General features: G+C 32.1%; 2 protein-coding genes across 3 annotated transcripts in view; one reads left to right on the forward strand and one right to left on the reverse strand.

Annotated features, from left to right (window-relative positions):
• Positions 1-4,043: 4,043 nt before the first annotated feature.
• Positions 4,044-35,947, reverse strand: LOC139526411 (protein hook homolog). The gene is made up of 18 exons (XM_071321557.1): positions 35,906-35,947; positions 34,473-34,719; positions 32,239-32,421; positions 29,078-29,149; positions 28,237-28,329; positions 27,206-27,307; positions 26,409-26,474; positions 23,602-23,643; positions 22,616-22,717; positions 19,692-19,775; positions 17,202-17,285; positions 16,194-16,271; positions 14,400-14,462; positions 12,160-12,270; positions 11,360-11,561; positions 8,891-8,983; positions 6,293-6,388; positions 4,044-5,703 (listed from the first exon to the last, which is right to left on the reverse strand). The coding sequence occupies exons 1-18, from the start codon at positions 35,910-35,912 to the stop codon at positions 5,389-5,391; spliced, it is 2,040 nt and encodes a 679-aa protein (XP_071177658.1). The 5' UTR covers positions 35,913-35,947; the 3' UTR covers positions 4,044-5,388.
• Positions 35,948-44,776: 8,829 nt separating this feature from the next.
• Positions 44,777-72,089, forward strand: part of LOC139527736 (E3 ubiquitin-protein ligase CHFR-like) — a 32,750-nt gene continuing 5,437 nt past the window's right edge. Inside the window, exons 1-17 of one of the 2 annotated variants that reach the window (XR_011665423.1) lie at positions 44,777-44,950; positions 47,750-47,846; positions 48,669-48,717; positions 49,388-49,451; positions 50,604-50,717; positions 51,566-51,636; positions 53,160-53,425; positions 54,313-54,388; positions 55,600-55,678; positions 57,548-57,612; positions 58,665-58,756; positions 59,912-60,004; positions 62,575-62,654; positions 63,516-63,653; positions 64,847-65,037; positions 68,345-68,416; positions 70,413-70,483. Coding sequence is in view for 1 of the 2 variants with exons in the window: in XM_071323377.1 (XP_071179478.1) it covers positions 44,851-44,950; positions 47,750-47,846; positions 48,669-48,717; positions 49,388-49,451; positions 50,604-50,717; positions 51,566-51,636; positions 53,160-53,425; positions 54,313-54,388; positions 55,600-55,678; positions 57,548-57,612; positions 58,665-58,756; positions 59,912-60,004; positions 62,575-62,654; positions 63,516-63,653; positions 64,847-65,026; positions 68,033-68,116; positions 70,413-70,483 (1,719 nt within the window). In the remaining variant the exon portion in view is untranslated. Of the gene's footprint in view, positions 44,951-47,749; positions 47,847-48,668; positions 48,718-49,387; positions 49,452-50,603; positions 50,718-51,565; positions 51,637-53,159; positions 53,426-54,312; positions 54,389-55,599; positions 55,679-57,547; positions 57,613-58,664; positions 58,757-59,911; positions 60,005-62,574; positions 62,655-63,515; positions 63,654-64,846; positions 65,038-68,032; positions 68,117-68,344; positions 68,417-70,412; positions 70,484-72,089 lie in introns of both variants that reach the window. The other variant, XM_071323377.1, reaches the window with a different exon arrangement.

Consider the following 72,089-nt stretch of genomic DNA (forward strand, 5'->3'; position numbering starts at 1 on the left):
ATCTGTCGTCCTTCTTTTATAAGTTTGTACATATCATAGTTTGTACATGGTTTTGTACAAGTTATACGTTTTTTTACGCCCACCTTTTTGCACCTGGTGATAAAAGTTCATCTCCTAAAATGTATCCGTTTACTAACTTTAATTCAAATTTATATACTTCAATCTAACATTTAGTACTTATCTCCTTGTCTTCAAACTGAAAAAAATGAATTCTGAATTATTTTCAATTTCCCCCTTACATATCAAAATCATACCAATACAAACATTAGTTGTGCTCTTATGAAGTGTTTTGCATCAATATTCAGTATTTAACCTTAGCAAATATGTAGTCATGGAAATATGACAGAAATATGCGAAGCATAATACTGTGTAGTTGCATCATCAATTTGTGTTAAGCGGTGCATATATATAATAAAACATACCATTTGAACACCATATACACATGATATATATACATCACATTGATTGTTTCAATATTTGTAGAAAAAAAATCACATTATTTTGAATAAGGTAAAAAATATAACCTTAAGGTTGCATTTCCGTAAATATTGACAAGGCAATTTCCCATAGGAACTCATTTTACGGCTCAAACTGTACCACTTTTACTATGAAGTTTTGAAAAAAATCTTATCCAAGAATTGAAAGTTCATTTGCACCACAATTTTTTTTCAAAGGTCAAAATATAGGGCTCTGCGGCATATTTTCAACGTTTATATGCCCCGAACTTCTCAGAATTTAAACTAACACTAATTTTCGTAACTACCCCTACCTCGAATAAAAGGTTACCACAGATCTCAATGTAAACAATATGCACATGTAAATGTACTGGTAACATTCCCAAGTTATGTCTCTGTGAGATGGAACACAGAGAGCACAACTTGGAACCAGTATGTAAACAAAATTAGTTTTCTATGAATATTCAAGGTCTCCCCGAAAGAGGCGTGTTTTGAGAAACAGCTGTATTTACAAAGTGCAACCTTAAGGAAAATGTAAGGTATATACAGTGAAAAAGGTTTTGCCTCTGTCGAAACTGGAAGACATGTAAAAAGTTAATTTTCGTTCAATATTCTAATGATAATGTTTGCACCACGCGCTTTACATAGGAGATACGGCTGTTTTAATGTTAGCACAGTATTACATACTATATTAATTGTGTTATCAAATATGGCTGAATATTGATATTGTGAAATATTGATAACCCTTCCAGAGCAGCTTCAATCACAACCGGATTAAGGAAGCTCGCTCGGCTGTTTTTGAATGCCAAAAAAAATATCAGCATTTTTAATTGTAAATATACGCCTTGGATAAAATTGTATAAATGTATCTGCTGCACAAGTAAGGCGATGGACACAAATCAATTAGACAAAGAGCATTGCTACAATTGTGTGTCTTCTGTACATCGGGATGATCCGACGACAAACCCTGATCCTGTTCGCCTTGTCCATTGACAAAGAAAAGTATATGTAGGAGACAATGATGATTGGAGGGAAGGAAGGTGGGTAGTTGAGCTCTCTCGTCTTGCAGATGGTCTGGCTGCATGTAAAATGTGCAACAACCCAATTCAACCCGTGTATTGAACATTTGTGGTTGGTAAAATTGATGATAGGCAAAAAACAGGTATATTGTGCAAAACTAACATGACCGAAACGATATGACCATAAATAGGCTGCTAAGAGAAAGTTAGTGCTTTGAATGCATCCATATAGGTACAAACATGCATATATGGAAAAAAGTTAATTACGAAAAATCACGAGCCAGCTTCCTTAAGAAGTGTAAGAACATTTCGATGTAGTATTTAAGTCGATTATAGCTTCTAACATCACATCGTAACAAAAAATGTTAGACCCTATTTTTTCTAATTGTAATTGAACCAAAACATAATATGTTCCTACTCTTGAATTGTCATACATCTGGCAAAACATATTGTCATATGCGTGGTAGACTCTCTGTTAAATCGGTTCATTCTTCCTGAGATATAATAAATATAAATAACCTCTCACAATTGCCACTGAATCCAATTTCATATTGATGATACTTCTTGACACTTTTAAATTCTTGTGCGGATTAATCTTTCAAAGTGCCGATCTTACCTTATCTTCTAGATTTCTTTTTTTTTTTTTATTATTATTTCCTTGTCTAAGATAGAGATTAATTACCCTGTTATTAACGTCATCGTAGGATTTATGTATATATTTAAGTTTGACATCAACAGTCTAGATAGGTCAACATGGAGCTTTTGAACAAATATAACTGGTTAACCACCATCACTTGTTGTACAATGTGGAATTCAGACTATTCAGAACATGTATTCTTCGTGTTTTTGTAATTGTCAGTATATTTCATATTTTAGGAGAAATAATGTGTTGGCGGTTGTGTTTGTTTTTCTTACTGTCCAATTCATTTTATGCGATAGCTGTAATTTTTGTACCATATGCATATCAACTAGATATCTGCAACAACTAATAAATCTCTTTCAAATATTAAATCATTACCAGTCTCTTCATTTTGATTGTAATATGATAGAGTTTATACAGCTGTCCTTAAACGGTATACATTACTCGTTGATTCCACATACAGGCGAAAGATACCAAAGAGGTATCTAATAATCGAAAGAGTGGGTCAAGTGAAAAACGTATACAAAACTGCGCCAGTATATGTATATACCAAAACCCAGCGAAAAGTATCACTTGGTGATGTTCAAAACGAAATTTTGGAGGGACATGCTTTCTAGTTTCTTTAAAGAATGTTATCGACTTTGCCTGTGTATGGTATTTTATAAATAGCAAAAATAGACAAATCTATAATACTAAAATTACGAGGTCCAATTTGTCAGCCGTCATCACGTAAAAACGACGAATCAAAGAATTCAACTTTATATCTATAATACTAAAATTACGAGGTCCAATTTGTCAGCCGTCATCACGTAAAAACGACGAATCACAGAATTGAACTTTATATATAACTAATATAGTACAAAGGTGTAGATTACAAATTACACCACTCCAGGCTCTTTTGTTTTCCACGTAATTAATATTGCCAATAATTAAGAAGTTCCGGGTCGAGTCCGCTACCGATACCAATAATATATTCACCTGTTACCTATTACCTTATCTGTACGTTCCGCATCTGACAGGCGCACCACCAAACGTTGTATTCAGGACTAATATGCTATAAACACGGGTCATAACCACAGGGTTGACACCACTAAATTGTCAAATTGTTACCTATTGTAGTATTTTAATCAGTAAGACTTTCTAAGATAACAATACGAATACTAAAAATCTGGACTAAAAATAAGGCCTATAGGTACAGTTTTCAATTTGTTAGTGGGCATGACGTAAAACAGCAAAGCAAAGAATTCAACTTTATTTATAACTTATATAGGACAATGCTGTTGATTAAAAAATACTCCATTCCAGGACCTTTTGTTTTCCAAATAATTAATATTACCAATAACTGATAAGTTCCAGTCCAACGGGTTCAAACAGAAAGACTTGAAAGCAGAGACAAACTGTGTATCTTATAATCGACATGACTTTATCAGATGACAATACTAATACTAAAATAAGGCTTGCGCTTAGTTATATACTTTAATTCAGTCACGGACCCGTGATATCACGGGTGTGTTCTAGTATAACTAATATAGTACAAAGGTGTAGATTAAAAATTACACCACCCCAGGCCAATTTGTTTTCCACGTAATTAATATTGCCAATAATTAAGAAGTTCCGGGTCGAGTCCGATATCAATACCAATAGTATATTCACCTGTTACCTATTACCTTATCTGTACGTTCCGCATCTAACAGGTGCACCACCAAACGGTGTATTTAGGAGTATGCTATATACACGGATCATAATCACAGGGTTGACACTACTAAATTCAATCATTGTCAAATTGTTACCTATTGTAGTATTTTAATCAGTAAGACTTTCTAAGATAACAATACGAATACTAAAAATCTGGACTAAAAATAAGGTGTATATAGGAACCGTTTTCAATTTGTTAGCGGGCATTACATAAAACAGTGAATCCAAGAATTCAACTTTATTTATAACTAACATAGGACAATGCTGTTGATTAAAAAATACTCCATTCCAGGACCTTTTGTTATCCAAATAATTAATATTACCAATAATTGATAAGTTCCAGTTCGACGGGTTCAAACAGAAAGATTTGAAAGCAGAGAAAACTGTGTATCTTATAATCGGCATGACTTTATCAGATAAAAAATAATACTAAAATAAGGCTTGCGCATAGTTATGTACTTTAATTCAGTCACGGACCCGCGATATCACGGGTGTGTTCTAGTATCATTTATCTATGCCAACAATTAAAAGAAACAAGGCTGACAAGGCTGAAAAAAGCCTATAAAAAGCTAACAGGAATCATTGAAATGTTGAAACACAACAGTATTCCTTCTAATTGTTTTATTTAACACAAACACTTACAAATTAAAATCATAATAAACGAGTGACCGGTGAAAACAATTGGTTTCCAATTCTTGAACCAATGCATACAAACATTATAAACTTAGTCTTCTGTGTACGATTTAATCATTTTTTCGCAGAAATTTCGTGTAATCGTTAATTTTTTTTCAATCGGTCAGAATTGTTGTAAAAATATGGCAGGTAATTAAAGTTCGTGTTTTGAAGCCGAAGGTTAACGATTGTCAACAAACAACAAAAAAACATGGATATTGAGTACGTGTTTAACATCAGATAATAATTTATTTTAGGGACATCCATGCGTATTGCGTTAACCGGATTTTTACGAGATGGGTCACACTGAGGTCACTTAGCAAACGGATAATATGTCGGGGAATTGATTCCTGGAAGGAAGAAAACTTCTTCTAAATATGAACAAATTAAAGAATTGTCCTCAGAAAAAAGTATATGTACATTAGTTTTATAATGAAAACTATCCATTGATTTATAAAAAAAAACATATGCATTATTTTTTTTTTATCTGAGGTTTCTTATGACTTTAACAGAAGATAGACAGTGGACTACAAAACTATATTAATAGATTTATTAATTTTTATGATTTTCATAATTTGAAATTGGTGTATAGTTTTATCTTGACAATACAATTCAAGATTACATGTTGTTCTGTTCTGATGATTTTGTGCAGAAATGAGGAAATATCAGAATGACTAGCTATATTGAAGTAATAACACATTTACAACAGAATTACACGGATTTGAAAACAAGATAAAAAAAAAAAGGTAAATCTAATTTCCTCCGAGGTTGTTAAAAAGTTTACAAAAGAGTAATGTATTAGTTTGATATACTATGAAGTTTTAGAGCATACATAAATATGTTCAAATATACATATATACATCTTATAAATGACATTCAATCAATCAAGACTGTTGGTTGAAAACAATCATTTTTCTTCGTCCATTTTCTTTTTCCTCTTTTTCTTTTTCCCCTGCGCAATTCCTTTACTCATTAACGCTCCATTTTCACTAAGAAACATTACAGGCCATACAAGATAATCAATAACGTCGCCTGATGAGGTGAATGGGGAAAATAGATCCATATTAAAGGGATCTCCAGGTTTACAGCTAAAATCAAGAACTACAGGTGGGTCCTGTAACACCATAAACAAACACAACATAGAACATTTAGTTACAAATTCGTCAGCCTTTTTCTTTCCTTTCTGTAGAATTTCTGTAACTGCTGCTAACTCCTTTATATCCTGAGAAAAAAATCATTTGATGCGAACTTTTAATTCAGGTAATACAGTTAACGCTCTTATATCTGAGTGTAACGTAACCTACAACATGATATAAGGAATAAACAGAGAGAAAAAGAAAGAACTGAATCAAGCTACAATATAAAATTATAAAAAAATACAATTCGATCATCGCAAAATACATCTTTCTCAAATCCAATGACATGTATTACATGATTCCATTTGCCATATCACCGTTCCCCATCATTACCCACTGCAACATATACTTTTCTCAATTTCAACATACGCGTTATATTTAAACTTTTTACACTCAAACAGGGTTGTTTGGCATTTTAACTTCAAAACTAAGTCATACACTACATATAATAGTTTGATTCTTCTTTTGTCTGAACATGTTTCAAACTAATCCTTCGTTTTTGATGTTTAACATGTTCAATGATAACTTATAAATTTCAAAACAAAATGGATTTAATAGTCAATTGATGTGAAGGTTATTTCTTTAATAAAGCACAGATTCATAGTATTCTTCTCATTTGATAATATGTAATGTTGGTCTCATTTAAGGTCAAAATATTCTCCACTTTAACCTTACCTGTATAACATTATCGCAAATCCGATTTGCAGATCCTTGTACCAAATCCTTGATTATTTTAACGGTTGGGTCATGTCCATCTTTTCCACCAGTATACTATAAAAATCGTGATCATATTAATTTGGTTTTTTTTACAAAATATATATGGTTACAAAAAATACCGAAGTGCAAGGTAGATTCATAAACGGGAAAGTACATAACACCTGATAAAAACAAACGTCCTTCTATAATAACCAACGGAACATATGGAAAACATCTGTCATATTGAATGATATTTTTCGCCCCCTCTTCCAGACTTTCTAAAGATTGTTTTCCAATTAAATTGTGAAATCAAGCTAGTTTAGTAGCTAGCTAACAATCATTTTAATTATGCCAAACAGCAATGACTTTAAAAGTGTAATTTAGGAGAATATGTGGTATCTTTGAATACACTATGAAATGTGTTGAGATATGATCATTGATAATAACAAAAGCAAATTCACACCTTATGATATTCAAAACGTTTTGCATTTTCTAAATTTCAATTGTTGCAGAGAATCACAGAGTTTACATGAACACAGGTTTTTTAAGTAAAAACACGGAGATCATTAGATTAGAGAGGGAAAAATAAATTTTCTGTCTATAAATTATGTTGCAGAATATCTTACTTTTATGTATTCTGCAGGATCTGTGTGTGTGTGTGTGTGTGTGTGTGTGTGTGTGTGTGTGTGTGTGTGTGTGTTATGTCTCTTTGTTGTTTAAATTACTCTTTCTGAACTTCGAGATGACCATTAGTCGGAATGGTGTTTTTTTCTCTATATAACAAACAATGAAACATGTATGCTAGTTCATTCAGCCGACTAGTACTACTTGCCAGTCAATAGTTTCAAAGACTATTAACTCGGTCAAACATTAATAAACATATTTCCAGTACTTTTTAATACTAATTTTCCGTTGGACAACAATGACGTAATTGACTAGTTGGCTTTGATTTGTGCACTTGTCAACGTTAAACTATGAAATATCGTAAACGGTATTATCTGTATGTGTATGTCGTCGTAATTCCAAATTAATATGTTACTTACAGAAGCAATTAAATACGAAAAAGAAAATATACATGCGACATATTTCTAGAACTAAAACAAATGTATGGTATGGGTCTGTCGTCACGGCGTCTTCATAATTTGGGATTGCTTTAGTGTACAGTAGCTAGCGTTCATTATATGAGCAGAATGTTTTATACAAGGATTAATGGTCTTGCATACAATAGTCAAAATATCGACAAACACCACACGGACAAAAAGTGCCCTTATAGTTTCTCTTGTTCATGTTTATGTGACTTTTTTTTCTGTGGTGTATGCAGATCGACTATTTAGAGGGTTGTTTCGTTAGGTATAATAACATACTTAATGACTGGTTATGAGTTTATACGTAACAGCAAGTTTGTTGTCCTTTTGATACAACTATTTCCCTCGACTTCGCTTTAATCAATAGTTGGTATCTCAGTTACAACGCTAGTACCTCATAACCACTCAATATGTGTATATCATTTCATATCGGTTGAAAGTAAGCTTCTCTTATTGGATAAAAAGGGACCACATGACATTCATCATTCTTCAGTAATAAATTCCATCGGTCATTAACAGAACGAAACGGAAAAGAAAACCGGTCGTTAACGGATATTGACATGATAATGAGCGATGGGGCGTAGTTTCCGTCTGTTAATGACCGTTGGGGCGTGGTTTCCATCTGTTAATGACCGCTGGGGCGCGGTTTATCTGTTAAAGACCGGTGGGGCGTTGATTCTCTGTTTAGAGAGATGTCCCTTCAATAAAACATTTTCCTGTTTTCAATATTATAATTAAGTTGTTGAATTGATTACCATATGTTTTGGTAAATTATAAAATTATAGAGAACTTGATTTAGTATTCATATACTGAAAAATTGCACTAAAATGAATGGCATTATTGCTACGACTGGTATTAACTCTTTGCTATAGAAATCGACTCGAGTTTGCTTTGGACATCTTGAATCTATGATAATTTTCTGAAACATGGTTCCTCAATGAAATAAATATAATAGTTATTTAATAACTGCTCATTATCGTGATATATAGACTGCCCGTAGGATAGTGGTATTGACTGTGACAGCGATAATGACCTCGCCTTTGGCTCAGTCATTATCACTATCTTAGTCAATACCACTGCCCTGTTGGCAGTCCATATATATCGATAATGACCAGTTATTCAAGAACTATTATATAATTATAAGTCAATTAGCACAATCATTTGAAAAAAAAACCAAATTACAGATATTGTTTATATAGCAATCAACAACATCAAGTCAGTCATTTGCTTTTTCAGTGAGTGGGCTTTACGTGAAGAATTGTTTGATCGATGTTTTCAGTGTGTGTCTTAATAATAAGGTAGTTAATCGGTCACTTTCGTAGCCAAAACAAATAAAAAAACTTCCAGTATAATTATACGTGTTATATTGGTTCTTTTATATTGTCTTTCAGTCAATGATATCATCAGAATTAATTTACAAGTTGAAAAAGATCAATTTTTGACTAGTTTTCATTTTATTTGCCATTGTATTAAGAAATTGAAATGTATTTACCTGCTTTTGAAAAGTATCCTCTGGATAACCTATTGACTTGATTATTGTCAGTTTTCTGTTTGCTATTTGATCTTTACACTGATCATATATTTGCTGAAAGTTATATAACACATTAAAATTGCTACAGAAGTGTTACCATTATAATCCTCAATGATTTGCAATTCATAGAATACATAGTGCTTAGATGCTATAGTAATACGTTGGGATGCATATCAAACATTTCTAGTTAAATCAAAAGTTGAATACTTAAAATCACATAAAACTTGTTAATATTTAAATTGATCACCGAGTAGAATTTTATAAGAGAGTATGCAGTATCAGTCCGATTTGATGTTTCATGATTCATTTCGTATCCAAAATTAAACGTTTTTGTTCTTGTATCTTAAAGTTTAGATTCTAATAAACAGTCAAGACAATTATTTGTCACATTTTTGTTTTTAAGATTGATAGTAGGTTTCTGAACATGAACAGATAATGCATTTCAGATAAGTACAAATGTTAGTCATTGTTTTCCTTTTAAAAATTAGCTCCATTTTTCCTTTTTAATAAAAGGTAGAAAAGTTAATGAAAGGTTGATAGTTGGTTTCTGCTCATGAACAGATAATACATGTTAGATACATACAAATCTTAGTTGTTGATTTCCTTTCAAAAATCAACTCCTTTTTGCATTTTTGATAAAAAGGTAGAAAAGTTATTGAAAGGTTGACAACAACAACAACAAAATGGTATATTTCCAACTGGCGTAAAAATAAAGGAGTAGGTCAAGTAAGACCCCTTTTTGGCCCCAAAATATAGCAGTTTGACAAAATTGTTAAAATGTAAACTTATAGTTATTTATTGGAAAGTAGAATGCTTCTGCTACATATATATGTTTTAGTTAAATTATTGTCGGTTTCCGTCTTAAATGAAAGTGGCCGCATTTGTGTTTATTCTTAATATTGAAATGTAAGTTGTATTTGATTATAATACATAACATATATAAAGGTTGAGGATGAACACGGATGCAGCCATTTTCATCTTATACAAAAAACATCTGAAAAGTGACAATATTTGGCATATTTGATAGTTTTTCATCGTTAAGCTTGAATCGGAGTGTTTGTAATGACTAAATCAGTTAAAACATTTCACATAAACTAATTGAATCAACTGAAATAGACACTTAAGTGTTTAAAAAGTGTCCAAAATCTTTCGTCAGATGAACCTGCAAATTGAGGCCAAAATCGGCCCTTACCGGACCTTCTCCTTTTCGCATGAAAAAAAAATTGTAAAAATGTTACGCAACATTGAAATAACCAAGAATGTGTCCAAAGTACACGGATGCCCCACTCGCACTATAATTTTCCATGTTCAATGGACCATGAAATTGGGTAAAAAATCTAATGTGGCATTATAATTAGAAAGATCATACCATAGGGAACATGTGTACTAAGTTTCAGGTTGATTGGACCTCAACATCATCAAAAACTACCTTGACCAAAAACTTTAACCTGAAGCGGGACAGAAGGACGAACAAACGGACGCAGGAACTGACAGACGGACGGACGGACGCACAGACCAGAAAACATAATGCCCCTCTACTATCGTAGGTGGGATATAAAAAAGGTACACAACAGGACTTTTATCACGGGGGCATACACAAAACTCAACAGATCAAATTTATTTTATTGTTGAAAAAATGAATAAACAAAATGTTGACAATAAAGATTCTAGCTTTGGACTTGTATATGTAGCAGCCACACTATGTATTTTGCATTCATGAGTTTTAGTATGCATTTCCAAATATAAAGGGTTAAGGTGGTACCCAACACCTTGACTAAAATTAATTTGGCTCGTTTAATTTTCATAAAATTTTGACAAAGTATTTACTTTAACCCTTTGAGAAAAATATAAAAATTTTATCAGAAAAATTACACTGGTTACATAGCAGTTTGACAAAGACTAGTTTTGATCAATGAGAAGCTTTAATATTCCCTTAACAACACAACGTGAATAAAACGTTTAGCTGATATTACAGAGTTATCTCCCTGTAGTGTTAGGTACCACCTTAAGCAGGTATAAGCTAAAAAAAAACGTAAATTCTATGAGGGACTGACTTCCCCACGACATTTACTCGCGAGATAAAATAAAATCTGACAGGGCTCAAACTCATAAACTCTATAATTTGAAATCACAAAGTATCAAAATATCACTATGCCGATGACACTGACATTTGTATAAACAAAAGGAAATGCAAAATACGTTATGTTCAGATTGTGGCTTGCTGTTCGATGGGAGCCAAGGCTCCGTGTTGAAGACCGTACTTTGACCTTTAATGGTTTACTTTAACTAATTGTGAATTACATGGACAGAGTGGAGAGTTGTCTAATTGGCACTCATACCACATTTTCTTATATCTATGAATGTGTCTTATTTATTCCAAATAAAATCAAACAAGGTTAGTAAATTGTATCGTCTGCTTTGCTACATTACCTGTAGAACACACACAATTTGTTTCACAATTACGTCATCTTGTACTTTTTCTGTGTCAGTTATGTAATCAAGAACATCAGTCCATGCATTATCATATATTTCACGGAACTGTTCGGATAGTTTTTCAGGACGGTTGGAGTCGCTTAAATCAGCAATTGCTGGATTGTTGTCTTTCATTTTTCGTCCCGCTACCATGCTTAATCTAATCAAATGTTATAGTTATACATTTCATTTTTTTTTAATAAGACTAGATATGAACTACTGATCATTAAAACAAGAAGTAGTTTGCAGCATGAAAAAAGCAACTCAATTGAATAAAAATTGCATATCATGGTTATATCATCTACATCCCTTCAATATTCAATTATTTCCACAACAACTTGTATTCGATGATTACACGTTTGTTTCACAAATTAGAAGCATTTCACAATAACATGTATATGTCACTTTGATATATTGCCTATATGTTTAAGATTTCTACGTTCTAACGATGAATTTTCTATTGAAAGAATTACAGAAAATAAAACATAACAGGCAAAGGTGTCATTAGTTATCCAAAAACTGTTTATCCAAACGAAGCCGGTTGTGGTCATCTCTAGATTAGGCCTGTTAGTTTCTGGTTGTTCAATTTTTAGTATTTAAGTGCTTTGAAGACGAATATTTTTCTTTGGTTTTTTTTAGTTTTGTTAATAGTGTGTTCTGGGTTTGTTTTACTCAATATTTTTTATAGATTTTTTATTGATCCCTGATATGTTCCCATCTTTTTTACGTTGAAGTCACGTAACTCTGATGAATAATACCTTTGCATTAAGGACTCTTTTTCCACTTTAAGACTTTCTACCTGCGTTTTCATATCTCTGTATTCTTTGGCATAGGACACGGGGGCTGTTTGTGGCCGTTGTGTTGCCAATCTGAAGCGATAGGCGGTAAAACAATCTCAATCTCTATTAATATAAAGCAACAATCCTTGTAGTAAATAAAATGGGGTTTTTATAGCTGAATATGCGGATTGGCTTTGCTTATTGTTGAAGTCCGTACGGTGACCTAAGCATATAGTTTTTAATTTGTGTGTCCACTGGTCTCTTGTAGAGAGTTGTCGCATTGACAATCATACCACATCTCTTTTTTTAGCTCACCTGACCCATAGGGCCAAATGAGCTTTTCTCATCGCTTGGCGTCCGTTGTCCGTTGTAAACTTTTACAAAATTCTTCTCCTCTGAAACTATTAGGCAAAATTTAACCAAACTTGGCCACAATTATTATTGGGGTATGTATTTTTTTTTATTAAATGTGTACGATGATCCCGTCTGCAAACCAAGATGACCTCCATGGCTAAAACTAGAACATAGAGGTAAAATGTAGATGTTAGCATATATCTCTGAAACCAAAGCATTTACAGCCAATCTGACAGGGTAAATTTCTTTATCATGTCAAGATTTATCTGCCCTAAAATTTTCAGACAAGTCGGACCAATTGTTGTTTGGTTGCTGCCACTGAATTGGTATTTTGTGGGAAATTTGGCAATTTTTGGTTATGATCTTGAATACTATTATAGATAGAGATGAACTGTAAACAGCAATTATGTTGAGCCAAATAATTTCAACAAATAAGTCAACATGATCAAAATGGTCCAATAATCCCATCAGGAGTTATTGTCCTTTGAAGACAAATTTAACTATTTTACGAAAAGTTTTTCAAAACTTTCTCATGAAACAACTGAGACAAATTTGATGAAACTTGGCCACAATCAGCATTTGGGTATCTATTTAAAAAAGTGTGTGATGACCCTGCCTGTAAATCAACATGGCAGACGTGCCTAAAAATAGAACATATGGGGGAAATGAAGTTTTTGACTTATATCTTAGAAACTAAAGCAAAAAGCTAAAAGCTGCATTATTTCATGCATCAATTTTAAATACAAATATCAGGTGAGCGACAGAGGCTCCTTGACGCCTCTAGTTTATATATAAAACAATAAAAAGTTTTAAAAAAAATATTTGTCAAACCTACCTCTTTAAATATCTAGACCATTTGTCGTTAAAATATACAATCTATAAAAACATGATCAGTCCCAATAAAAAAAGGATGGATGCAAACTTTAACAAAATAAAAAAGACAAACAATTTCCAATGCAGGGTCAAGATTTGTTTATTATCACAGAAAGCTAGTTTTGATAACATAGATGCTTCTGTTCACGAACAAGCCTGAAAACAATTCCACTGACGATCGCATCATTTAATATCAAAAATCAGTACTTTTAATAAAAGGTCAGTATATACTTTAAATCATCAGATCATCAGATCATCGGAAGGTCATTGTAATGACCTTTTGACGGAAAGGGGATTCGCATGTCGGGTGATGTATTCAAAACAGGAGACGATTACCCTTTTGCAGCTGACCTAAGTCATACATGAGATTTTAAGATCTGTAAACTAAAATGCTTTATCTGTACTGTTTTACGTGTTTATTGTTCGGTTGACGATATACTCCTCATACTTTATGTTTCAAGATGCCACGCGTGTATCACTTTAGTTCATTTGTTGTCTATTATTGTTTTATTCCAGGCATAGATTACCTTAGCCGTATTTGGCACAACTTTTTGGAATTTTGGATCCTCAATGCTCTTCAACTTTGTACTTGTTTGGCTTTATAAATATTTTGATATGAGCGTCACTGATGAGTCTTATGTAGACGAAACGCGCGTCTGGCGTACAAAATTATAATCCTGGTACCTTTGATAACTATTGAATAACTTCTACTTATTTAATATATTTGTAATTGAAATGCAGGGTGGCTATATTAAACTACTATGTATATGATTTTTTTTTTCGCCCGTGCAGAATTGTTTTATCGATGTTTTTTTTCCAATAATTTGAGGATTGAAATTCTCAGTGCTAATCAATAATATAAGGATACCATAGTAGTTTATCTCATACAAATTAATCAAATTTGTAAAAATGTAGAATACTTCTTCATTGTAAACTTCTCTTCCGGTGCAAATGTGATAAATCGTGGAACTACTTTAATAACTTTTATTTACCTTTGTTGATAGTTTTCATTTTCTTTCGTTATTGTCTGAATAATCTCTTTTTGCTGCTTGTACCTACAAAAGCAATAGCATAATTCAAATCTGGATTTCTAAATTATGTAAAGTTGTAACTTGCTCAATCGATTTAATGATTAAACGTCTATTTCTGTAGTTACTACTACCTTTGAGCACACAGCTACACTTACATGACTGATGATTAACTATAACTTCCTAGTTAACTTAAATGATTAAATTCATGTATTGCATACATATAAAAAAAAAGATGTGGTATGATTGCAAATGAGACAACTGTCCACAAGAGACCAAAATTACACAGACAATAACAACTATAGGTCAACGTACGGCCTTCAACAATGAGCAAAGCCCATACCGCATAGTCATCTATAAAAGGCCCCGATATGACAATGCAAAACAATTCAAACGCGAAAACTAACGGCATTATTTATATACAAAAATGAACGAAAAACAAATATGTAACACATAAACAAACGACAACCACTGCATTACAGGCTCCTAACTTGGGACATAAATAATGTGCCGGGGTTAAACGTGTTAGCATGTCCTCACCTAGGACAGTGGTATAACAGTACAACATAAGAACGAACTATAAAAATCAGTTGAAAAAGGCTCAACTCATCAGATAGACAAAAATACAAGTGGACGTGGCCGGGTACTTGCATTTTCGTCCATCTGATGAGTTAAGCTGTATAATCAAGTTTTAATTTCTGTCTATTGAACTTAATTTGTGAATTTTAATTATTGTATTTCTGTTGTTTCTCTTTGCTATTCTCTTGTGTATTATTTGACCATAGTATCTATACGTCTATTTCCAATGCTTGATGTTTTTATTGATCATAAATTGTCCTATGAGTTTTGATTCAATGATTTCCAGTAAGAATGTTTTGTTTCGCATTTTATACCTTTATTACAGTGTTGAGTTTGTTAGTTATATACATTCCTTATCAGTCGTCATCATGAAATGACGAACTGTTACCGTAAACTTGTGTAGATTTGTATATTATGGTTAATTCAATGTTTCCATAAAGAAAAATAAAGCAAACTATATTAAAAATGGAAGGCAAAATTGCAATCCATAAGTCTGCTTTTGATTATGGTTTTCATTTGCGAATCAGAATCAATTTCATTAAAACAAGATGTGAAGCAAGACCTTGTTTTCTCCAAAGTATTTTCAATTTGAACAGGATTTATGAGATTTTATTACTCACTTTTAACAAAATATTGAATGAGAAGACATTCTCAACGTGAACTTTTAGAAGTTTTGTATTTTTTATGGTTTATAATATTGCGACAAGACAATGGTTGTCAGGGGTCACAAGTTGAACATATTGGAATACTGAAAACCTAGTCGAAAATCAATCTGAAAAACTCGGTCAATATGTTGTCAAAATGGAATAGGTGCGCTAGATCAACATAAATCTAGAGGGCGGAACTTTGATCAGTATACGTCGATGCCTTTATCCGAAATTTATTTCCTTATACCACCTGTATCTGCAACGTAAATGATGATGTTGGTCAATATATTTCAATATACAACATACATAATATATGTGATGTTCTGTGATAGCTTATGATTTATGAAACGAATTAACTATCAAAACTAAATAACAATGATGAGAGGACGCTATGAAAGTATAAATAACATGTCGAAAAATATTCAACTTCATTTTCAGGTCAAACATGATTATTGTTCTCATTTTCAGGTTTTGTAGAACGCCCATTATTTTATTTACAAATCTATAAACTATAAATCTAAAATATACGTACGCTGTTAAATATTTTTTGTTTTTATCCTCTAACGACTTAACTCTCTTCTTTAGTTCTGAATCAGGTTGTTTGAAAATGCTAATAAAAAGAGAAACCTATTATTACTTTTTTAACCTACAAATCATTTCTCGGGTTAAATCACCAGTTCTTACAAAAGTTTATGTATTAGAATACAAAGAATATTGCATAAAATGGAAGATATAAAAGTACCTGACAAATTAAATCAAAACCTCGACAAAATCAACAAATTTTTATATTCCTGACTTGTCAAACGTGATCACAGACATGAACAGAATTTTATTTCTATAAACACGCAATTTTCAATATATATTTTTTTTTGAAAGATTGTAGAACACATAAGTTACGAATACAATAACATTATTACATGACTTTTATGTGTATCATTTCAAAACGGCGGTTCTCATTTCTAGGCAAAGGATGCATTTGAAAGATAGGGAAAATGACTTTTGGTTTAAACTGTAATGTTATAGAACAAAAAATATAAATATATGGTTCTTTCAAAGATTTGTTTTATCAGGACAAGAGTAATAGAAGTGCAAGAAATCTACAATATAAAGAGGGATGGAATTGCAAATCTACATAATTCATCATATGTACGTATTTAGAAAAACGTCAAACAATTCAAAAACAAACTATCAGCAATTACAACAATGTATGTTATTCCGATATATAATGAAACACCGAAGACAACTAAAATAAGTTTATTATTCGTGCATAGACTTTTTTTTAAATTTTTGTGTTCTAACATTGAAGTTTTTAGGAAAATGTTGAAGATAGTGTGCATCAGGGTATGTTCTACAAAAACAACTTTAATTGATGCAAAACTATTCGTTCTATTCAATTCATTGATCATAGAGACTAACACAAACAGGAATAGAAATCACAATGCTTGTAATAAATATCGAGGTGATGAATTTGTTCTACAATTCAAATATTGCATCAATCAAGTGTTTTCATTATTATTTTTTTTAAGCTTTAAATTCTTACCTGTCGATTTCATCTTTAAATGTTCTGTTCTCTAATTCAATCTTCTGAAGATTTTCTTCCATTTTCTTTTTATCACTTTCATAGCTTGAATTATAAAATATGAATTATGGAAATATATCATTGTATAATTTATACAGTGCAAACTAAAATGGTTTACCAAAATTGCTACCTTTTTATAAAACATATACACTATATAAAAAGACGTTTGTCTTACAATTGTATTTTTCTAATGTTAAATTAGAAAAAGACCAAACAATTTATATATATATATATAGCTCTCTCTAACATGTCTAAGTAATTGTCGTGGTTATGTATGTGGTTATGTATACTACTTTTTTGTTATTTTTCTTTTGTTTGTTGTTATTTTCTTGAACGACAACTGAAAGGAAGACTTATACCAATAACAATAGTTTTTTCCTCCTTAAAACATCCAGTTTTCAGAATACACAACATTCCTTTTTCCAGGAGCAGTCAAAATTTCTTATCTTTTATTCCGATATTGCAAACCTACAGAGACGTGCAAAAAGTATTCGGTCACAATGGCGTCATGTTTACATTTCAAAACGAAAGTTGTAAAGTTCATGCTTGCACTGTAAATAAATCAACCAATGAAATACAACAAAAATAAAAACTTACCTCTAATACTTTGTTAAGTGTCCTTTTAGCCTGATTACATTTAATATCCTTTTCGGAATCGACTTGTATAAGCACTGAATATAGGCAGGGGAAATACTGACCCAAATACGGTGGATTTCTTGGAATAATTCATTTTTAGATTTAATCATCCCAGTACGTGTTTGAAGTTTTCTTTTTACATGTAACCAAACGTTTTCGATTATATTTAAGTCGGGGGACTGTGCAGGCCAGCTCATACCGGTAATTCCGTTCCGAGGTACAAACTCTTGGGTGGACCGTGCACGATGGACAGGGGCGTTGTCATCCTGGAATAAATAATTTCCTCCCGGAAAATGCCGAGCTATCACTGGCCACAAATGTTCATCAAGTATTTCTTGATATTTGACAGCATTAATATTGCCTTCTACAGGAGTAAGTGTACCGACGCTATCCAGCAAATACAACCCCAAATCATGACTTGATATTTAGTTTGTGAAGTCCGCGGTTGCACAAGGTCCGGTCTCCACCCCTCGTCTCTTTTTCGCCATACGTACACACGTTCATCATGTCCAATCATGATTTTACTTTCATCAGAGAAAATAACCTTTTTCCAGTTGTTATTAACCGTCCATCTCTTTTTTTCTCTGCACCATGCAAGTCTTTTTTTCCGATTGACTTCCCGGATCACGATTTTTTTCTTATTTACACACCTGTGATACCCATGTTTATGTAAATGGTGCTGGATGGTACGTTTAGACACGGGAACACAATTTTCCTCATTAAACTTGTTTGTTATGTCACATAAAGAGCTCCTCCGACTTGTCTTTACAATGCGTTCAAGCTTGCGGTAGTCGCGTGGTTTTACAAACAATGGTCGGCCACTTCTGGGTTTATTCTCCACAGAACCCGTGTCTAAAAATTTTCGAACATTGTCAATAACTGTTGACTTGGGAATTCTAAGTATGTCAGCGATTTTTCGGCGAGAAAATCCATTCTGGAACATTTCCACAATCATGTTTTTGACATCTGTTGACAGTTCCTGACCTTTTCTACCCATCTTTGTTATTTTACTTGTTTTAACGAAACTACAATGGCAGACGACAACAAACGTCACATGACGGTAGCCCATGTGATGCACAACGCTAAAAGACTAGTACAGTAATACTCAGTGACGTGATTGACGTGGGGCAAGGCCATTTAAAAGTCGGTCACCTGTACAAACGTAAACACGACGCCATTGTGACCGAATACTTTTTGCACGTCTCTGTACTTCTAATGGCTAATTTATTCTCGTTCTAGAAGTTCATGAAACAATTGCCAAACGATCAATCTTCAACAGTACTGTAGCGATCATTTAAATGTGAAGCAACGAGGTGTCAACACTACCCACCATATAATTCATCTGTCGGTGGTCGAAACGGCACACACTCCATTAATGGCTGTCTTTACTTATATTCTGATGATTTCCTTCTTTAGTACTGATGGCAGATTTTTTTTTTATATTTTATAAGGTTTATCGAATATATATTCTTTTTTTTAATTTGTAGCACTTTTAAGAACACAATATCGTGTACAATTTATATAAAAACTGGTTGTTATTGTTGAATAGTTGGAGACCATGTGTTGACTTCTTAAAAGTTTTTTATTTCATTTGTTGATTGTCCTATTCACGTATATATCAAATCTTAATTCACAACAAGTGTAGTCGCATGAAATTACAGTGCTGTGTCTTATCGACATTGTAAACGTCAAGTATTTCTATTCTTAGAGGTAACTTTGTTTGGTAAACCTATTCATATTTTGCAAAGGTGTTTTGTGAACCTTAACTGTAATTTTACGTTTGTATTAAATATATCCTAACATACATGACCTTACCTATTAATCTCATCCTTCAAAAAGTTGATATACTTTTCAAATTTGTCCATTTTTACTGTCATATCCACAATTTCCTTATTTTGACTGTTGATTATATAATCAATAATTAACACATTCAGTAAACACACTATATTGGTCACGTCAAATCCCATGTTTGTCATTGTTTTTTGTTTTGACGATAGAAGAATATAATGGAGTAAAACAATCTTAAATTGATAAATCTTTAAAATTTTCTATTATGACATATTTGAAAGACCAAATTTTTAGGAAAAAAAATAAGAACATCTCAAATGAAAATGATAAAACTTGTTTATGTAGTTTATGAACATTTAATTTAAAATTATAAAGGGGGCAGTGTTAGTCATTGTTAGTATAAATACAATTGTTTGTCTTCTCTTCAAAATACGCTGTTACATGTTTTTATTGGTTTCGATATTTTTGTATTGATTCCATGATTTATTCTCTATCGTAAGGTCCTTTTAGGGATCAAGCTTCAGAACAATATAAGTTTAAACAAAGAGGATTTGGATATACATATAAATATCATAGTAAATAAAGCTACTGACAACATCAAACTTTGATTGTTACAGGCATACAAGCCACTTTTTTCTGAACATGTTTGGCTTATGCTCGGCAAAAGATGAAAAAATGGTTGTATGTCGTCTCTCCAGAGATTACTTTAAAATCCAATTTGTGTGCACAGATTATTTTAAGAGCAGAAATTTCAGAAACTCTATTAGGCATTAACAATATATGTGTAAGTATAAACATATACAAAACCCCCCTTTTTTAAATGGCTGGATCCGCCCCTGTGCAACGATACTGATATAGCAGGTATAAGATGCAAATGGTAATATACTTGTCATACGTTTGTTTTATTGGTATAGTGCCTAAATTGTACCGTTTCCGATGGATTGTTAGTCGTATAATACGATGAAAAAACTTATGAAATGACATATTTTTCATAGTATAAATAGGAAGATGTGGTAGATGTTCAGTTTATAAATTGCGTAAAAATAACAGATGCGCATTTCGACAATCTATCTCTCTTCAGTGATGTTCGAGGCTAATATATTTGAAAAACCAACGCTTATTAAAAGGACGAAGACCTAAAAGCTAAACAGGACAAACAGTATAACCAAAACCGGCCAAGGAATCAGAGCTTTGTTTGAGGGAGATACATTCTTTGATTTTATATAATTTTATAAATTTTGTAACAGCAAATTTTAACAACACAAAATCCGTTTTTTCATGCCAGTTACAAAATACTGACTACTAGGATGGTGATACCCTTGGGGACTATCAGTCCACCAGCACAGGTATCGATCCAGTAGTAGTAATAACATTAACGGTACTTGTACATTTCGACATTCTTCAGTGATGCTCGATGCCAAAATATTTGAAATCCAAAGCTAATTAAAAGGATTATGAGCTATAGCCAAAGAGTACAAAAAAAAGTATAGCCAAAGCCGAGCAAGCAATCAAAGCTTCGCATAAGGAAGATAAATTCCTTAACTTTAAATAAGTTTTAAAATGTTGTAACAGAAATTTTTTACACAAAATCCGTTTAACAGCAGTCAAGTAGTGAGCACATTTGTAGTGACATAAAATATTGACTTACTCATTTTGTGTAAATTAATTGTTCATAAAATGCTGATTTTACGAATCACTAAGATGTTTCTATACCCATGTTGATGGTGTCAGTTGTTTATGGCACATCCTTTCGATATTGTTTGCCTTACATACTCTTCCGCCTCTTATTTGATTTGGTCCCTCAGCTGTTTTTATTCCAGCGCAACTGACGAGTCTTATGTTAATGAGTCTTACTTACCAAATTATGAAACTTATACCATTTACATGTTTTATGAAACTTGTATAAATATACGTCACTGGCGTCATAGGTTGCCAATTTTTTTTCTTCGAGAGTACCTAATAGTTTGTATAGAAATACCAGGTATATGCACTGAATACATTGTTTTACAATGAAGATTTCCAAATCCGTTTATTTTCAATATTCTCCAAGTTCAAATAGTAATAAAAACGTTTTTCCTATTGAAACCTGCAGCAGAAATTTGTGGGTCAAACGTAACTTACATTTTAACAAAATGTAAAGGAAGAACAAATGTAGAAAAAAGCTACAACAATAGATAAAAATCCATGTCATACATAAAATTAGGCATTATCTTCAAGTATTTATTCGAAACCCTGTTTTTTATGTTTTTTACCTTGCAATTCATACAATTCATATGATGAAGACATATTCTTTCAATCAGTTTAATTGAGGTCTTGAGCTGGCATGTCAGTTAACTGCTAGTAGTCTGTTGTTATTTATGTATTATTGTCTCATTTTTTTTTTTTGTTACATCTTCTGACATCGGACTCGGACTTCTCTTGAATATAAGCTTTGGATTTCAAATATTTTGGCCACGAGCATCACTGAAGAGACATGTATTGTCGAAATGCGCATCTGGTGCAAGAAAATTGGTACCGTTAATTTTATTGAACTGAATTTTACTGTGCGTATTGTTATGCGTTTACTTTTCTACATTGGCTAGAGGTATAGGGGGAGGGTTGAGATCTCATAAACATGTTTAACCCCGCCGCAATTTTTCGCCCGTCCCAAGTCAGGAGCCTCTGGCCTTTGTTAGTCTTTTATGATTTTTAATTTTAGTTTCTTGTGTATAATTCGGAGTTTAGTATGACGTCAATTATCACTGTACTAGTATACATATTTTTAAGGGGCCAGCTGAAGGACGCCTACGGGTGCGGGAGTTTCTCGCTACATTTAAGACCCATTGATGGCCTTCGGCTGTTGTCTGCTCTATGGTGGGGTTGTTGTCGCTTTGACACATTCCCTATTTCCTTTCTCACTTTTAATCGTTATTCCTACAGAAATCGAGCATTTGACATAAATAAATACGCACTTTTTCGTTTCAGTTGTTGCAGCATCGGTTCTCTTCTTTAGTTTAACCAGTTTATTTTGAAGTTCTTCATTTTCCCTTTTAAGATGTTCAATCTCTCCTTGACTAATTGAACATAAGTAAGAATTACAGTATTTTCAAGTTAGTTATAATGACCAAAACATCGCGATTAATATAATTAGATAAAGCATAGATATCAATAAACATAAACACCAATTTTGCTATATTAATCACGTTTGAATTTTTTTTTTATTTAAATTTTTTTGAAGATAAATTAAGATTTTCAGGCAGAAACATTTGGTCTTTCTCCTTTTGAAGTACAGAAAATGTCATCATTATGGGTGGCTTTGGATATTTAATGAGTTTTGAGCTTAAGTAAACTAATATTGCTTTAAATTGTTTTTTTCCTCATGATCATTACATTCAAATGTTATTCATGTAATAGTTCATTTTGTATATTGAACAAAACTCATATTTTCTGTGTTCGCTGAAGGTGGTACCAAACACTATATGGAGATATCTCTGTAAAATCAGCTCAACGTTTTGATCACGTTGTATTGTTCTCAATGATCAAAATTAGTGTTTGTCAATCTGCTATATAAACCAATGAATTTTTTCCTAGAAATTGACTGTTCAAACTTAATGATTTTTTTTTCAGAGAGTCAAAGTAAATATTTCGTCAACATTTTATGAAAATTAAACGAGACTAATTCCTTTAAGTCAAAGTGATGGGTACCACCTTATTCAAAATTTAATTATGTCTTTCATAAAAAAGATTGAAGAAGTTAAGATTTCTAATGAATAAAAACAAATCTATGGAGAAATTAACAGTTATTTTCAAACGTGTTTTAATGTTTAGGGACTTACTCTGTAGTTCAAATCTTTGTTTGTTTTTTTACCACATATTGCTTTTGACTTACATAACAAAAGTTATAACCAATTTTTAGAAACATTTTAACGCAATAAATAATTATAGTATAGATTTGTACCTTCTTGAGTTTTCCATAGATGATGCATCATCTGTTTCCATCCTAAACATTATTGAAAAATTACAAAATTAATTCAAGCTTTGTTGGCATAAAAATAATAGAAACTATAATTAATTATATTTAGAACTGTTTGATCTGATAATTTTCTAGCATTAGAAGGTTTTTTCACTGTACAGATTTCAAAGGTCAATATAAGTGATAGTTAAGGCATATGTTAAGGTTTTTCTTGTCGTAGAACATACCGAGGTTGTCGAGATGGATTAAATGAAAGACCGACCGTTAGGAGGTCTTTCTTGATGGTAGTAGTGCCCTTTGCCGTCAAACGACCATTTTCGGCTATCGTTAGCGTCAAATTGATTAAAATGTTACCGTGATTCGTCAAAATATCCTTATCGTGATTCGTCAGAGCTCTCAAATGATTATCGTCACCGTTATTATTGAAAAAAAATTTAACCTGATTCGTCAAAATCAATCGATTTTTTTTATCGTCTTAAAGAAAGTGCACATTTTATCGTCATGCACCAAAAATTACCGTTAACGTCGTTTGGCAAGAATTTTTACCGTTATTCGTCATGAAATTAACCCCATTACGACCCTCTTTTTTGGGGCAATCCTGACACCCCCGAGGTGTGTTCTACGACAAGAAAAAACCCTAAAATATGCATTGTCTGAATTATATACCGTCAAAAATTATTATTTTTTGTAAAGATTTGCAAAATTTAGCATCCTATTTTACCGACGACTCTAAAGTGCGATATTCCTTTCTAATGCGTTCATGCTTTAATACGCCCTACTTTGTTGTGTCTTTTTTTCTATTTGTAATGACATTTCTGTCGCGGAAAAGTGACATTTATTTCAACAAACTTAATCGAATCGAATGAAATATTAAGAATGATTTTCTTTTAAATAGATAATCAGGATATAATTATGTACCCTCCCCCACCCGACCCCATTGTGAGGTACATGAATGTTAATCAACAGAATATTAAGAATATTTCATTAGTTGATCATTTGATAGAGTAGAAGGTATACATAAATATAAAAAATGACACGAAGGAAGCACGAAATTATGATACATGTACATGTAACGCGAAAACAAATATCAATACATGAAGGTCACAGTATGATTTCCTATTCAGTGTGAATCCGTAAGCTTTTCAAAATCTTACACCCGAATATGTGAAACTGGTTTTTTTTTTCTAGGTGTTACGAAATTTGTACATTAAAATTCATCTCACATAATATGATAATGTCTCTGTATTGTAGCTATAAATTAACAAAACTTCACATTATTTGTTTATAAAATAAAAACGCGGGCAATAACGATTTTATTTTACACTTATTATAGATTGAACTTTAAAAAATAAATTCCCAAATCGGCAACAAAAAACTATCAGATAAATATAATTTTGAAGTAAATTACAGTTTGCATTTTTATCAAGGAAAATAATGACATCACATAGGATTAGTTTATGCCTTGGTGCATATTTCATTGAAACATGGTATCGTCCGAGAAAATAACTCCATATATGTATATAATGTCAAATATATTTATGATGCCATGACCATCTTTTGTTTTTAAGGATACATTTTCGTTACATTTATATTTCAAACAATACTATATGAACACGATGCCCTTGTAACTGCATTCATACACTGCATTCATACATGTCACTTTTGATTACAGTTGAAATTGTCATGTAATTGAACATCAAAATAGAATTTTAAAACATGGTGTGAAGTTTAATTGATATGGGATGTGAATCTCAAATGTATAGCCTTAAGATCATTAAAGACACATTTACCTATGTGAGCGTTTATGGCGAAAAATATTATGCTTAATCATAAAGTAAATTCGACTTCTAAATGCTTCTCTTCGGCTGAAAACTGATAAATTAATAAGTTATTTAAAGGAAATGAAATTTTAATGGGAATTTTTTAACAATTATACATGTTTAATTTAAATATTGAAAGAACTTTAGTTGATTGTCAATTCAGATTATTGGATTTTATTAAAAAAAAAAAGAAGATGTAATTCTTGATACTCAATATTATCGCTATTTTACGAAATGTTCCTTTGATCTTACTGATAATTTCCTTTCTAAGTACAGTAGAGTGCTATGAATACTTTTCGCTAGAAATTAAGGGCGCACGTGCCCGTTTTCAAGGAAATTAACAACATCGCCATTTGTAAACTAGCTATAAATAGATTATCAACTCAGTTACTCTTCTCACTCTCACTTTCGCCGTACCAGCTCAAGCGAGAAAACTAATCTCCTTGAGATGATCAACGATATTCTATAATTTTTCTATTATCAGTACATTTTTATTATATCTTACAATGAACAAATGGCACTCAATATTATATAAGCTGAACTAAAACGACAAATAAATCTGAATAAAAATAAAAAGTTTTACAATTTCTCATGTAACCAGGGTACAAATGAACAAAGTATTTGATTTCTCGAATGTCTCACACATTTACAAGACTTGATAGTGAATAAGTTGCCTTTTTCGATTAAAGTCGAACAGACCCGTCGATCAGTTATCAAATGGTCAATTATGTCACACCTAATCGATTCTAATTTTTTTTTTCACTTTTCGATGATTTTTAAAATGTTTAAAAGTAAAACATACCTCGGTTTTTCTATAATATAGGAAGCAAGAAAAATGCTCTTTATTTCAACTATACAATCTTTCATAAATGTTTGTATTACCCGTCAATGCTTAGGGTTTTACAAGATAACGACGTCCATATTTAGTCCGTGTGACTTTATTTATTTTTTTCTATAAGAAATAAAACATACTTTACAACTCCAACGTCTTTGATATTTGAGGTTTCCATTGGCTTGTCCCTTTCCAATTCCTCTTTGCTTGATTTTTAAACAAAAAGAACATGAGTAATTGCAGCAAAAGTTTCTTAATTAACGAGAGGTATAACAACTCCTTTGCCTTTTTCAATTTTCTAATTTTAATACTTTAAACGTTTGATAAGCGTCCAATCTCATTGTAAAAGAATCATAATTTCATTTGTACATTTTGTGATCAATCAAATGCTAAAAATTCCGGTATTTAATTTTTAGCTTTTTATTGATTGTTCATTGTTATTTTTTTCGCCAGGGTTAAGCCTTTTAAAATGAACACGCTATATTTTGTATGGCATCCTGTGTATTAATTTACGATCTAATATAATAAATTTCAAAATTAAAGGGAAATGTGGCATTCCGTAAATTTAGCGTTTGTGGGGTTTTCTGTATATATTTGTCAATAGTTATCAAACATGTCAAAGGTACCAGGATTATAATTTAGTACGCCAGGCGCGCGTTTCATCTTCATAAGACTCATCATTGACGCTCATATCAAAATATATATAAAGCCAAACAAGTACAAAGTTAAAGAGCATTGAGGATCCAAAATTCCCAAAAGTCAAATGTGAAAACAACTCTTATTTAACTAAATGTTGATTCTTATTATAATTAAGATACAATAACCAACCTTGCAAATAGCTCTTTCATTTAACTTACATATTATTTAAAAGTTCAAAATTAACTGAAAATCTTATAAGATCTTATGATAGTAATTACAATATATAGTTTTTACCTACTTTTCATTAAACGATTTATTGATCGTTGTGTTGGCAAGACCGCTATCAATACTTTCTGTTTCCAACTTATGTGAAGAATCTGTTTCTTGAATTTTGTTTTGTCTAAATATATTGAAATGAAGAGATGTGATGCGATAAGCAATGAAGTATTCATTAAAAAGGCTGCGCATGACTAGTACTTCATTCATTCATATGAAGTAACTATCTTTATACATGTAATTATGTGCGTAAGCATTTGTCAAAAGTCCATGTAAATTCCTTTACAAAAGAGAATTATATGTTGGCAGATATTTCAACAATCACATATTAAGTATGAAACGTGTTCTCTTATTGTAGCAGCCAGTGCATGAGGAAAAATTAAAAAAAAGTGTCAGAATATAGTATATTCCCCCTCTGACAATTATTTATTTTAAATTAATGAGAGAAATACGCGATTACACATCAATAAGAAAGCAACCAAATGACATATACAACCGAAAGAAATCTAGATAAAAACCTTCTGTATTTCAAAGAATAAAGGTCAATAAACGGTATGCATTGTTTTATATCGACAAACTTGAGTCAAACACATTTGCAAATAGTTATAATTAAGACTTCAAAAGTCTTGCATCTATTTAAAATTTATAAAATATTATGTCATGAAAATACAGCCAAGAAAGAGAACAGCAACAAGTTCAGTACTTTCGTGCATAAAAATAAAATAAACCAGCACATTTTAAATATGAATGCACTTGTCTATGACAAAGTGAAAAAGACACAATGGTACTTTCAACCATAAATTAAAAAAAAAACAGCCATTATATCGTGACAATAAGAAAGAACTTAAGATGACTAGACGTTCATTTGTGTCAAAAGTCAAATGAATTCCTTTTAATGCATAAAATTGAGAATGGAAATGGGGAATGTGTCAAAGAGACAACAACTCGACCACAGAGCAGACAACAGCAGTATGCATTCGCCATCCTTCGCTGATAATTTAATGTTTTAAAAAATGTTATCTAAAAGATTGTATTTTATATATTATAACTAGCCTGTGTCTTGTACTCTTTGTTGTTTCGATGTCGTCATTATCAGAATCTGGCTGATTTGTAGATGGCACATTAGACTCATCTACCGGAACAGTTCTGAAATAATTCATTCGTTTACTATATCTAATATATGTTGTCTGATTGACGGAATAACCTGTCAAGGAGACTGAGAACATAATTAGATCATATCATTCATCATGTAACTTTCGCAATATAGCAAAAACACCTTTTATTTACTTTTTTTTAGACTTCATTAGTCATGAATATACGTATTCAATTTTACAAATAAAATATGCCTGTTGCAAAATTAGACGTAATGGACCCATTTTAAATCAAATAAATCGAATATGATAAGCTCTCAATACGAATGTTCTCAACCAAACTGTAATTTGTTACACTAATGCACTAAGTCCTTTATTCTCAACCCAACTTCCCTGTAACAACTAACTAAAATTTCGAAGAAATATTTAAAGAAAAAAATTACTGTTTCCTTTATTTATGTGGTAGCAACTGAGAATGACAAATATGTGTTCTAATAATTTCAAAAACAAAGTTGCTCTTCCAAAACTGTATACATTTCTTTGTACAATAATATAAATTGAAAACACATTTCATGTTAAAATAAATAAACCAACAATGAAATATGAAATGCGTCTTTGATAAGATATAATTCTACTGATTTTGCAAATGTAAATCTCACATGAGAGTTTCTTAATTATAAGCAAAATATTTTTGAACTTTTGTGGTTGATGTTTAAGTAATTAATCCCAACTCTTGTAAGGGTTGATTGTTCTTCTTATTAATGTAATCATATGTGAAAATATTTTTCATTAAGAATCCTTACTTTTCTATATCCTCATTAGCGACAGAGGGTATTTGGCCTTTTCCTGTCTCTTTTTTCTGTATACTGTGTTCACTTGCAGAATATAAAGAAACTAGTTGTTGACACCATTTTCACAGAAAAAGGTAAAAGATAAAAAAAAAATACCGAACTCGGAGGAAATATTCTGAACGGAAACTCCCTAAGCAAATTGCATAATCAAAAGCCCAAACACATCGAACGAGTGGTTAACAACTGTCACATTCCTGACTTGGTACAGGCATTTTCTAATGTACAAAATGGTGGATTAAACATGATTTTTTAACTAGCTTAAACTCTCACTTGTATGACAGTCGCATCAAATTCCGTTATATTGACAACGATGTGTGACCAAAATAAACAGACATAATAGTTAAAAATGTCAAAAATAGGGGTACAGCTGTCAACATTGTGTTAAAGTCTTAATCACTACAAAACAAGCAATTTAGTCGACAAAAACAAATAACTAGAGGCTCTAAAGAGCCTGTGTCGCTCACCTTGGTCTATGTGCATATTAAACAAAGGACACAAATGGATTCATGACAAAATTGTATTTTGGTGATGGTGATGTGTTTGAAGTTCTTACTTTACTGAACGATTTTGCTTCTTACAATTATATCTATAATGAACTTTGCCCATTAGTAACAGAGAACTATATTTGGTAAAAATTTACATAAATTTACCAAATTAATGAAAATTGTTAAAAATTGACTATAAAGGGCAATAACTCCTTAAGGGGTCAATTGACCATTTAGGTCATGTTGACTTATTTGTAGATCTTACTTTGCTGAACATTATTGCTGTTTACAGTTTATCGCTATCTATAATAGTATTCAAGATAACCAAAAACGGCAAAATCTCTTTAAAAATTACCAATTGGAGGGCAGCAACCCAACAACCAGTTGTCCAATTTATCTGAAAAATTCAGGGCAGATAGATATTGACTTGATTAACAATTTAACTTCTTGTCAGATTTGCTCTAGATGCTTTGGTTTCATAGTTATAAGCCAAAAACTGCATTTTACCCATATGTTCTATTTTTAGCTGTGGCGGCCATCTTGGTTGAATGGCCAGGTCATCGGACACATTTTTCAAACTAGATACCCCAAAGATGATTGTGGCCTAGTAGTTTCAGTGGAGATTTTGTAAAAGATTACTTAGATTTATGAAAAATGGTTAAAGATTGACTATAAAGGGCAATAACTCCTAAACGGGTCAATTGACCATTTTGGTCATGTTGACTTATTTGTAGATCTTACTTTGCTGAACATTATTGCTGTTTACAGTTTATCTCTATCTATAATAATATTCAAGATAATAACCAAAAACAGCAAAATTTCCTCAAAATAACCAATTCAGGGGCAGCAACCCAACAACCGATTGACCGATTCATCTGAAAATTTCAGGGCAGATAGATCTTGACCTGATAAACATTTTTATCCCCATGTCAGATTTCCTCAAAATGCTTTGGTTTTTGAGTTATAAGCCAAAAACTGCATTTTACCCCTATGTTCTATTTTTAGCCGTGGCGGCCATCTTGGTTGGTTGACCAGGTCACGCCACACATTTTTTAAACTAGATACCCCAAAGATGATTGTGGCCAAGTTTGGATTAATTTGGCCCAGTAGTTTCAGAGGAGAAGATTTTTGTAAAAGATTACTTTAATTAACGAAAAATGGTTAAAAATTGACTATAAAGGGCAATAACTCCTAAACGGGTCAATTGACCATTTTGGTCATGTTGACTTATTTGTAGATCTTACTTTGCTGAACATTATTGCTGTTTACAGTTTATCTCTATCTATAATAATATTCAAGATAATAACCAAAAACAGCAAAATTTCCTCAAAATAACCAATTCAGGGGCAGCAACCCAACAACCGATTGATCGATTCATCTGAAAATTTCAGGGCAGATAGATCTTGACCTGATAAACATTTTTACCCCAGATTTGCTCTAAATGCTTTGGTTTTTGAGTTATAAACCAAAAACTGCATTTTACCCCTATGTTCTATTTTTAGCCGTGGCGGCCATCTTGGTTGGTTGACCGGGTCACGCCACACATTTTTTAAACTAGATACCCCAATGATGATTGTGGCCAAGTTTCGTTTGATTTGGCCCAGTAGTTTCAGAGGAGAAAATTTTTGTAAAAGCTAACGCCGGACGACGACGGACGACGGACGCCGGACGCCGGACGCAAAGTGATGAGAAAAGCTCACTTGGCCCTTTGGGCCAGGTGAGCTAAAAATCATATAGACAACGCACATTTCACAATTTCATGCATTTTAACAACATGACACTGATAATACATCTGATATGAAAAATTCCAGGTATTAATCTGATATTATCAAATAGAGAGAACAGGTCAATAAGCAGATTCATTGGATTGATATATCCTGACAACAAAGTGGTATTTCACGATAACGGTTTGAATTTTCGTAAATCGAATGTTTTGATCAAACTGAATAATTTATACTTTCTTTACACTTATATATATGGTACTTCTGAATTCAAGGAACCAAAGAACGTATCATACTTTCGTCTTTCAAAACGCATGGAAATCGACATACTCTCGTTGTGAACATATTAAATAAAAGGTGAACAAGTATTTTTGCTTGTATTTATGTTTATAATCTGAACAATATTTTGTTCATATCCAATAAACAGAGTGTAGCCATAAAATGCATAAGTATTCGTCACTTAATATCTGTATATCTGTAGCCCTTTGCATATGAAATTGACTATACGTTATATTGTAGCCGTTAGTTAACTTTTATGTCATTTGGTCTCTGGTGAAGAATTGTCTCATTGGAAATCATATCACATCTTCTTATTTTTTATATAAAATGTTCATTACTCATTATTTTCCACGTAAGAATTGGGAAAAATAGATGCTGATATCATGGATATCCAATTCAAAAACTGATACAGCTCAGACAAACACTTTATCGGGTTTGTGTTTTTTTTTGGTGTCAAAATATATCGTCTGTATAAATTTTTATCCACAGCATTAACCCTACGTCAAGAAGCTACAAAGTACTGAACACATGTCGATAAGAAATATGCCCAGTACTGATACATTCATATATCATAAGTATATATAATGAGTCTTTCATATTTTTAATATATAAGAAAATGAGCACTTACAAATTTTTAGACCCAAGCAGTTGTTCCAAACCCAATAAAACTTGCATATGATGCACATAGCTTTCCTCTGGTTCCTCAGTTGGAATGTCTGTATATTTTGTCTTGTTCTTTAAGTCTGTCAAAAATTCCTTCCTAATATTCCAAATTTTTCCCAAGATTTGTTTACATTCATGCTCTTTTGTACTGTAAATGATAAAAATGAAAGTTATCGAAGAGGTCTTCATAACACCTTGTTTCTTTTCTATTATGACAGTTCTGTTCAAACAAATGTGACCAATAGCATGTGCTCTTGGTCCATCTTGTATTGACTTTTAAGGTACTAAAGGAATAATATATCAACATCTGTAGAAAATTTTATATGAGGAGCAAAGTGAACTTAACATGCACAAATAGCACAGTTACGCTATAACATTTGATAAATGTGGAACGTTCGACGCGTTTTTTCTTTAAAATATATGTTAAAAGCTCAAAGCCTTCAAAAATTAAAGTCTTTGATGTATAAATAAAAGACTATACGATATAGGACCTATATGATAAAAACATAACACAAAAATAATAGCAAAATGTGTTATGTTATCAGCAAAGACCCATCGAAACAACATCTGATACAACAATTTTATAATACTTTTAGATATTTGGATGATATACTGGCTCTCAATAATGACGACTTCAGTATGTATACTAAAGAAATGTATCCTGTTGAACTTACTTTAAATAAAGCTAATACTAACAATGACCACTGCCCATTCCTCGATCTTGATATCTATATCATTAACGGAAAGCTTAATACAAAAATATATGACAAAAGAGATGATTTTTCATTTCCTATCGTTAATTTTTAAATGGTGACATTTCCTTGTCACCATCTTACGGTGTTTATATATCTGAACTTGTACGATTCTCTCGATTATGTTACAACGCTTTAGATTTTAGCGAGAGAAATTTATGTATTACTGAAAACTTGTTACACCAGGGTTTTCGATATCACAAACTAGTCAAAATATATTTTACTAAATGTTATCATCGGTACAAGGACATCATTCGTAAATATACCTGAACATGCAGACATCTTATACGTCTAAGTATTTCACACACAATCTTTTATGGTAATATTCTTTACAAAGCACAAAAATGTCAGTTTTCACCTCAGAAGCTAACAAAACCTTTAAACAGACTTATTAAGAAGGGATATAGCTACGATACTGTTGTCATGTCATTAAAGATTGCATATTTTGGCTTTAATATTGATTCAATAATAGGGTCTTAGCATCGGAATTAAACACATTTATTTAAAAACCAGTTGTTGGCATGACACGGGTTATATTCTTGTCATTTATGTTATGATGATACATGTATACTACTAAACCCCTAACGGGAGGGAGTGTGCCTGATATTCATATGATGAAGACATAATTTTTCGATCAGTTTAATTGAAGTCTGGAGCTGGCATGTCAGTAACTGTAAGTAGTCATTTATGTTGTTATTTATGTATTATTGTCATTTTGCTTATTTTCTTTATTACCTCTTCTGACATCGGACTCGGACTTCTCTTGAACAGAATTTTACTGTGCGTATTGTTATGCGTTTACTTTTCTACATTGGCTAGAGGTATAGGGGAAGGGTTGAGATCTCAAAAAAATGTTTTACCCCGCCGCATTTTACGCCTGTCCCAAGTCAGGAGCCTCTGGCCTTTGTTGTCTTGTATGCTTTTTAATTTTAGTTTCATGCGTATATTTGGAGTTTATTATGACGTCCATTATCACTGAACTAGTATAGATATTTGTTTAGGGGCCAGCTAAAGGAAATCTCCGGGTGCGGGAGTTTCTCGCTGCATTGAAGATCCTAATGGTGACCATCTGCTGTTGTCTGTACTATGATCAGGTTGTTGTCTCTTTGGCACATTCCCCATTTTTATTCTCAGTTTTATATATTATATAACGGGACATTTTCTCTCTGACTTTTTTCATCTCTACACACGGTAAAAGAAAGAATGGGTGTCTGATTATCTATAACAGAGTATGCATCTTTTGAACTCGCTTTATCTTTGCGAAGAATTATGAGCTACTATAGGCAAACGTTCACCGCGTTTGAATCTGTCTTTAACAAAATATGCAATTATGGGCCATTCCTGACACTTACTAGTCTCAAGGTAGTATTAATTATGTTTTTGCACCTCCCTGCTTTAAAACCAAGTCTTTTTCTACAAACGATGGAACTTTAATAAAGATACGAACTTTGCTTTTTTGACTTTTTCTATGTGCTTTCCCCATGTTTGCACCAGATCTTCTTTTGTCGTTTTGAACAAAATATATTTCTCATCTTCACCCAAACCTTGCTTATAATCTTCTTCTAAATCTGGAAACTTTGGTCGAATGTCTGGTAGGACTACTTCATCTTTAACACAAGAAGCAATGTGGAAGAATGAATCCCGAAATAAATCGAATACGACTTTGTCTTTAATCTCATCCGGTAAATTTGTACCTACAAATACGGTATGAATTAAACATTACATGTGTAAAGTTATGAGTATCGATGATACAAACCAAAAAATAATTTCATTCCATATTCTGTTACTGTTCAGGCAGAACTGCCTTATTGGATTTTAATTGTCGAAGGATTTTGTTTTGTGCTGAAGATTTATTAAAAAGGAGGCTTGTGTTAGATTATTATTATTAACTTTTCATGAAGGAATAATATTCTTGACGTTTCAGATTATTTTATGCACCAAACTAGACTGAAATTTCCGAAAATTGAATTGTATGCTCAAAGGAAATCTAAGGTCTATGTTGCGCACTATTTTTTTTCACTTTACATATTCTGTAAGACAGATAATAATGACTCAGTTTTTACGTATGTTATGTTGTGTCACATACTATAAATATGTTGTTTTATGGCAATAAAGATTTGAATTGAATTGAATCGTATTACGAGCACATAACACCTTTTAATATATTTGGGTTTTTGTTCGATATGGCCTAATCACAGTAACTTAATATATTACCAAACAATATTTTAAATTTATCGGTAATTCGTATATTTTCCCTTTGATCTTACTGCCTAATATTTTCGAGTGTCAACGTACTCATGGTACTGGATATTAGGCAATACATTGTGTGACGTCATAATTACCTGATTACCGATAAACGAGAATAATAGGTAGTTTCGTTTTTGATACTGACTTTATCATGTGGAATATCTTATCTCGCCCTAATGGGCTCGTCTAGATATTCCACATGATATACATGATATAGTCAGTATCAAAAACGAAACTACCTATTATTCTATATGTATTATGTTAGGGGATAGTAAACCCCTTTTCCAGTGGTATATTATACTCAGATATTATATCAAATTTTTGAACAATCTGCCATTTCTACCCATTTCAGAGTTGAGCGCTTTGACTGATTTGCACGCTGACAAATTTGCAATCAATCGGAATGTTATTACAGTATTTGCAACTGAACATTTTACAACATAGTGAGAAGTTCAAGCAAGGTTGAATGTAGCTGTGGCTATAAGTGCAAAATCTTTGAGTGTACGGAGATATTGAAAGTAGATTTATGTTTAATTGCTCACATGACGTGTACATGGATGATGGTGTAAGTAATTAATTAATAGACAAGAAACAAACTTTGCTTTAGATTCGTTTTTGACATAATTGACTTACCATCCATTTGAACAAATTGATATTTATGTTTTTTAAACTTCCTTGTACAGTTGCCAATGCCAAATCGATACGTACCTTTAAATAGATATTAGATAAATACTGAATATTTCAAAAACCTGTACAAACAAGTTAGATTCGCATCTATTCGTGTCTAATTTGACATAAAAGTCAAATAAAATTAATGATATGCATGACAAATAACATGCAGTGAAAAAGAAAAAAAAATTTAATTTGGAAATATTATGATCATGATAATCTAAACAATTCTGCACAAAAATTAGCCTATAATTATCATGATTATAAAAGGTTTGTATTTTACAAAAAATATTTTCATTCATATGATTAAACATGTCACTTTGTCAAGCCTTAATGCCCGCGTCACACTGTCCCGATTTTTAAGCCGATGGCAACACGATTATGGAAATTTTCAAAATCGGGACTGATCGTATCCAGATCGGGCTATTCGTAGTGCCATCTTTAACCATCGTAGAACCATCGGCCACTTTTTCTAGCCTTCGGGGACAACTTCGGGAAGGGTTCTAAAATTTTTAACATGTTAAAAAATCCCCGAAGGTGCGTCCGATGTTGAGGGTTCGTATTGAGTTCGTATCACCATCCTCACCATCGTAATGTCTCCGGGAATGCATCTTTGAACATCGTATTGCATTCGTGTTTCCATCGTTTCCATCGGGCGGTTTTGACATTACGATGTCTACACGAATGAATCACGAAGCTACCCGAAGGTCTTACGATGGCAACACGACTTCGTGAAGACCTCGTAATCCCGTCGTGTTGCCATCGAATAAAAGTACGAAGGCGACAAGATGGAACTACGACGGCAATAAATCCAGCTAAATGTAAGTTAATTTTCGCGCTAAAATACATTTAAAGTGCCATGCGCGATATGCACTGGTCAGTCTAATACGACAGTTAAGAAAGACGTTCACAAAACATGGAGCTCATATCATATGATTCTATGAGAACAAAAAAGGCGACAGCGTTGTTTCTATTAATTCAAATGGAACAAGAAGAGCAGCTATTACAGGCTCAGGATTTACTTTTACAAGTAAAATATTATTTTTTGTCAATTTTTCATATCAAGTAACATAATGAAAATCATAAACGCGCCTCGTACACCAACACTGCAGGTACACGTATATAGGGAAACCAACTTTTTCTTCATTATTCTGATTGTTTATGTATCGTCTGAGTTGTTGTCACACGAATGTTTACTCCATAACCATTTTGTTTTCTATATGTCATATTTTGCCGCATTTTTGCTTTCCCCACATCCTTCCTTTTGTCTATATTATTATGATATTCTCCTGGAAAGAGCTCTTTTTGAATATAAGGGATCAACGAACCCATTACCTTACCTTTAAGATAGATCAGTAAACATGGGCATAATTATGGGTGATTATTCAGACTACTGCACACATTTTACAGTTCAAACAAGGCAATGCCGAGCGTGGCATCCCCTCGTATGTAACATATTGGGGACAAATATGGACACTATATTTGTATATGACACATGCAGAAAATGGTAAATTGAATATGCATATTTGATACATAAACTATTTTTTTTAGAAATCAACCAAAACATTCAGTAACTGGAAATACCTTTAATATTGTCTTTAGAACCAGCAGGTAAAAAAAATAGCAACCAATTTCCTGTGTATTATGCTATTTCAAGGAGAAAAAACAAGTCCATCTGCATGACCTTGACCTTTGGCCTTGAACGTAAAAAATGTCAGATCATTACAAGGAGGAACAATATACCAAATGTGGTTAAAATCTTTTGAAGCATATTGGTTTTAGAGTGTCCACAAGGGTGATATTGCCTTGTATTACAACTGCCACTGTGACCTTGACCTTTGAACTTTAGAGTCAATAGCGCTTAAGATATTCTTAACGAGTAACACCATACCAAGTTTTGAGCATTTTGGTTCTAGAGTGTCCATAACAATTTTATCTACACGCAACTTACATGTAGTAGGCGAGGGGATAATAAACTCAGTTTTGTAAGAATTAGACAAAAAGATCGATTTCCCGCCATGCAGAGACTCAGAGTCAAGTTTTACCTTTCAAGCCCACGGTCTTCCGTCTTATGATTAAACCAGAAATTAAATGTACAATATCTATAATACTAAAATTACGAGGTCCAATTTGTCAGCCGTCATCGGGTAAAAACGACAAATCAAAGAATTCAACTCTATATATAACTAATATAGGACAATGGTGTAGATTAAAAATTACACCACTCCAGACCCTTTTGTTTTCAGCATAATTAATATTGCCAATAATTAACAAGTTCCGTGTCGAATCCGATACCGATACAAATAGTATGTTCAACCTTATCTGTACGTTCCGCATTTGACAGGCGCACCACCAAACGGTGTATTTAGGAATTTGCTATATACACGGGTCATAATCAAAGGACTGACACTACTAAATTCAATCATTGTCAAATTGTTCCCTATTGTAGTTTTATTCAGCAATCAGCAAGACTTTCTAAGATAACTAATATAGGACAATGCTGTTGATTAGAAAATACTCCATTCCTGGATAGCCAGGACCTTTTGTTTTCCAAATAATTAATATATCCAATAACTGATTAGTTCCAGGTCGACGGGTTCAAACAGAAAGATTTGAAAGCAGAGAAAACTGTGTATCTTATAATCGACATGACTTATCAGATGACAATACCAATTACTTAAATAAGGCTTAGGCATAGTTATATACTTTAATTCAGTCACGGACCCACGATATCACGGGTGTGTACTTGTAATATATATTCATTATTGATCAAACAATTTAAAACGCGTGATGCCTTCGGCATATAATTTAAATGCATCGTAAGCTGTACACGACGTCTTTTAGACATCGTATTGCCATCACGCCATCATCGTAATCCATCGTGTAGCCTTCGTGATCCATCGTGTAGGCTTCGGCTGAGATATGAAGCTTAAATACCCGTCTTCGGTTAACCTTCGTATGTCCATCTTTTGCTATCGTATATAATTTCGGCACCATCGTATAGACTTCGTTATTCATCGTACTTGCTTCGGTCACTTTTTGGTATTTTTACGAGATCGGGACCAACTTCGTACGAACTTACAATTTTCGCATTCGGGTGTCCATCGTATATAAAAATCGGGACAGTGTGACGCGGGCATAAGAATTATTTTACTAAGTAACAATATTTACGTACAGCAATGAGGTTTATGGATATTATTCCGCATTTACAGGAGATAAAAAGATTTAAAAAGAGACTCTCCATTGCATCATATGTGTATATACTTTTTTTTAGGTCTATAATTTCATTTATTCTAAAACTGGAATAAAGTTCATAAGCTTACATTAGGAGTTAAAACCTGCTTCTGTAATAAAGTTGTAAGATCAGAGTTTAACTGGTTCATAAAAAAGTTTACTGTTAACGTTTCCTTATCACGATAGAAACCTAGCTAATTCGTTCATTCATCTTTGGGAAGAAGATGTCCTATTCAAATGATATATATATATAGATAAACATTTAGTTTACCCTTGTTGCTCAAAATCAATTTGATTTATATAAAAAAAAAATTATGAAGATGAGGTATGATTGCCAATGAGACAACTCTCCACAGGAGACCAAAATGACACGTAAATTAACAATTATAGGTCACCGTACGGTCTTCAACAATAAGCAAAGCCCATACCGCATAGTCAGATATAAAAGGCCCAAAAATGAAAAATGTAAAACAATTCAAACAAGAAAACGAATGACTTAATATATGTTAAAAAAATGAACGAAAAACAGATATGTAACACATCAAAAAGAGACACTCACTGAATTACAGACACAATGGTTTACTTTTATAAATTGTTATTTGGATGGAGAGTTGTCTCATTTGCACTCGTACCACATCTTCCTATATCTACATGCATACATAATGTGGCGGGGTTAAATATGTTAGGGGGATCCCAACCCTCCTCTGACCTGGGACAGTGGTGTAACAATACAACATAAGAATGAACTATTAAAATCAGTTGAATAAGGGTGAACTCATCAGATGGATACAAATATAAATACATCTAACTAAAACACAGAGTGAATTCGAACGTGGCAGATCGAGTACTTGTATATATCCCAACAACAAACAGACACTTATAAGTTATGCTCTGAGATTACTCCCAGTTACTAACAGCTAGTTCAAATTAAGCCACTAACAACAAATGAAAAAAATCATGTATCTAAGACTAAATTATCAATCAGTACACATCCAACCTCCAATAGATTGAGTGTAAAGACGCCATAAATAGTCAGAGAAAAACATGACCTGTATAATTTTCTGAACTAAGTCACTGAACTGCAGATCAAGTTAAAAATGGTATGTTTTTGGCACAAGCTTGCAACAAACGATAAAAAATTATCGGGTAAACTGTACAAGTTACTTTGGTACATGCATGAGCATGAAGGTTATAATTTCAAATGGTTTAACTATGTAAAATCTGTGTTTAATGACTGTGGCTTTTGTGAAATATATAATGTTCCGGAGCAAGTTGATTATAATTATATTAAAACTAATGTGAGGCAGCGTCTCCAGGACCAGTTTATTCAAAAATGGTTCTCTGATATAGATAACTCATCAAGGGGGAATTTTATTTACACTTTAAGAAGAGTTTTGCTTAGAACCATATCTGTTAAAATTAAGGCGGGGTCATAGAGTAAATATATGTAAATTAAGGGTATGTAATACAAAGTTTCCCATTGAAACAGGAAGATGGAGAAATGTACCACGAAATGAGAGAATTTGTCCTCTTTGTAAAGCTGGTCTTGTGGATGTGTACCACTATATATGTATATGTACCAATTATAAAGTTAAAGATTTAAGGGGGAAGTTCATACCTCCTTATTATTTAAAATATACAACTGTTAAAAAAGTACTGGGCATGCTTAAATATTGTAATAATAATGTGCTGTCTAAGCTGTCAATTTTTATTCAAAAGGTAGAAAAGATGCTTGTCTGATTTAAAACTGCAATAAACAAAGATTTATCTCTGAAGATGTATAATTTAAAAATGTATTCTGTTTGTATTATGAAATATGTTGTGATTTATATTGTGCATAATATGCTCCTGTTACGCAGTCTTCTCAATGCGGCTGAGTTTTCTTTAATAAACTAAACTAAACAAAAGTATCATTTAGCACCATATGATCACAGCTCTTTCTAATAACTCCATCTTCATATAAGGTTATTGTTTAAATATCAAACCTACATTTAAACAAAGAGACTAGACATTAATGCAACACATATTCAAAAGTCTTTCTCATTAATAGAGGATGGATCGAAAAGTCTAATAGTAGCAGGCGCGGATCTAGAATTAAAAGTGTCTTTTTTTAATCATTTTGAAAATTATAGAAGTTGTCGTGTTATACCAAACCTTATGTTTTTCAATAAGTGGCACACTTTTTTGTTCATCCGGCATATTGTTACTCAAAATAAACGTTTAAGATTAGTTAAATCATCTAATTACAGATAAAAATACTTCAATATAAGAAAATGGCAAAGATTGAATTTACAAAGTTTTCCTGAAAGTCTATTGTTTATGATTTCATCCTTCTGTTTAATATAGGCTCTAGCATACTGATCGATCATTGCTCTTTTGTCAATATCAGTGCTGATATCACAAAGCTTTTAAGCAAGGCAATTGAGTCATGAAAATCATGAAAATTGCGATTTTTATTGTGAACGACTCGCGGTGTAATATTTTAGGAGTTTGAGAGAGTTGAAAGTCTTGTGCTTTTAATAAGTCTTCTTGTTTGGTGGTATTTATTTTTTCATGAGATTTACACTCACCATTTACTTTTACCAAACTCTCAACCGGTTTCTTAACAAACTGTCCGAGGTTGTGGTCACTGAGTAGCGAACAAAACGCAAACTTTGCAGTAAATTCTGTCCTATGAAGTTGAATTGTTTTAGCCGTCATGGCGTTGTCAGATTATTTTCGATTAATGAGTTTGACTGCCCCTCTGGTATCTTTCGACCCTCTCTTGAGCACTATAGTACAGATGTGGAAATAAAATTTGCAATCATATCCTTAGATTCTGCAGATGCAAAATCAAATTTGTTTTTTATAAAATCTTAGGGTTTACTAGTAAAGGTAGTGTGCTGCATAAGAATATTGTTCTATATACAACTTGAAAACTTGTTTTACTTAATAAATATATTGCAGAATGGCAAACGAAAATTTTGTCACAGAGGAATGGTAACAAGCTTCGTACTTGTAAGCTATATCAATCACAATATTGAACAGAGTTATATTTAAATCAAAATATGTCTATCAAATTTAGAAGTGCTTATGCAAACTTTTGATGTATATGTGACGTTGTGCCACTTAAAATAGAAACAGAACGATATGATGAGAAGTATTAAACCAATAAATGAGAGATCTTGTTTTATGTGTAAAAATAAAATTGATGTCTTTACTTTATGTCATTTATATATGCAGACCTTCGAAACATATTGTACATAGTGAAGCAGTAAATCATAATAATCACTTAATTTTATAACATGTCTATAATTGACGAAAAATTTATATTTTATTCCGAGAAATGAAGAACTATGTCAGGTAGTTAATTGCTTAAACCTAGCTGCTTCAATATTTTATACAGAAGAACACATTTCTTGTTTGTATATAGCTGAAACAGAAAGTACTGATCGAAGCAGTTATCAAAATAATGTTTATTAATGATATAATAAGTAAATCTTCATTCCGCAATCCCATTGCCTTGAATAATACTAATAAAAAAAAAAACAGAAACAATCACTGAATCCTTATAATTCTGCGATGAATGCTGTTTTGATATACAAATGTTCTGTAATAACAAAACGTTATTATTATTTTTTTTAAATATTAGAACTTGCTTTTTTTTGTCTTTCTTTATCATTGAAAAGATTATATAATAACATACTGTTACACATTTTGTTTTATTCTTGATTTATATTATCCGATTATCTACTGATTTGTAACATTAATGATTGAAGTAGATATTTGTATGTTAGAAGATTAAGATAAGGTCCCTTCTAATGTATAAAGGTGTTATTATGCTGCTTATTCTGTGGTTCTTAGCATTGTTATCCCATTTATCATAGTGTATGTGTGCTATAGTATGTGATGTACCATTAACTATACAGTTCTAGTGTTGTAAACGTGATTTGAAAATGGTATATGTAGATCAAACAATGAATATAATTAAACACTTGTAAATTAAGAAGACCGGGCTATCGTTTTGAATGTTATTAATAATACCGCACAAATACAGCACATACATAGGAAGTCTTTTACAGAAATGGATATATACTCTATTGAATACTTATCACAAAGGTATCAGCATTTTGCATGAGCTCATAAAATATGGTTGAAAGATACTCTAGCGGTAGATAAAAATGTGGGAGGATTATGATTTTATGTACATTTCTTTTTCAAATGTGGTGAAGAGTTGTGCAAAGACTAAATGGGTTATACTTGCGGGCACACATTTTTAAAACTGCTGTGAAAATATGTTGTTGTTTAAATGTTAACATGGTTAAAGAAGACGAGGAAGACACCATGAGCAACAGGAACCCTCTCATAAAACAAGGAGATGATCTAAGGTGTTCAAGGAGGGTCAGCAGGTGTTATTGGTTAAATAGCTTGATGAGTCATATCCAGTATAATCACATTAGAAACATGTTGGTATATGTTAGGTATACCAATATCTTTTTAATTCTCTTATCTTATATTTCACCAAATGTGAAAGTTTTAAATGAAATCAGGTTTGCCATTTCTGTGTGATGGATACTACTGCTTTAAAAACTCATTTGTAGACAACACAGATATGAAATAATAAGGATCAAATCACACAGCATTGACAAATTTTTTTTGGGAAAAAAATACATGTACTATGAATCGTACAAGGAGAGGTAGAACATGTGGTATGGGCTTTACTCATAGTTGAAGGCCGTCAGGTGACTTATAACTGTTATTTTTTTTGAAATTTGGTTGAGCTTTGTCTCATAAGCAGTCATACCACTTCGCCTTTATTTAAAATCTTAATTTATGATTTAGATGGTACACAGTCAAACAAATCATAAAGGCGTCACGAAAACGTTCGAATGTTCCCATTTAAGGGATATTTGATTAAAATATTATGCAAGCCATGTATTATGGAAACACAATCCTTAGAACGTAGTATCAACTGCAAATAGCAATTCGAAGAACGAAATGAATATCAACAGAGCTATGTTTTAGTAAATTTTAGATAAATAATTTTTTTACATTTTTGGCGGCCATTTTGAAATGTCCGCCATTTAAATTTATTTTTAAAGTTTTAAATACCGCCTTGACTTACTTGAAACGTTGAATTACATTTGTTATGCTTTAAAAATATTAGAATTGAATATTATTTGCTGTAATCTTGAAAATGGCCGCCATATTGGATTTTTCAGGGTGGGTCCATATAGCTTAAATTGACAACCATATATAGATCTACCATTGTGCAAAGTTTCATGCTTTTATCATCAAACCCACAATTCTTTTGAAAAAATGCACGAATCAGCTGGACTAATATATCATTAGTCGGACAAGCGTATGGATGTAATTAATACGCGTTAGTTTGTTATCAAACTGTGTATTGACCTTTTAATTTTAGAATAATAGAGTTCAAATGTATCAATATTCATGTTGTAAGTTATTGTCATTTTGACGTAAATGTTTTTAAACCAATGGGACGATACGATTTATTTTCCGATTATCTCTGATATTTACTCATTTGATATGGTAAAGTCCCAACAGGTTCGAATAAGATCTTCCCAGCATATTAGCATTGGTTTCCCTCCCCCTTACTTATATTCCCCTGTTTGGGCAGATATCTAGAGACTTTGAGTCAGACCTGCACAATTTTAGGTGAATCAGTTTTAAGCATGGATGCAGATGCATGGGGACAGCTTGTCAGCTTGACAGATATCGATACTGAACCAATAATGCTAGCGTCAGACTCATTTACCATCGGAAGGGCAAAAGGTGGGGGAGATAAATGTAACTGAAACGTAAACATCAGTCAAGTTCGTTTTTTCCCGTTTATGGGTTTCTAAAACTGAGAACACACCTAAACTTTCTTCTTTTTATACAAAAAAAAAACCAACCCTCAACTCATTGTTCTCTTTCTTCGACTATTCAAAACAAACACATTGTAGTCTGTTGTTATTTATGTATTATTGTCATTTTGTTTATTTTCTTTGGTTACATCTTCTGACATCAGACTCAGACTTCTCTTGAACTGAATTTTAATGTGCGTATTGTTATGCGTTTACTTTTCTACATTGGTTAGAGGTATAGGGGGAGGGTTGAGATCTCACAAACATGTTTAACCCCGCCGCATTTTTGCGCCTGTCCCAAGTCAGGACCCTCTGGCCTTTGTTAGTCTTGTATTATTTTAATTTTAGTTTCTTGTGTACAATTTGGAAATTAGTATGGCGTTCATTATCACTGGACTAGTATATATTTGTTTAGGGGCCAGCTGAGGGACGCCTCCGGGTGCGGGAATTTCTCGCTACATTGAAGACCTGTTGGTGACCCTCTGCTGTTGTTTTTTATTTGGTCGGGTTGTTGTCTCTTTGACACATTCCCCATTTCCATTCTCAATTTTACTAATATGAGGCAGGCATTATCTGTGAAATGGGGAGAAGTGTGTATGAATAATTTTTTAAAATTCAAACATGTTAAAAAAAGAAACGGAAACACCGTAATGTTTCTGGATTTGGTTCTGTTGTTAGGGATTTAGTTGTGATGTTATTTAAGTTAAGACATCATATTTAATGTAAACAAAGACTGATCGAAAGAAACGCTTTCATCAGGTAACGTTCATATAGAACGATTATTAAAAATGAATTGGTATTGAGTTCCAATCCTTTATTTTACTATACTGATAAATATATATTTTTTTCAAAGTCTCATGCATACAAGACTGGGAAAAGGAAGTAGATTTCTGCGTAAATGCAGGGATTTAAAAAAGTTTGAAAAAAAGTTCTATATATATAAATTGAACATATTGAAAAATTCTGGAAATTTTCCTGATTTTTGTTTTATTTTGTTTTTTTACCCCACTTCCATGTTGAGCAAGGGATATATATATATACAGATATATATTTGTTTCCTAACCAGTTCATTTAGGGGTCCTCTTCATGGTCTGAGTTAACGTTTCGACTATGTTTATTTCTTTGAGAAATTAGAGACAATAATTAAGATTTTAATAACTAAATTTTCAAGTGTTGGGAGAAATTTCAGGATAAACACAATATATGTACATTGTCAGAAAATATAAAATCATGATGTATAGAAGATGTGGTATGATTGCCAATTAAACAACTGTGAGTCTGTCCACAAGAGACCAAAATGACACAGACATTAACAACTATAGGTCACCGTATGGCCTTTAATAATGAGCAAAGCCCATACTGCATAGTCAGCTATAAAAGGCTATGATATCAAAATTCAACAAGAAAACCAACGGCCTTATTTATATAAAAAAATGAATGATTAAAAAATATGTTATAGATAAACAAACGACAACAACTGAATTACAGCCTCCATAAAAAATGTGGAGTGGTTAAACATGTTAGCAGGATCCCAACCCCCCCTTAAATGGGACAGTGGTATAACAGCACAACATCAATGAACATAAGAAGACAGGGGATTTTCTTACATGTCTTATTTAATCAATTAAATTGAAACAAACACAAGTCTGTAAGAGAACCTTACTAGACTGTAGTGATGAATTACCATAAGCAAGGCTTTAGAAGGTAAAATTGTTCAGAAAAATCCTGTTTAACTTGGTATCAGGTTGATTCACTCTGATTACATACATGTACATAATCATGTAATATTCCACTGGATCTGTTTGCCCTAAGTACATTTGCCCTGGGTTCTTTCTCGCTTTTTTAATTCTTCTACTACAGTGTCAGTTGTATTTACATGATTTAGGTTTAAATTGAACTTATTCATGTTATTCAAATATTTATATAAATATGATCAATACAAAAGAAAATATCTTATATTCTCGAAAATTTGCTCATTTAACCTTGATAACCATGATAACTAATTGTTCAATTCAATGAATATATTTTTGATCAACCATGGAAAATCAATGAAACAAGACTTTTAAGGGATAAACTATGCTGTAATAACAAGGCTTAGTCATCACAGGCATATAACTATATATTATCAGATAATATAAGACACTTTGGTATTACTTGGAAGATTAATCGTGCGCATAAGTTATGAGGCATACCTTCATGCTCTGATCATTAATTCTTACAATAAATTAATGTACATAAGATGTATCTAATATGTGTAGAGATGTAGAGAAACTGTAAAAACATCCTTTAGATATTATAGGCATGTATTTTCTATAATAACATAGGTGTACTTATCTGCTTATGCATGATTGACAACCTAAATGAACTAAGTTATCTTTCTTAAGTTTATTATACATAAAGACAATAATAATATCAATAGAACTTGTTTACCATTTAACAAAATGAACGATGTATATTGTGCCTTTGAAACCTGTAACATACAAATGTTATCACAGTTTTCTGATTTTTTTTAGTCCAAGATTAAAAACGCACATGTTATTTTTCTCCAATAACTTATTTACTTGTTATATGTAGCAAAACAAATTGATTGTTTTTTTTTAAATGTACAATGATGCATATTTTTACCTTCTAGTACATGGATTAAGGCTGTGAGATTGTTGATACAAATAAGTTTGTAATGGTTATAATCAAATAAAATGTAACTTTTTTGCTTATAATATTGTAGACTGTGATTTACCATATACTGACAACAAGCTTGTGTCCAGTAGACATTGTAGCATACAGAAAGATGAGAGTGGAACTGTCTGGCTCTGTGATTCAAGGTATGTACAATGAATGGTCAAACAAATTTATACAAACATGACAAAGCACAATGATATTTTCCTGGAAGATATATATATATACATATATAGAGTTTTCTTGCTTTACGGTTATAAAGTTTCATACATATCAAGATCCGGACATACTGCATCTTTTAGGAAAATTTACACATCCCACAAAACATGCAAAAGGCAAAACATGTTGTTTATTTTTGTTATCCTAGTACATTCTATTTGTTATAGTGTCAATTATTTTTGTTTACTACACTTAAAATTTTCATGTAGTTAAGTACAATTTTGACCTTCAAAACTGGGATTACTTTTTTAATGCTCTCACTGTTGGCATTAAGACCCATCTATCCTTCCGTCTTTCCAATTTCCATTCCAAAGCTTGAATGGGGGCATTCAGACACATTCTTTTGTATATTTAATGTTGCTACGTATATCTGGCACAAAATGATTAAAACTATCAGTCATGGTTTATTGAGTTTTCAACAGCCTTCAACAATGAGCAAAGCCCAAACCACATAGTCAACCAGAAATGACAAATGTACAACAATTCAAATGAGAAAACTAACCGCCTGATTTATTTTTTCTAAAAAGAAACATGAGCAAAAACAAATATGTAGCACAGCAACATTATCTACAACCACTGAACATGCTGAATTACAAATGTAAGCTTCTGACTTTGGAAAGGCACATACATAATGTGGTGGGGTTAAACATTTAAAATCTGTATTGCAAACAGATCTACATGTATTCAGGTATTGGTAAAGGTTTCAAAAACTAATAGATATCTGCTTTGATCTTGAGTATTATTTTTAGCACAAATGGAACACTACTGAATCTGAAAGTAAAGATTTCAAAAGGAAATGTAAGTATTATAGCTGACTATAGGGTTTGGGTTTTGCTTATTTTTGAAGGCATTGTCTATTATCGTTAGTAATACATTGTTATAATTTATGAAACTGATTTAAATATTTTAAAAACAACTCTCTGTAAAAATGCTTAATAGCGAGTAAGGTTGTGAGAAAGTAGGGATTAAGAATAAGTGAAAACGGATAAATCTATGTCTCTAATTTTTTGGAAATTTATCTTGCAGAACAAGATTGAAATAAAAGAAAATGAAAATAAATCTAAATTTTATGATATCACTCGCATATGAACAGTTTGGCAAACTTTAAACCACACTTAGATTGATTGGAGATTACTATGTCGTCTCATTACATATAGATACATCACTCTCAAACCAGAATATTGATCACCTACCCATATTCATCTAGATTGTTTAAGCCTTACCAACCTAAGCTAGAGTTATGTCCCTTGGTCTCACGAATAAGTCTGGTATCATTCAGTATAAAAAAGTGTATCTCAAATCTTTTCTGGTCTATCTGACTTTGAGATAAGGAGAGTCCACTGTATAGTGAATAATTGATTTTTCCCTGTTTTTAATCAATTTTTTGCCAGCTTGCAATACTTACAGGACTGCTGATTTGAAGTATATACTTAATTAACCTATGGAAAACCTTTTCTTTATTCTTTAGAAGAAAGAACTGCAGCATGGAGATGACTTTTATATCGTGTATAAAAAGGGTGAAGAAGAAAAAAGTAAGCTGAGTTTGAAGCTTTCTAGAACTTGCTATGTAATGTTGGTGCTTGAAAGTCATTGAAGACCGTATGACATCCTTTAACTGTTTTGATTGATATGTATTAAAGGATTGCTGTTGACATTGTCTTCTGGATAAACTTCTTATTTGTATTCTAAATTTACCTGTATTTATAGAATAACTATTCGAAGAATTCAAATAGAGAAAAATATTCAACGAGTGACCGAACAACACATTAATTCACGAATGCACGTAGCGCATGAGTTAATTACCGGTATCTGTTTTGTTATGTCACCAGTTGAATATTTTTCGATATTTGAATTCTTTCATTAGTTATACTTTTTATTACATTGGCAAATAGCTCTTTTTTAAGAAATTAATTAAAACATGTAAGGAACTATGTCTTTTTTCTACGCATTCACAATTTGTTTTGATCCACCGTTTAATCGACGTCATGACAACGCCTTTTGTTGTATGACGTCAGAGAATGAAATAACCATGTTTATTTCACATGTGAAATTATCGTTTTTTTGTAACTTGGAAATCAATGTAATTCACTGCAACCAATGTAATAATTTAAGTTAATTTTGTGGTTTTAAATGAAATAATGTATAGAAAATCAAAGTTTTCACTATAAATTGATTTAAGCTGAGTTTTAAATTATTATTATACGCCCTTTTACAGGAAATATTTTGGTATACCGTTGTCCTTCTGTCTGTCCTCAACACTTTGAACAATAACCCCAAAACTCTTTCACCAGTTTTGATAAAACTTTGATGAATTGTTTATATGTATTGATGTAAGCTCAAAATGGGAGGTATCCAGTTTTCTGACTATAACTTTAAATGCTTTGAGCAATTTTCAGGAGACTTTGAGGAATTGATTATAAATATTGACATGAGTTCCCCTTTGATTTCCCAAGACAAGACTATTCTTAAAAAAAAAAGGGGGGATTTTTGAACAACAAGGCATATCATGTCCTCATGACACTACTCTTTACTAGATAGTTATAATAGAGCATCATAAATGTCAATTTTTGATGCTGTATAATCATTGTTTAACTTTATTTTATATAATGAATTATATTGAAATTAGAAATCATATCAGAAAACCAGTTTGAAGTTTCATTCTTAATACTTTTTTGACATTTTAGATGTTGGTTTTGTGTACCAGAGCATGGCAGAACTTGCTAAAGAAGATTCATCAGAAGCAGAACAAACCCAGGAATATGAAACAGATGCCAATATATTGGATGCTACTGTTGCAGGTAGGTTTGACACTTTTCCTTTGTTGAGGATAGTTTCGAAGCCCATGAATTTCCGTTTTGGCAAAAAATAAATGCTGGGTTACTGTCTCATTTAGTTTTTCCCAAATCTCCAGTTTCTACAATAATTTTCATGGTTTTATACAACATTTCTGATTACTCCAGCAGTTGTTTATAAAAAAAAGGTAATAAAATGTTAGTTTACTACCTATTAACACAATTGCTTGGCATAGAAATAAAGTTATGACTTACCCTACTGCTAATTATAGAGGATTTATCATTTATGGTTGTGGACATTTGTTTATTCTAAGCAAAAAGTAAAATCACAAAAATACTGAACTCCAAGGAAAATTCAAAGCGGAAAGTCCCTAATTAAATGGTAAAATATTCCTGACTTGGTACAGGCATTTTCTTATGTAGAAAATGGTGGATTGAACCTGGTTTTAAAGCTAGCTAAACCTCTCACTTGTATGACAGTCGCATCAAATTCCATTATATTGACAACGATGTGTGAACAAAACATACAAAAACAATAGGCAAAAATGTCACAAATAGGGGTAAATAGTCTAATTCGGTAGGTCCCATCGTGACATAAGGAACATATCCGATAGCAAGTTAGGGAATAAAAATGTAATTTTAGAAAAATTTTGGACAAACTTGCATTTTGATTTTCTATTTAATATTTTTAAAATAATGATTTTGCATGCACTAAAGCAAAACTTTTTACATGTCTTTATCCCTTTCTGTATATACAAATAGTGCATTAGGAGTGTTTAACTTCTTTTTATTGCGTAGAATAACAAACTTTCTGTTATTATTACATGATGTCTTCTTGTATATATTTATAACAGATGTTGATGTTAACTTCCTGGATGATACTGAAGAAGATACACGGGATGATGCCAGTAAAAAAAGGACAAAGGTATTTTATTATGATAGTTTAATTGATGCAATTTTCAAAATACAGTATCACCAATCCATATAGAAACGAACATGTGGCATGATTGCCATTTAAATGAGACAACTCTCCACAAGAGACCTATCTTAATGACACAGAAATTAACAACTAAAGGTCACCATACAGTTTTCAACAATGTGCAAAGCCCATTCTACATAGTAAGCTATAAAATAATGAAAGAAAAACAAAAATGTAACACAGCAACAACTGACAATCACTGAATTACAGGCTCCTGACTTAGAAAAGGGACATACAGAATGTGACAGGGTTTATTTGACAGCTAATTACACCTTATGTAAGAATCCGGGGTTTTGATTGGTTAATAGCCAGTGTATTTTTCACCAATTTACTGTTAACAAATGAATATCGTTCATTTTTAACGCCGCCGGGGTATTTGCTAAAAGGATATGCCTTTTTTACCCTCTCTGCCGTGGTATTTGCCAAAAAATACTCTATCCGACTGGACGCTTGTAACGTCATGATCATCAATGCGTTTTAGTACATTAACATTCGGTGTAATTAAACAGATATATCATGTTATTGAGGGGTATTTGCGAAAAATACCAGTCTTGAGAATGAATTTCCCTCGCCTTACGGCTCGTGAAATTTAACATTCTCTCGACTGGTATTTTTCGCAAATACCCCTCCTTAACATGATATATCTGTTCAAAATACTGACAAATTTTGTGTTAACATGTTTGGTTAAGTCAAGGAAGTCTCAAGTGTGAATAAACACCATTATACAAGAAATTGCTATTAAGTGAGATAGATGTAATTAGATATAGACAACATGTTTTAGTTTTTATGCCTAGGCCCTTTTAAAAGATCACAATCAATTTTATCCAAATATCTTATGTAGAACAGCAATATAAAGTTTTTGAGAGAATGTCAACACAATTAGTTTAGGATCCATTATGTCACAAGGAAAAGCATTTATGAAATAATTTAAAAACTTATTTATTTCTGTTTTTCAAAAAATGCATATGGTTTTAATTTTTATAGCAAATGACTTTTGGAAGTGCAAATGTAAAGTGCATGATAAAATCAACTTAACAGTTGCAAATATGTAAATTTTAATGGAAATTGCATGTCTTCTACTTGATTTATTCATAACTTTTAAGAACATGGATATTTTTTTAGCTCCTCACCTTTGTTTTGTTGAAGACTGTGTGTTTGGGATTTTTTGTCATTTTTGTTGTTGGGTTACTGACTAATTTTAAATGAATAACCTATATCACCTTTTATTCATTTCAAAACTATACATTCTTGCCATTTTACTAAAAATGAAAATGTTATGCTTTTTTCATCCTTCTCTTTATAACTGATTGTGACCACATGCTCTTAGCAATCATCAGTGAATCAATTAAACCTCAGTGTACATGTTTATTGATAAAGGAAATATATGTTGTTGAAAAAGACCTTTTAAACTTAAAAGAATTCAATGAGTATACGTAAGGTATGATTGTTTTTTTGATTATATTTTATAGAAAGATGAAGATAAAGATGGCAGTGAACCTGTGAAAAAAATGATGAAAACTTCAGAGGAAAGTAAAACAGACAAAGGTTCTGGTAATACTACAGAAGTGCCATCTGGTGAGAATAAAGAGAAAAGTAAAGAGGAGATAAGCAAGGAAGAAGCCTCCAAAATGAAGAGTGGGGCAGGAACAACCCCTGCAGCAGTACCAGATGTCGATGAGATAGAAGAGACATTAATGTGTAGTATTTGTCAGGAAATTATGTATAATTGTATCAGGTGAGGGATGTTATCTGTTGAATTTAATTCAACAAATGTGTAGTTTATGTCAAATTTTATTTGATTTATGTACCATGTGTAAGGTTCATACCTGTGACTGTTTAATGAATTTTTCACAGTAAATAATGATCAGTAACTGCTAAATTAAAAAAAAAAAGATATAGATTTTTAGAATTGACCATTTTTAACAATCAAATTACATAATGCAATTTAAAACAATCATGAATATTTATAATTTTAAGGGTTATTAACATGATTAACATCAGTCACATTTTTTTTCCAAATTGTAAGTTGATTGCAATAACAGGTACTACTATTAGTTTTCAATTAGACCCTTGAAACAAATCTTATACTTAACTTGTCCATGCCCAACGTTAAATTCTTTGTTGATATATAGATTCTTACATTGGTACCAATGTATTATCAGATTTATTCAATCCAGATAGTTAAATTATCAAATTTAAAAGTCCGAGATTTGGCGAGTAACTGTTTAAGAATCTGTTTCTCTAATGATTATCAAATGAATTTTCATTTCTGATGAACGAAAATCCCCTTCATGTGCCTTCCACATTCCACAAAGTTATCAATTTCTCTAACACCTGTAAGCCCATTTTGATTCATGCAGTGAGCTGATAAAGGTTATGAACCTTAAACTCAGCCAATCATCGGCAACTACACATTGATAGAAAAATTAAAAAGAGTAAAATTGTTGAAGAATAAGAGAAAAGTCTATATTTGTTTTGTTATTTTCTATAAACACTATGGTAAAGTTTTTATAGATAAAGTATCAAAACAACTGATGAAAATGCACTTATTTGTGGAACAAAACATTGAATGATAAATATGAAAAGACCTGTGTAAATAACCATAACTTCTTTATTTTACAGCTTACAACCTTGTATGCATTCCTATTGTGCTGGATGTTACTCTGACTGGATGCAAAAATCTAATGAATGTCCTACAGTAAGTTTTGATATAAGAAATAAATAGAAAAGCTGTATTTAGTTATAAAGATAAGAAAATGTGGTATGATTGCCTGATTGAGACAACTCTCCACAAGAAACCAAATGACACAGAAATTAACAACTATAGGTCACCGTACTGCCTTCAACAATGAGTAAGACTTGGATCACATAGTCAGCTACAGAAGGTCCCAAATTGACAAATGTAAAACAATTCAAATGAGAAAACTAACAGCCTGATTTATGTACAAAATAATGTATGAAAAACAAAAGAAACCACTGAATAACAGGCTCCTGACTTGGGACAGGCACATACAGAATGTGACAGGGTTAGAGTCTGCATTGTATAAAAAAACAAGGACATAAGATAGACTTTATTTAGCTTTTAACAGACATTGATATTTTCTATTTTGAAAAAGAGAAGATCCACATAAGATTGAATCTAAAAACAAAAGCCCTTTTTCAAAAGTATAGACATATCATCCAACTTTTTTTTATTTCAATTGTTGCTTAGTATTCATATAAAGCTGTCTGCATGAATAACATGATGTTGGAACTTTTATTTTTATTTTTCAACAGCGGAAACAGTCAAATTCATAATTTTTTTTCTTTAAAAACAAAGCCAAAGTTTAGACTAGAATTAAATATTTCACAACTTAAACTGCATGTTTAAAGTACTAATTATAATCCAATTATATAAAGTTATGCAGATCTGATTAGTGTCTCACCTTACCATTTAAATGAATGAACATAGAGAAAGGTTTTTAATAAAGTAATCCATTATTTCTCTAACAAAACTTAAATTAAGTTTGAGTTATTTCCCTTTAGTCATAGTTAAAACATTAAAAAAAACGTCTTTTTTTTTGTATTCCTTATGTAGAGCATTGTTGATTAAATGAGTCATGTTGACACCAAAGAGCAACTGACAGTTTGTCTGTTGATTTGGTTCTGATTAGCAGTATGAAAATTAGCTCCTGATTATTTAATTTTCTAAAAGATCACTCTAAACTATTGATCAAATTTCCTATTTTTTTAGGGGTAGATAGTACTATTACTAGCTAGTGCTTGTTTTTTATATATAATAATATATTGTTTCCCTGTTGCTTTGTACAATTATTCTATCTTGATATTAAACAGCATTAAATATGTGATATATGTTGATTTTAATTTCACCAGACCACTTTTGATAAAAAGTTTCAATTAATTTTTTAGTGTCGTATGAAAGTAAAAAGAATCAACAAAAACCATATTGTAAATAACTTGATAGAAGCTTATCTGAAAGAACATCCAGGTTTGTATTATACTGTGGATTTATTTATTTTCGTTGGAACCGATTTTTGTGGGTTGAGTAAAAAAAAAAAAAATAATTAGTATTTGATTTCATGGTTTTGCCAAAGTTCACATATATTCCTATAGAAAAATTGTAATTTGTCAAACATTCAAATTTGTGGTTCCCCTACACCATCTAAATCCATGAAAATTAGTGTCCAACAAATAATAATGAACCCACAGAAACTGTTTTTATGTGTCTTGGATTTTCAAACTTAAATTTTTGGTGAAATTATTTAAATAGCAATAAAATATCTAAAGCAGTTACCATATGGACCTGTCATATATATATGTACAAATGTATATACTTAAGTGAAATTACATATTTTTAAAAACACTAAAAGTTTATATGAAGAAAAGGATATCTTAAAGCTACGTTATTTTGAAATCAAATTGCTTTAAAACTGGATTTTTTATTTGTTCTGTCATTAATTTTCCCCCTTTCTTGAAAACTTGTGAGTTTGAGATCAGTTATGTGAGTTGAAAAGTATATATACATGTAGGAGTATTTTTCCTCTCATGAAATTTTAAGTTATTTTCTTTGAAGGCTACTGATTCTCACTTTTATTTTCACATACAGTATTTATTGTTTACATTTGACAAACAGATTTTTTCTGGAAAACATTAAAGGACATGACTATTGGGAATTTTTAAATTGGGCTCAAAACATTTACTTTGTTATTCATTAAAAAATGTTTTTTTTTAATGTATGTCAGTATTGTTTTTGTCGAGCCTGCAACTTTTGTTGCAGAAAGCTCAACATAGGGATAGTGATCCGGCGGCAGCGGAAATGGCGGCGGTGTTAGCTCACTTCTTAAAAGCTTTATATTTTAGAAGGTGGAAGACCTGGATGCTTCATACTTTGTATATAGATGCTTCATGTTACGAAGTTTCCGTCAGTCACATGTCCAATGTCCTTGACCTCATTTTCATGGTTCAGTGACCACTTCAAAAAAAAGTTCAAATTTTTTGTAATGTTGAATTCTCTCTTATTATAAGTAATAGGATAACTATATTTGATATGTGCTTACCTTGCAAGGTCCTCGTGTCTGTCAGACAGTTTTCACTTGACCTCGACCTCATTTCATGGATCAGTGAACAAGGTTAAGTTTTGGTGGTCAAGTCCATCTCTCAGATACTATAAGCAATAGGGCTAGTATATTCGGTGTATGGAAGGACTGTAAGGTGTACATGTCCAACTGGCAGGTGTCATCTGACCTTGACCTCATTTTCATGGTTCAGTGGTTATAGTTAAATTTTTGTGTTTTGGTCTGTTTTTCTCATACCATATGCAATAGGTCTACTATATTTGTTGTATGGAATGATTGTTAAGTGTACATGTCTAGCGGGCAGATGTCATGTGACCTTGACCTCATTTTCATGGTTCAGTGGTCAAAGTTAAGTTTTTGAGTTTTGGTCTTTTTATCTAATGCTATATGCCATAGGTCAACTATATTTGGTGTATGGAAATATTTTATGATCTTTATGTCAGTCGAGCAGGTTTTATTTAACCGTGACCTCATTTTCACGGTTCATTGCACAGTGTTAAGTTTTTGTGTTTTGGTCTATTTTTCTTAAACTATAAGTAATGTGTCAACTATATATGTTGTATAGAAGCATTGTTAGCTGTACCTGTCTGCCTGGCATGGTTCATCTGACCTGGACCTCTTTTTCAAGGTTCATTGGTCTTTGTTTAGTTATCTTGGTTAATGTTAAGTTTATGTGACAGTTGTAATAAAGCTTAGCTTTATACTTAGGACTATCAACATAATATCAATGATTAGTATAGAAGGCGAGACATTTCAGCGTGTGCACTCTTGTTTCATTATAGAAAAGAAAAGGCCTGAAGAAGACTTGAAAGCCCTTGATGCAAAGAATAAAATTACAAAAGATATGGTAACTAATTTATTTTACCCTAGCTTTATAACTTGATAAATGGGAAAACAAATTGATAGCTTAATTCAACTTTAAGTTATACATAATGGAAATTAACTTTATTCTTTAAAAAATGAAAACTTAAAAAAAAGAAAAAAAAAAAAAAAAAAGCAAAAAGCAAATAAAGCTGAAGATCTAGATACATAAAATTGAGAATGGAAATGGGGAATGTGCCAAAGAGACAACAACCCAACCATAGAAAAAAACAACAGCAGAAGGTCACCAACAGGTCTTCAATGTAGCAAGAAATTCCCGCACCAGGAGGCGTCCTTCAACTGGCCCCTAAACAAATATATACTAGTTCAGTGATAATGAACGCCATACTAATTTCCAAATTGTACACAAGAAACTAAAAGTTAAAATAATACAAGACTAACAAAGGCCAGAGGCTCCTGACTTGGAACAGGCCCAGAAAATGCGGCGGGGTTAAACATGTTTGTGAGATCTCAACCCTCCCCCTATACCTCTAGCCAATGTAGAAAAGTAAACGCATAATAATACGCACATTAAAATTCAGTTCAAGAGAAGTCCGAGTCTGATGTCAGAAGATGTAACCAAAGAAAATAAACAAAATGACAATAATACATAAATAACAACAGACTACTAGCAGTTAACTGACATACCAGCTCCAGACTTCAATTAAACTGACTGAAAGATTATGATTTCATCATATGAACATCAGTCACAATCCTTCCCGTTAGGGGTTTAATATCATACCATCATAACATATATGAGAAGAACATATATGAGAAGAACATAACCCGTGTCATGCCAACAACTGGTTTTTGAATACATGTGTACAAAAAACTTGAACTTTCTATTTTAAAAGCATTAATTATATGCAGAATTTCCTGTCCTTATTGTATTAAGTAATTTGCATTTTGTTTATTGTTCAGTAATGACATTAATAGATGTACCCAATCATTTCTGAATTTGCAGTTATGTATTTTGACAACTGTTAGATGAATTTTTCTGGTTAGGGTGAGTACCACTTTTTCACTTTAATATTTTAGATGACCCCAACGGCCACAGAAGGTTATGATCCAGATAATGAGGAGGAAGAGGAGGACTATACAGATTCTGATGCTGAGGATGATGAGGCAAGGTAGGTTTTAAATGGAAGGTCAAAATATTATATTGTACAATTCAATTGTGGATACTAGTGTTCTCGTTTTATTGAATGGGGTACAATTGTTTATCAGGTAAAGATCTATCTTCCCTGAAATTTTCAGATGAATCACACAACCCATTGTTGAGTTGCTGCCCCTGAATTGGTAATTTTCAGGAAGCTTTGAGGTTTTTGGTTATTATCTTAAATATTATTATAGATAGAGATACACTGTCAACAGCAATAATGTACAGCAAAGTTAATAAAGGCAACAGTAGTATACCGGTATTCGAAATTCATAAATCGATTGAGAAAAAAACCAAATTGGGATTACAAACTAAAACTGAGAGAAACACATAAAAAAGAGAACTACGAAACAATATTAAAATGGAACACACACAGAAACGAACTATATTATAACAATGGCCATTTTGCTGACCTATAAAAAAGTCAACATGACCAAAAAGGGAATATTTCATATTTTGGCACTGAATATGCAGGATATATATTCAAGTATTTGCACTGACTATGCAGGAAATATTTCATATTTGATGTTAAAACAAACATGTCCTCTCTAAAATGAAATTAATGGACTTCTGTGGTTTATTAATATTTTTGGAATACTGTTAATTGCGAGTGAAGAGGAAAATCACAAATTTGGATACTAAATGAAACACAAATTTTCATTAATTTTAGAAGTCAGGGCAAATAGCTTGTGAATCTACAAAACTATGTACCCTCAGAATAACATTTTTTCTCTATCCATGAACATTGGTACCAACGATGAATGAATTGTAATCTGTACCATGTTTGGCAAGAATTGTTTATAAAGAAGATTGCTAATTTAATATTAAAAAAATTGTTCTGATTAGACCACAAAATGGGTTAGATACAACATTTGTACAATTCTAAATTTTAATTGGTCTATTTCCAAATTTCTCCTCCTCTGTAATTTAAACTTAACGTAATGATTATTTGGAGTATTTACAGCAATTATTTTTTTCTGCATATTAACAGATTTGTATTTGCTTCCAACCCTATATATAATCCACAGAAAAAAAGATCATGTGATGTGCAACTCTCCAATATTTTTTTTTCCTTGAGAAATTCTTACAATATTTTCTTACTTTACGATCGATTTTTCTGTTGCAGAACAATTCCACCTGCTATAGCATTCAACCCACCAGTATTTACACCAGCACCACCCATGCTTTTTGGAATTGGTACACCATTTTTTGGAGCAAGGTAAGATTATTTACAGTTTACAACAGAAAACTAGTTTTTTTCCCTTGATATTAAAGAATTTTATGATGTCATTCAATACTACACTTAGAATAAGATTAATTTGAAAGCAAGCTTTGATCATGATAAAATTATTTTGTAGCTGTATTGCAGCCCAGGGCTCTCACTAGGAATTTTTCATAGTGAGTCCTGGGACTCATCACTTTTAGAAATGGTGAGTCCCAATAAATTTTGGTGAGTCCAGGATGCATGTAATTTTTTGTGTCATAATATAATGAAATATGACGAAATACAACTTAAACAATGCATGTTGGATTGGTAGTTTTTATTATATCAATAAAAAATCATGATCTCTTAATAGTTATTGTTCAAAATATATACATGTAACAGACTTCTTCTGGGTCTATCAATTCTTGATGTTGGGCCACATTGAAAAAAAATGTTGATTTGCCAAAGCCAGAGTTCCATAAAAAAGATTAGGGCAAAAGGTAGTGTTTTAGTTTTTTTTTTTTTTAAATATGAATGGATTATTTAATAATTAAACTCAGTAAAAGAATCTGCCTGGAGATTTTTAGTTACAGTACCAAAATTTAAATTACTTCCCCTTTACACCCTTTTCCCAATTAAATTGGTGTAGATTGAATTATATATACCAAGTTAAACTATTTTCATGGCACTTCTACATCAGCTGTTTATTTTAAATGTCTATAAATATCCCGACAGGGTTGTCTATTATTTAGGGGTTACCCCCAAGTATTTTCCCCGACAAAAATGATCATGTGACATGTTTGTCAACAAAAGAAAACATGTGGTCAAGGAATTAATTCAATTTCTGGATTATACTGCTTTTGATAATTTTGTTTGGATTTATATTCATTCCATTAAAAGGTACAGTCAAGCATTTGTATTTAAAAAAATAGTTTGCAAACAATTTTAATGCCCCACCTACTATAGTAGAGGGGCATTATGTTTTTTGGTCTGTGCCTCCTTGTCCGTTCGTTCGTCCCGCTTCAGGTTAAAGTTTTTGGTCGTGGTAGTTTTTGATGAAGTTGAAGTCAAATCAATTTGAAACTTAGTATACATGTTCCCTATGATATGATCTTTCTAATTTTAATGCCAAATTAAAGTATTGACCCCAATTTCACGGTCCAATGAACATGTAAAATGATAGTGCGAGTGGGGCATCCATGTACTATGGACACATTCTTGGTACTTTTCAATTTGACAAATGGGTAATAATCGTTCATTGGCTTGTTCAACCATGCAGACAATGTAAATTATAAATCTATCAGCTGTCTTAAATATTGATCTACACATCCAATCGATTTTTTTACATCGACTTCCAGTTTAGTTTCTTGTCAAAACAATGGCTCAAAACAATGTTGAATCATAAATATTCTAGGCAAAAGTATGTTTCTGGGACTCAGGGGTTACAATCAGGACATGTCCCAGGGTTTCTAAAATGACGCGTCCAGCTTGATTTCCATGCGTCCAGGACGCGTATACGTGTTTGGATCCATTAAAACGTTTAATCCCGCTGCAAATGTTTGCACCTGTCCTAAGTCAGGAATCTGATGTACAGTAGTTGTCGTTTGTTTATGTAATATATACGTGTTTCTCGTTTCTCGTTTTGTTTATATAGATTAGACTGTTGGTTTTCCCGTTTGAATGGTTTTACACTAGTAATTTTGGGGCCCTTTATAGCTTGTTGTTCGGTGTGAGCCAAGGCTCCGTGTTGAAGGCCGTACTTTAACCTATAATGGTTTACTTTTTAAATTGTTATTTGTATGGAGAGTTGTCTCATTGGCACTCACACCACATCTTCCTATATCTACTTAACGAGAACCCTGTACAGCAGCCATTTTAAAGTCTAGAGCTTCCCTAAAGGGGATACTTGGAACATGCAGCTTGAAGCTTGTTCTTGAGAATGAATAAATGATCCCTAGAAGCTATGGATGTTTTCTATGTTTTATTTCATTATTGTCAATAGACTATTTTCACATTACCCACTTTTGACTCTGGAGTTTGTATTTTTTATATACAGGTTACCTACTCTGCGGTAGGACATCCTGGTACTCGGTCAAGTAGGAGCAACTTAAAAAAATAAAATCAAGCTTACAATCTGTACAATTTGTGGGGGGGGAATTGACTGCTATACGTTTTATATACACAACAAAATCATCAGAAAACAGTACACTTTCCCCCCAAATTGCACTAATTATATGTTTGATTTTACTTCTTTTGGTTGCTCTTACCTGACTGAGTACCAGGATGTACAACCACAGAGTAGTTTGCTGCTTTGAGAGTGTTGGTTTATTTTATCAGCTTACAAACATTTCAAAACCCCTTCACTGCATGAATGCTGACATATTTAAAAAAAAAAATGAAAACATTGAAAACTAAATCTCATTAAAAGTGATATCATTGAAAAGCAATGTATTTTTATGTAAATGTCAATGAACTATCAGAATTTTTTTTTAAAAGGTAAAAAGTTAAACTGTTAGTTCTATGGTATGCTATCTTTGATTTGACATATATGCATTTGTATTTGTATCTTGAAATTTGTTTTTCAGACCAGCAGCCACAAAATGTCGCCAGTGTCCAGGTTATGTAGCTCCGCCCACTGTTCCTCCTACAGGCATATTTCAGACAGGTGTGAAATTTTATTTTCAGCATGCAGTTTTTGTTTCTCTTCTCTAATAATACATAAAAAGTATATAAACAGGATCACCAGAAATACCGGACAGTAGATCAGATCACATAGACCATCTTCTTCTTCTGTTCTGTATCTTCCTCCTGCTGATGATGAGGAGCACATCCACTAACAAAATCTTAAAAAAGAGACATACACAGAAATTAAATACAGAATGAACAATGCATGTATCAGACAAAGAACACTCTTTTTTTTTAAATTTTGCCCTGTTTTAGTGGCAATGCATCATTGATTTTGGAATACTGTAATGTTCCACAATTTTGCAATGGATGAATTGCTTATAGATTCTGGTCAAATTATGCACAAAATTCAAATTCTGGTCAAATTATGCACAAAATGTAAAAGTCTGGCCAAATTAAGCACAAAATTAAAGCAAAGTACCGGTATTTGGATAACATTTTTGAACAGCAAAAATATTTGGAAAAAATGGTTATACAACACATTAACATAATTTTTCTCTGCTATTCCTTTCTTAACTAGATAAAGGCTACATGATACTGCAATTGTAAAAATGGATATAGAGCAGTATAGATCTCACAAAAATTCCTAGAACAAAGAAAGAAACCTTGTTTTATAGGTATATGTGGAGGTAGATCATTGCACCTTGATCTCATATACATAGTTTCATCAAAAGTGGACACATCACTATAAGAATCATACCACAAGTTGTACACAGGCAACTTTATTATGTTGCTATTTGAAAGATGATAGTAATCTATTTTGAGTTGCAGAGTTTTTTTTCAATAATTCACTGGGTGAATATCCACTTAGGTCTTACAACATTGAATTGTTTCATTTCAGCAATAAATGTTGTGGGCACTGCTTTAGGTTTGAATCAGGGAGGTAACCAGACTACAGGCACAGCCACTGAGAAGAAGGAAGAGGAGGAGTCAGAAGCAACACAATCTCTGGGTGATGGGGCTGAAGCTTCTACCTCTGGTATGAATAAAAAGAGATAAAAGAATATATTTGACAAATTAAAATAAAAATGAATGTGAATGGATATAGGAAAGGACTTCCAAAATTCCTCCACAACCAGTGTACTGTTGATTCATTATATAATTATTATTCGTTATGCCTCGTTCACATGGACATTTAATTAGAATCGGATTCGCTTATCACATTCGCACACTCTTCTTTTTTAATTCGAATTGATTCGAATTTTCTAATTCGAATTAGTCAATTCGCATTAGAAATACTTTTTGTTAATACGAATTAAAAGCTAACATCGTTTGGACAGTAAAGCGAATTTGACGCGCATTGCAATTGGAATTAGAATTGACGTTAGGACGTAAAACGTTTCGAATGCGAATTAAACTAATTCGAATTAGTTCATACGAATCAAATTCGAATTACGTGTGAACTCAGCATGAAATACCAATGTTCATGGATTTCGTGTGTAGATGAACAACAAATTTACATGTTCAACAAAGTACAAACTTTCTATAGGCTTGGAAGCAAATTTTTGCAAAACCAAGAAATCAAGTCGAAATTTGTTTTCCTCAACCCACAAAAAATTGATACTAACGAAAATAAATGAATTGACAGTATTTTGTTTAGTAATTTTGCATCCATCAAATGGATATACAAGCATTGATTATGTACAACCCATTTCCAAAAATAAAAATAAAAACCCTTTCACCTCTTCCACATTATTGTAAAGGAAATAGGCCAGAGACAAAATCACAGAAGGATTAGAGAATATTACTATTACTTTGGTCTGATGAAATCCAAAGTGTTTGAAATTACTTATAGGGCATTCAGTAATTAAAACTTCTGAAAAAAACAAATACAAGTCATACACTTTCTGCCAAGTTTTTAAGCATCCATTATATTTTTAAATTATTTCAGAGAATCCTTGTTTGAAAATTTTTGAATATTTTCCTACATTATAGTTTTGTTGAAAAATGTGAAAAAGATATGTATCATAATCGTGTAAACATTGCAGACATCTTTGTAGGTTTAAAAAGTGTTTGGCATTTTAGAATTCAGTTACACTTTTTTTACAAATGAGAAAAATGATAATTTATTATAACTTAGAACAACAGCTTTAGGATTTCTCAAATTCTCCAGCGAAGAATTAATATATGCAGTGTGTTTTCTTATTGTATAAGTAAGATTCTCAATTGTAGATGGCAAAACAAAGAAAATGGCTGACCCAGAACTAAAAGATGAGAAGACCATGCCAGAAGCTCCACCCTATAACTGCCCGCTTGTTCAGAATCATGTTTTATGTCAGTGTTGTCTACAGCCCATGCCAGACAGAAGGGCCCAGGCAATAAACCCTGATAATAATATACCACCCCAGCAATGTGAGTATTTTGTATCTATAGCTATATAGATTAAAGTCTAAGCAAGGTATACATGCTCATGTAAATGTCTAAAAATATTCTTCCCTAATTATACCCCCGCTTTAAAAAAGTTGGGGTATACTGTTTTACCTCTGACTGTCCCTTCATCAGTCAGTCCGTCAGTCCGTCCTTCCCTCCCATGAATTTTTTTCGTCGCATCTTTCTCAGGAACTACATTACAAGGACTTCTGAAATTTGGTTTGAGGGTTTATATGAGTCAGCTATACCGTGTGATGCGTTTTCAGATTCATCACTCAACAACTTCCTGTTTACCGAACACTTGAATAATTTGTACATGATAGCTATAGCCAAGTTGAAAGTTTTCGTCGCATCTTTCTCAGGAACTACATTACAAGGACTTCTGAAATTTGGTTTGAGGGTTTTTATGAGTCAGCTATAAAGTGTGATGCCTTTTCAGATTCATCACTCAACAACTTCCTGTTTACCTTATACTTTTAGCGGGGCAGGGGTAGCATTAGTGAGCAGTAGCTCACAAATTCACTTGTTAGGTCAGTTTATCATGAGGACAGCGAGATTGTTTCACTGTCCTGTGTGACTTTATAACAGTAATGAGATGAGGTATGATTGCTGATGTGACAAATATCCATTAGAATTTAAAGCAAGTGAATGTAAGTAATCATAGGCTACCATACAGCTTTCAAAAAGGAGAAAAACCCTTACAGTATTGTCAGCTATAAAAAAAAAACTGACATTAAAAATGTAAAACAATATGATTAATTCAAACGAGAAAACTAACTGCCTAATTCATAACAAAACAATTTAGGATAAACAAATATCAAACAGAGTCAAAAAGTGAAACATAAGTATCCATCACTGGTGTCGTCAACAATGTATTAGTTTGTGATAAAGTCAGTTTATGGGGAACCACTAGTTGTAGGTCAAGGATATTTGGTTTGCAGTCAAAAAGCGAGACATATGTATATGCCCTTGTCTTCGTCAACAATGTTTTAGCTTGTGATTAGGTCAGTTTATATGGAACCTAGTGGTAGGTTAAGGATATTTAATATGCAGTTGTATTAGCATTGTTTCATCTCATTTCCATGGAGTTTATTTGGCACTGCCCCCCTCAGTCATAGTCAATTGACTTTGAAGCTTTTGTTTAGTTTACATGTATTAGTTTGGGATTAGGTGAGTTTGTGGGGAGTGGTAGCTATATAGGTTAATGATATTTTGTACCCAGTTGTATAAGCATCGGCATATCTCATTCGACAGAGATTATTTGGCCCCACCCCCTCAGTCAGGGTTTATTGACCTTGAATATTTTGCATAACTTACATGATAAAGCACTGCCATATTAATTTCAACATTTGCTATCAAAATAACAAAAAGACAAGACATATCTCTGTTTACAGTTTATTTACAATAAAGTTTGTTTTTATATAAGATTTAAAGTTCTCTATTACAAGTTGCCTTGCAGGAGTAAATCAATTTTGACTTTACAAGAAATATTGAAAATGTATACTGAGGCAACTTCATCATGTGATGATTTTCAAGGTTTTATAAGTAGACTTTTATGACAGTGATCTGGAAGGTTTTTTTCCCTATGGGCCCAGGGCCCCTCAAAATTATATTCAATGGGCCATGTTGTCAAATGAGTGGGCCATTTGAATTGACTTCTGTAAAAAAAAAAAAAAAAGTATCAGTATATTTTGGCAAAGAGATGTTGGTACTTACCTTTATGATTTTAAATAAAATCATGGATATTGTTCCTGTGATTTTGTAATTTCAATTTCAATGAATATACAATAACTTCTTCCAACTCGAACAATATTTAAGTTAACCTTTATTTACAATGTTTAAACTGGTACTGTTGCCTTGTTCATGTTCAAGTTTTTTTTTTGTACATTAAATTTGTGCCTTCGTCGATACCATACTTATTCCAGACGTTCCGTATCAGAGGACATTTCAGGCATTTCCTCTGCACTTTTTGTATTATTATAACTTCATCACGGTAACAAGAATAACAGTATATTAGAGTATCATTAATTCGTAGAACAAAACAACAAATCGCTGAAGTCATACAAAATGTCAAAACGAGCCAAAGACCAAAAAATGACAAGGACAGTTAAGCGCCTTTTATGGAGACAAAAACTATATTCCTAAAAGTCTTTGGGGTCCTTCAATCGAAATAATAGCAAGCTAAACTAAATGAGATTATTATTAGAGTTAAATCTCATCTGTACTAGCCAAATTTCACAAATTTAAAGGTGTTTATAAAAAAAAAATATCATGAATGATGGTTAATTACGTTTTTCGGATTATCAGTTAGATCGCATGGTTCTATTATCATAGGGAAATACCTGAGACGTCCCAAAAATATATAGGTGCTCCTATTATTGGAGGAACATTACACAGTTGTGTACACACACATGGCGGCACAGAGCACGATCGGAAATCCATTTGACGATATCTAAGCGTTTCGAAATGAAGTGAAAAATATTGTGCGCCACATGGGCTCTTACATTTGTCACTGTATGCACCATTTCTTGACAATATGCGCTATAGGCGCAGGGCGCACGTCCTGCCCAATCACTGTTATGATTGATTTTTTTTCAAGTGCCACAGAATTTGTTAATGCCATAATTCTAAAACAAAAGCCTCAAGAAAAGTCAGTTTTGACCACAACTTTTAATGCTATTTTTATTTTCATTATTATATACATTTATTAAAATTAAAAGAAAAAGATAATTTATATCTGCTTTTGAAGTAAACCTGCACTTTAACATATAACAGCTAATCAGTTAAGAAAATATTCTGATCTGTTCTGAAACCTTTTTCATCCTTTTTTTGTTTTTTTTGTCAGTTGAAATTTGGTTTTATTTGATTTCATAAAAAAAAAAAAAAAAGGAGATTTGCTATATGTTTATATCATTGATACAACAATTGAACAACACAGAAAGTTTGGAAATATATTAAATGTTGTGAAGAAAGTCAATTATTTTTCAGGTCAGATTTGTTACAGAGCTTATTGTCATGCCTACTGGGGATGTACAAAGAATGAATGTACAGGTTGTATAGGAAAGTTTAAAGGTAATAATTACTGGGGATGTACAATGAATGAATGTACAGGTTGTATAGGAAAGTTTAAAGGTAATATTTACTGGGGATGTACAATGAATGAATGTACAGGTTGTATAGGAAAGTTTAAAGGTAATAATTACTGGGGATGTACAATGAATGAATGTACAGGTTGTATTTGAAAGTTTAAAGGTAAAAATTAATGGGGATGTACAAAGAATGAATGTACGGGTTGTATAGGAAAGTTTAAAGGTTATAATTACTGGGGATGTACAAAGAATGAATGTACGGGTTGTATAGGAAAGTTTAAAGGTAATAATTACTGGGGATGTACAAAGAATGAATGTATGGGTTGTATAGGAAAGTTTAAAGGTAATAATTACTGGGGATATACAAAGAATGAATGAACAGGTTGTATAGGAAAGTTTAAAGGTAATAATTACTGGGGATGTACAAAGAATGAATTAGGGTTGTATTGGGAAGTTTAAAGGTAATTATTAATAAACTTGGTTTAAGTAACCTCTATGAAACAAAACAAATAGTGGACATACAAGAAGCTAAAGAAAAACTTTTATGTTATACTGAAAGTGAATGGAAATACAAATCTGCTTTATCACCGAAACTATGAACATTTGTGACCTTCAAAGAAAATTACGAACTAGAACAGTATATTACATCAAATCTGTCTAAACAAGAATGATCGGCTCTTTCCCAATTAAGATGTAGGATTCTTCCTATACGCATTGAGACCGGAAGGTTCCGTAACGAAGCGCTACCAGACCGAATATGTGTACTGTGTGAAAAGCAAGAGGTCGAAGATGAAAAACATTTTATGTTAAACTGTCCATGTTATGACAAACTTAGACAAAGGTTTCTACCTATGGCCGCATTAGACAATTTTAGTAACAACAGCGAAAAACTTATCCATTTATTGAAATACTATCAAATTCAAACTGCAAAATTTGTAAATTCAGCTTTCATTCATAGAAAAAAACAACTTTACGTCTAATTCTGTATTTTTATTTTGTAAACTTTTACGTTTTCGGATATGATATTATATTGCTAAAGTGACATATAGGTCCAATGGGCCAGGTGTAAATATCAAATTGCTATGTATATAATTGTATAAATGTATGTTCTGATACACATGTCACTATAATAAATAATTACTTACTTACTTACTTACTTACTTACTTACTTACTTACTTACTTACTTACTTACTTATTAATTATAAACAGACAATGAATTGGGTAAATTTTCCAGGTACTTAGATTATTAACATAAAAGATGAAGTTGCTTTACTTTACAACATTTTATTTTTCTAAAGTGCACAATTGACAAATATACAACAGAAAAATATGGATTCTGAAACAAATAAAAACATACATATACTGTGGATTCATTTCTTTTCGTGGATTGAGGGAAATTTGTATTTTCATGGATATTGTCGAAGCATGCATATATACAAGCCTATAAAAAACTTATACGTTGTTGAACATTTAAATTTGTGGATCATGTTCACCCTGCATCCAGGAAATTGGTATCTCACAAATGATAATAATTATCGCTATTTTGTGCATTTTTCCTTTGATATTTTTTTGTGATAATTTTCATATCATGCTTCTCGCTTGAGATGGAAAAATTATCGCTAGAAACTTAGGAGGCCACGTGGCATTGCTAACAAAACTGACATGAAATTGACAACGTCGTCATAGGTAAAATAGCGATAAACAGATTATCATTGGTCATCTCAACTCGATTGCTTTTCTTACTTTCGCTGTTCCAGCTCAAGCGAGAAAATCAATCTCGTTGAGATGATCAACGATAATCTATAATTCCACAATATGCTTTGATATCTAGCAATGCTTAATTATGAGAAAGATGTGATTCATAAAACATCTCATAAATATATAAAAATTATCAATGAGGATAGTAAACATAAATGTAAGGTATATATATTGATAATTTAATTTTGGATGTAACGCGTCTTCTGATTGGCTGACGTTATTTTGTTATCAGCCCATAGACATAATTTAGTCATGTGACCGTGACGTCATCAACATTTTTCGTGGTTTTCTACGGTTTAAAATGGGATTTAGAATTAAATTATAAGAAATGACTGTAATATTTTTTCTGTCTATTCGAAATGACATAAAAAATGTGGTGCACACTGTTAAATAACTCGCTACACGCGTTATTCAGTGTGCACCAAATTTTTTATGTTATTTCTTCATAGACAGAAAAAATATTACAGTCATTCCTAAAGTATAAGGAAGCTCATATAAATGAATAATGGTTTTCTTGTAGATTTAAATTTTGGAAAGAAATGCTTGAATAACCTCATATTAGAAAATGTCCATGAGTCAGAGATATTTAAGGTAAGACTTGTATTATAGTTTAAATAACAATGTTGATTGGATTGTGGCAATTGTTAAAGAAGCATCAAGTCCCAAGGGAGTGACACCGTCTCATTCAGTGTATTTTACCAAAATTTTTGGAAGAAAACTTTTTATACGACCGCAAATTTTGAAAAAATTTTCGTCGTATATTGCTATCACGTTGGCGTCGGTGTCGTCGTCGTCGTCGTCGTCGTCCGGCGTCCGAATACTTTTAGTTTTCGCACTCTAACTTTAGTAAAAGTGAATGGAAATCTATGAAATTTTAACACAAGGTTTATGACCACAAAAGGAAGGTTGATATTGATTTTGGGAGTTTTGGTCCCAACATTTTAGGAATTAGGGGCCAAAAAGGGCCCAAATAAGCATTTTCTTGGTTTTCGCACTATAACTTTAGTTTAAGTTAATAGAAATCTATGAAATTTTGACACAAGGTTTATGACCACAAAAGAACGGTTGGGATTGATTTTGGGAGTTTTGGTCTCAATAGTTTAGGAATTAGGGGCCAAAAAAGGGCCCAAATAAGCATTATTCTTGGTTTTCGCACAATAACATTAGTTTAAGTAAATAGAAATCAATGAAATTTAAACACAATGTTAATGACTACAAAAGGAAGGTTGGTTTTGATTTTGGGAGTTTAGGTCCCAACAGTTTAGGAATTAGGGGCCAAAAAGGGACCCAAATAAGCATTATTCTTGGTTTTCGCACCATAACGTTAGTATAAGTAAATAGAAATCTATGAAATTTAAACACAAGGTTTATGACCATAAAAGAAAGGTTGGGTTTGATTTTGGGAGTTTTGGTCCCAACATAATAAGGGGCCCAAAGGGTCCAAAATTAAACTTTTGTTTGATTTCATCAAAATTGAATAATTGGGGTTCTTTGATATGCTGAATCTAACTGTCATGACTGTGTATGTAGATTCTTAACTTTTGGTCCCGTTTTCAAATTGGTCTACATTAAGGTCCAAAGGGTCCAAAATTAAACTTAGTTTGATTTTGACAAAAAATGAATCAGTTAGGTTCTTTGATATGCTGAATCTAAAAATGTACTTAGATTCTTGATTATTGGCCCAGTTTTCAAGTTGGTCCAAATCGGGGTCCAAAATTAAACTTTGTTTGATTTCATCAAAAATTGAATAAATGGGGTTCTTTGATATACCAAATCTAACTGAGTATGTAGATTCTTCATTTTTGGTCCTGTTTTCAAATTGGTCTACACTAAAGTCCAAAGGGTCCAAAATTAAACTTAGTCTGATTTTTACAAAAATTGAAATCTTGAAGTTCTTTGATATGCTGAATCTACACTAAAGTCCAAAGGGTCCAAAATTAAACTTAGTCTGATTTTTACAAAAATTCAAATCTTGAAGTTCTTTGATATGCTGAATCCAAAAATGTACTTAGATTTTTTATTATGGGCCCAGTTTTCAAGTTGGTCCAAATCAGGATCTAAAATTATTATATTAAGTATTGTGCAATAGCAAGTCTTTTCAATTGCACAGTATTGCGCAATGGCAAGAAATATCTAATTGCACAATATTGTGAAATATCAAATTTTTTTTTAATTAGAGTTATCTTTCTTTGTCCAG

Source organism: Mytilus edulis, chromosome 6 (assembly GCF_963676685.1).
Source record: "Mytilus edulis chromosome 6, xbMytEdul2.2, whole genome shotgun sequence".
Lineage (NCBI taxonomy): Eukaryota > Metazoa > Mollusca > Bivalvia > Mytilida > Mytilidae > Mytilus > Mytilus edulis.

Coding starts and splice junctions, on each gene's coding strand:
- LOC139526411 (XM_071321557.1), bottom strand. Junction 26,475..27,205: donor AATAAATCGTTTAATGAAAA/GTAGGTAAAAAC, acceptor TTAAAAATCAAG/CAAAGAGGAATTGGAAAGGG. Junction 5,704..6,292: donor TTTGCGATAATGTTATACAG/GTAAGGTTAAAG, acceptor TTTTTTTCTCAG/GATATAAAGGAGTTAGCAGC.